This window comes from Podarcis gaigeae (genome assembly GCF_964106915.1).
Source record: "Podarcis gaigeae genome assembly, chromosome: 5".
NCBI classification, from domain to species: Eukaryota; Metazoa; Chordata; class Lepidosauria; order Squamata; family Lacertidae; genus Podarcis; species Podarcis gaigeae.
The window spans coordinates 28095797-28167885 of record NC_139681.1 but is presented as its reverse complement, the minus strand read 5'-3'; the positions used below and the strand labels follow the sequence as shown (position 1 = coordinate 28167885).

Sequence of the window (72089 nt, the reverse complement as noted above, 5' to 3'; positions counted from 1 at the left end):
AAAGATGAATGTATTGCCGAAAATGTTATTTTTGTTTCAGGCCCTACAGATCGTGGACAAGGTGGAATGTTTTGGAAAGTGGCAGAAGGATATTTCTAAGTTTGTTTGGCAGGGCAAAAAGCCCCGAATAAAGTTTAAAATATTAACTGATGCGAAAGAAAGAGGGGGATTTGCCCTGCCAGACTTGAGGCTATATTATGAATCTGCAGCCTTCTGCTGGTTGAAAGATTGGATTTTATTGGAGAACACTGATGTCCTGGATCTGGAAGGGTTTGACAATGCGTTTGGGTGGCATGCATATTTGTGGTATGACAAGGTCAAAGTGCACAAATTGTTTAAAAACCATATTGTCAGAAGAGCAATTTGGAGGGTCTGGATAAAATACAAAGACTTATTGGAGAGTAAAACTCCGAGGTGGCTCTCACCGGTGGAGGCCAAGGCACGTAAGAGACCCAACATGGAGGCCCACTGGCCTAAATATTGGGAAATAATTGAAAAAACTGGAGACAATTGGAGGTTGCTAAGTTTGGAGAAATTGAAAACTAAGGTACGAGATTGGTTGCACTATGCGCAAATTCAAGAGGTATTTAAAATAGATAAAAAAGTTGGATTCCAGGTGGAAAAATCGAAACTAGAGACTGAATTGTTAGAGCCAAAAAGTAAACTACTTTCGAGAATGTATAACTTGCTGCTTAAGTGGAATACACAAGATGAGACAGTCAAATCCGCTATGATAAAATGGGCTCAGGATGTGGGGCATAACATTATGTTTGCAGACTGGGAAAGGTTATGGAACACCGGTTTGAAATTCACGGCATGTACTGCCTTGAAGGAAAATATTATGAAAATGGTATACCGGTGGTACATGACCCCAGTCAAGTTAGCCAAGATATATCATCTGTCTGACAACAAATGTTGGAAATGTGGAGAGGCGGAAGGGACATTCTTTCATCTCTGGTGGACCTGCCCGAAAGTGAAGGCCTTCTGGGAAATGATCCATAATGAACTAAAAAAGGTATTGAGATTTACCTTACCTAAAAAACCAGAGGCCTTCCTTCTGGGCATGGTGGACCAGAGAGTGCTTAAGAAGGACAGAACCTTTTTTATGTATGCTACCACAGCAGCAAGGATCCTGATTGCAAAATACTGGAAGACACAAGATTTACCCACGCTGGAGGAATGGCAATCGCAGTTGATGGACTATATGGAACTGGCTGAAATGACTGGCAGAATCCGAGACGCGGGAGAAGAAACAACTGAGGAGGATTGGGAAAAGTTTAAGGACTATTTGAAAAAACACTATAAGTTGTATGAATGTTAAAAAAAAAAATGCACCTTTCAGGAAATTCTAGCTTCAGCAAATGTAAGTTATTGGAATGAAAATTAAGACACAAGAATTCAGAGGTAAAATAATGAAATAACTTTATTGTGTTTAATATAAAACATATAAGAATTGTGCGACAGTAAAATTGAAAATAGGGAACATGATAAAATGGAAGTTACAATAAGTTTTGAAATAAGTTAACAAATTGCTGATGCTTTATAAGACAGAGAACGCAGGGTTCGGAGGATGTGGGGAAGTCCTATAGGTTAGATGGAAAAAGAATATGGAAATTTGTTATTTATATCTCTCTTTCTTATAACCACTCTTTATTCTTTTTTCTGTATTTCTGTACTTTTAAAAAAAGCAATAAAAAAATGTTTAAAAAAAAAAACAATCTGCAACAATATTCTTCAACCTGGTGCCCTTCAAATGTTTTGGACTGCACCTTCCATCATCCCCAGACATGTTTGTTGGGGGTTATGGGAGTTGTAGTTAGTTGAAAACATCTGGAGATGCCAGTTTGAAGAAGGCTGGTTGGGCTCAAAACATGAAATCAGCATCCCTTGTAAAAACTGGGAACTGAGTGCCGGTGTGAGCGGGCGCACATGCACACACAATCTCATATATGAAGGTGCATGTGGTCGTGGAAGCCTTTTGTCGTTGTCCTTTCAGCTTGCTTGAAATAGTGCTCCGAACACTTTGAAGACAGAATAATAATCATTTGGAAAGTGGGTCATCTTCTCACTTCTCTCTCCTCTCAGGAAAAGCAGAATTCCTTCTCCTTCTCTTGCAGCAATTACTGCTGTGTGGCTGTAGAACTGCATTGCAGACAGAGCCACAGAAGCAATTCCTTCCCCAGCCGAGTGGTCGACGCAATGTCATCACAGTCTGAATCTCCCTCCAAGAAGCTACATGTGCCACACAATCCAAACATGCTGACACATGTTGAGAAGTAAGCCCTGCCATGCTTGGTGATGGCAACAGGGCAGTTGGGACTTCAGTTGGGACTTGCTCACAGATGTCAATGGAGGGCAAACAAGGCCCACCAACCTGTGTCTGCCCACCACAGTCCACCTGCTTGCTCTCTTACAACTAGTCCAGAAGGAGCCCTGGATGTCTGCTTCCTCCTCTTTAGCCTCAGGTGTGCCCTTCTAGAATGTAGCAGCGAGGAGAATAGAAGCAGTTGGCTCTGCCGCCACCTACTGTTGACCTCCCTGCCTTTCACGCTACTAGTCCAAATGGGCAACAACCACCACTGGTAAGTCAGTGTGCTTAGGATTTTATTTATTTGTATTTATTTATTACATCTATAGACCACCTTCATCTTCCAATGAACTTGAGGTGGTGTACTTATTTTTCCTCCACCCCATTTCACAACAACTCTGCAAAGTAGGTTAGGCTAACAGATGGTGACTTAGGTGTGCACAGGTGACGTTATCATGTACGTCTTTTTAGTTTATCTGGTGTACATATTTTCGCCTGCTTTATTTGTATTAATTTGCATTTTTTGTTATTGCAATTTATTTGTCATAAGCTGTGTGATAGTTTAAATTGAAAAGTGGGATGAAAATATGTTAATAAAATAAAACCATCTGTACAGACAAGGGGACAAGTTTGCTCTTCCACTCCAAAAAACAAAGTTGTTTGAGGATTGAAGACAGATTGATACCTGGAAAAATACTAAAACAGATTATAAAGGAATCAATCTGCAGTGATCAGTAAGAGGCCAACATGGATTTGCCAAGACTGATTAATGACTAATCTTGTTTCTTTTATTAAAAATTGTATTTATTTTTCAAGTACAAAAAAGAATAAAAAAAAAACCCTAATTCATTACCTAAAACATACATTTTAATATTCTGATATTTGCTTTACCAAGGGGAGTGGGTGGCACTGTGGTCTAAACCACCGAGCCTCTTGGGCTTGCCGATCGGAAGATTGGCTGTTCAAATCCATGTGACAGGGTTAGCTCCCTTGCTCTGTCCCAGCTTCTGCCAACCTAGCAGTTTAAAAGCACACTAGTGCAGGTAGATAAATAGGTACTGCTGCAGCGGGAAGACAAATGGCATTTCCATGCACTCTGGCACTCATCATGGTGTTCTGTTGTGCCAGAAGCGGTTTAGTCCTGCTGGCCACATGACCTGGAAAGCTTTCTGTGGACAAATGCTGGCTCCCTCGGCCTGAAAAGTGAGATGAGTGCATCACCCCATAGTCACCTTTGACTGGACTTAACTGTCCAGGGGTCCTTTACCTTTACCTATTTGTTTTACCATACCACCATATTTTCAAGTTTAAAATAAATAAAATGAAATTTAGCATTTGAATAACTTAAGTTGTCCACACATACACACACATGGTTATTGGCTTAGAGGATGGGGAGAATTCTATGGACATAATAGATCTTGATTTCAGGCGAAGCATTTGACAGTGTTCCCCATGATATTTGCGTTAGCAATCTGGTTAAATATGGGTAGGTAGTGTTGTTGGTCTGACGCAGTCAAAATAGCAATTAAAAAAATCAAAAATTGTCTAGTAGCACCTTATAGAGACCAACTAAGTTTGTTCTGGTATAAGCTTTCGTGTGCTGAAGTGTGTTGGTCTATAAGGTGCTACTGGACATTTTTTTATTTTTTTATTTTTGTTAAATATGGATCAGCTGAATTCATAATTTGTTGGGGAGACATACTTAAAGAGTGTTCTTCAATGTTTCCTCAACAAACTGGAGGGATGCTTTGAGTGAGGATGCTGAAAGGCTCTGTCCCAGGCCCAGTACATGCCAACCTTTTTATCAGTGACTTGTCAGATGAAGAGATGTAGGGAATCCTTGCCAAAATTGTGATGCGTCACTACATTGGAAGTGCCAGTAGAAGAAGCCAATGTAGTATAACCCGCCATTATGATCAAGGGGCCCGGCCTACACAGCAGAGCAGGCATGTTCCTGGATTGTACTGCTTCGGACTGCAGGATGGGAGAATGTTGCATGTATGATTTTTGAAACTGTAAATTTCTAGTGTGTCTTTTTCTTAATATACACAGACACTGTTCCCCCCCCCCAAAAAAAATGTCTAGGGGTACTCTCATTTTCCTACTCATATTGAAATACTGCCTCTCAATGAGGCCAAACTTAGATTCACAAAATGTTTAGGGGTATGCATCCCCCCCATGTCCCATCCCCCCAGAAAAAAGCACTGATATTCTTATTCTTATTCTTATTCTTACTCTTATTCCACCCTTCACTCCAAGGTCCCGGGGCAGGACACTCCAACAAAACTCAACACTACAATACAATATTAAAAAGTTACACCCCCCGCCCGAAAAAAGCACTGCGCACAGTAAAAGAGCAGTCATACATATGAAAAGTGACAGTCCACACATTTTCTTTCTCTGCTTGTTTTGACCTACATACCCATATTTCTCAATTGGCCCAGGGAAAAGTCTCAATTAAAAGCATCGCCATACAGTTCTATTCCTGAATCAGGCCTGATCCTGTACTTTGCTTGAAGGGATGGGGGCACCTGGAAACCATCTTTACGTCCCACTGAGCACCTTGCAGGAATATTGTGGTATGTGTGATAATAATAAAAAAACATGTCATGAAATCCTTCGGGTTGGAAACTCACACCCTATATAATCATCTTCAAAATTAAACTGCCTTTTCTCACCTCAGTCTCTTTTTCTAAAATCCTCAGCTTTCAATGCCTTGAGAAGGGGGGGGGGGAGAGAAGCTTTCAGAGAGGGAGAGAGAAAAGAGAGAAGTCTTTTCAAATTATTCATGACTTATATCTAGGCCATTCCATCTTTCAATTCAACTGGCAATGTTAAAAAAAGAGGGAGTTTGATCTTTGTTAAAACCGTTTGTCTGAGGATCTTGTAAACTTCTTTCCAGCGGAATGACTTCCTTACAAAACTTCAGCATTCAAACGGAAGAAAGGCCTTTGTGTGAATGAGATCTGTAACAATAGCAAGGGGTTAACAAATGAGCGGCAGGTTCTACAGAAAAATTTAAGAAATCATAATAGGGGCTCAATGGAACTTAGCCACGCTTAAACGACCAAATTGATTCAGTGATGCTTTGGAAAATGAGTCACAGGCAAAAGAACCCATATGGACAAAAAAGAAAATATTAATGTCCCCATGAGCCAATATATGAGTTAGAACAACATCAGTCCATTTATTTTGTTGGGCTTGAGAAGTGCTTTGCTTTATGTTGGGTTCCAGCCAGAAAGGACAATCCCATGGAAGACAGAGGCATTAAAATCCCAATTCATTCAAATGCAAGAAATTTAAGCCCATGATTAATGGCACAATCGTATATGGTTCTAGTCAAAAGTAAATCCCATTGTTCTCAATTACAGTCCAATAATAGCCTCATAAAAATTATTATCAAAGGTCAATCCCATTGTGTTCTATGGGGCTTACTCCCAGGAAACTGGATGTAGGATTGCAGCCTAAATTTCCAAGAGACTTAACCTTAGTTCCGTGGTAGCCATCTTTAAATATCTAAGAGAGGCTTGTCTGGCACCATCATTACATGTCTATAGGTGCTGGGCAAAAACATTCCTCTTAACCTAGGCCTTTGGCTGTTAAATAATCAGCTGGCGGGTGTTGGTGGGAGACCGTTATTATGATTATTTTATAATTATGCCTATTTTTATGCCTTTTATTATGTTCTTGTTATTGTGCTCCATAAAATGTGTCCTTAATGTTGTACACTGCCCTGCAATCTTTTGATAAAGGATGGTTAATAATAATAATAATAATAATAATAATAATAATAATAATAATAATAATTAAAAACAGGCTGTCACATAGAAGATGGAGAAAGCTTGTTTCTCTTGCTGTGGAGGCTAATGACTTGAAGTTACTAGAAGGAGATTCATTCAAACTAAACATCAGGAAGTACTTCCTGGTGGCAATAGCTGTTCAACAGTGGAACTGGCTCCCTCAGAAGGTGGTGGGCTCTCCTTCCCTTGGAGGATTTTGAGCAGAGATTGGACGGCCATCTCTCAGAGATGGGCTTAGTTGGGATTCCTGGGATTGAAGGAGGTGCATTCTGGTTCTGTTACGGCAGAATACCACAGCTAAACAACAGCAAGCACCCATCACCTATATGTACTTGTCAATACTAGGCCAAACCTTCAGTTGATTAATCTACCAACAAAATCGATTAAAGCCCTGAAGCCCTGTTATTACCACTTCTAATCGCATCTCTTTCCCTTGGAAGAAAATTTGCTCTGCTCTGTTGCAAGGAGGTGCTGCTCGTTGGCAGGTGGCAAAGGGCATACTTTTTCCAGTATGTTTACCGTTGGGGAGGAGAGGGGGAATATTAAGTTTAATTGATTAATCAAAAGAGACATTTTCTCATAGAAGAAAACCTCTTCAGACTTTATTAAAGGCACTGAATAAACCATGAGCAATCAACGCTCGGTATCTGAATGTCATCTTGTGCGCCCAGAAAGCAGGCATAATATTTTTTTCAAATAACACAAACATCTTGCTGCTCAAGTTATTAGAAGAAAGTGTGGGGTGTCGGTGTTATTTTGCACACCCGGGCATTGCAGGGATGCTTGGCGAGGGGAGGAGATGCAGGACAATACCCCAAGGTTTAGGCCCAGCTTTAGCTCTGTCCGGCGCTGTGGTCTAAACCACTGAGCCCCTTGGGCTTGCTGATCAGAAGGTCGGTGGTTCAAATCCCCGCGATGAGGTGAGCTCTCATTGCTCTGTCCCAGCTCCTGGCAACCTAGCAGTTCAAAAGCACACCAGTGCAAATAGATAAATAGAAAACACTGTGGCGGGAAGGTAAACGGTGTTTCCATGTGCTCTGGCTTCCATTGCACCAGAAGTGGTTTAGTCATGCTGGCCACATGACCCAGAAAACTGTCTGTGGACAAACACTGGCTCCCTCGGCCTGAAAGCAAGATGAGTGTTGCAACCCCAGTTGCCTTTGACTGGACTTAACTGTCCAGGGGTCCTTTACCTTTTTACCTTTTCTACTTCCATAATGCAGTGGGATGCAATTAGGACACAGGAAGCCTATTTCTAACGAGTCAGATATTGGTCCATCTAGTTCATCATTGCCTACACTGACTGGCAGCAGCAGCCTTCCAGGGTTTCAGGAAGGGCTGTTTCCCAGACCTACCTGGAGATGCCAGGGACTTAAATAAGGACATGGTGCATGCAATGCAGATGTCCCACTACTGAGATATGTCCTTCCTCAATTATGTCACAAAGTGCATCATACCCCAAAAATTGTCTTCTGTAGCACCTTATGCAGAGTATGTCAAGACATTTGACATGTTAAAAGTGGTGGAGATTGATTAAGAACACCCATGATACTCTGAGAAGTTTACTGAGTGAACAGATACATGTGTGCTCTTCTGGTGAATTCATGAGGTGGGGATGCTTTTGGGCATGTTTTAGCTAGAATGGAGGAACGAATGGCTGTAGAAGGCACTGACTGGCTAGTGCCTGTAACATTACCACCAACAGCACAGATTTGCAATTTTAAAACAGTTTGCAAATCCTGCTCCTTATTATGATGGAGCATAAATGTGAAGAAACATTGACCTAGTCCCAACATAATTCTTTTCTTCTGCCTGTTACTTGAGTCTCGAGGCTGTGTACAACCATTTAAAGATCACTTGTAGCTGATTGCCCAGGCAGTGTTAAAATAAGGTGAAATTAAATAACCCACTGAAATTAAATGCCAGCGAAAGGCCTGAAAACAGAAAGTCACTTTTAAGAGGCATCAGAACGGGGAGATGATTCCACAGCAAGGATCACATTGGAAGCTGCCATCTGGTGAATAGTCCACATGATGGTTGGGGTGGGGGAACTGGTGGCTTATATCCAACATTTCTTTTGCTGCTGTTTCACTAGGTATCTTTGATGGATTTTGGTATGGTTTCTATTGTAATGTGCTCTCCCCCCCAAAAAAATGCTTTACTTTTTGCTTTTAAATTTTTGCAAGTTGCTTAGGTAAAGGTAAAGGTACCCCTGCCAGTACGGGCCAGTCGTGTCCGGCTCTAGGGTTGTGCGCTCATCTCACTTAAGAGGCCGTGAGCCGGCGCCGTCTGAGGACACTTCCGGGTCACGTGGCCAGCGTGATGAAGCTGCTCTGGCGAGCCAGCACCAGCGCAGTACACGGAAACGCCGTTTACCTTCCTGCTATAAAGCGGTACCTATTTATCTACTTGCACTTAAGAGTGCTTTCAAACTGCTAGGTGGGCAGGAGCTGGGACCGAACGATGGGAGCTCACCCCGCCGCGGGGATTCGAACCGCCGACCATACAATCGGCAAGTCCTAGGCACTGAGGTTTTACCCACAGTGCCACCCGCGTCCCGCTCTTGCAAGTTACTTAGAGACTCCTAATGTGGCAAGCAACTAATAAGCTGAAAATAATCCTAATAATGCAGGTAGGGAAGTCAGGTTTCTTTAACAGATGAGAATCCCCTTATGACAGCGTTTACAATCTTTCGTCTACATTTGCTGTTGTATGACGTGATTCTAACACTACCCACAGAGCTAATTTCCAACACAAATGAATAGCTCTCTCCTACCAAAACCCTGGGCAGATTTGTTCCTGCTCTGCAATATGATTCCAAAGCAAAGGCCCGGGTTCCAAACTTGGTGCTGTATGTTTTAATCTGATCTGTCAAAACTACAGTGGTTACAAGGAGATATTGCAAACAATGCTGCTTGGTATTATATTAAGGAATGCTATGCATGGTATTTTGACTGTATTCCTTGAATTATAAAAATAAGCAGCCACTTCCTAGAAACAGGAATGTTTTGCAATGCAGAAACATAGTTTGTGGTAGACCTTCGTTTGCAAACATCTGCCAAATCCCTCCTCCCTCCCCCGACCCATTAGCAGAAATGCGTTTATTATGGCGAGGATTGGGGTGGGGGGGTCAATAAGGCTTGGGAAAAAATGGTTTGTATGATCCACACCATGCATTTGGCAAGGGGGAGAACTGAGAACATTTCGCTGGAACTCAATCAAGGGACAAAATCATTCCCTGTGAGTAGTCTTGATAATTCTTGAATATTATGCTCTGGGGAAGATTATGAATCTGAGCATGAGGCAGACTGGAACATTTGGAGTTGATATCTACCAGATAGTACAAAGGAGAGGATTAGAAGGCAGAATTCTCATGTTTGCATACATAGATCTTTTATGGCGAGTTGCACAATATAAAAGCCTTGCTCCACAGAGATTTCATTCCAATTTTGACGGTATTGATTTTACAGCCTCTCCCATCTCAAGGAGCTTTTCCAATGGCTATCAATCATGACTTCTAAATAGAATTACCACATATAAAGGGTGGCTTTCCCTTAAATACAACATGCTGGAGAGGCTATGCTTGCAAGTGCCCAGAGGCAACTTGTCGGCAGCTAGTAGTGGAAACGGCACGGTAGATTAGACGGCGCTTTGGTCTGATTCAGCAAAACAATCCTTATGTTCGGAGGGCAGCATTGTGGACCACAAAAGTGCTGTAAAATATCCAGATGAAAATTCAAGGTAGCTTAAATGCAGCAGACACGGCACCTCTTCAAGCTCACAACCGTCGTATTATCTTAACCTTGCTGCCTTTCTCACAAACAACGAAATAAGGTATTATAATAGTTTCATGTGGTACAGTGTTGGTGCATCAGAGTACAGATGGTGGAAATGACACATATTTGCTATCTGTGGTTTAATGTATGATTTCCAGCAATATTCTTTCCGCAACCCTATCCAACCCCCTAGAAATAATGGGACTCATTATTGATATCTGGTGAAAAGATGTTATTGGGACGGGGGTTGGGGGAGCATCACAAGTGTACACATTTCATACTGCTTTTAGCTCTCTGGAATGGGGAAAAATAATCTAGTGTTAATTCCCAGTCTTGAGCTGTCCTGTCCTGCCTTGGCATGCAAATTTTAACAAGAAGAGGGCACTATTGGGCAGACATGATGGAACACTGAAAGTTGCCAGCTGTTAAAAGACAAATTGGTTTCTGGGAAAACCAGCTGTGGCTCCTGCCTTCTCCCCCCCCCCCCAACTTAATCTAAACCCTCATTTAAAGCAAGTCTTTTGAGAAGCCCATTCACACATTATGGTGGGCAAATGTAGGCTTGCAACTCAAAATGCTCTTGATAGGGAACTGCAGTCAAACTTGGCTCTCTGATGAATGTACCATAATTTATTTATTTTTGTGAGGGTGGGATAGTTTACAAAAACTTACGTGCACACCAAAGAAACATCATGTGTGAATTGACCATGCGCAGGCAGCAATGTGCAGCAAACTATTAAAAAATATTCAAGTAACCTGAAAGCAGACTTTAGTGTCTGGGACATTCTTGGAAATCACTGAATTTTAAAGTTAAGTGAATGCAAACTTTGTCCTGCTTTTAACGTTTAAAAAAATGTATTAAAAATATATTAACAAAGAATCCGTGTACTAGTGAGAAGAAGGGGAAAATCAGGTTAGTTTGGTGTACAGACATATTTTTTTTATACGCTAAAGAGCAAGTGGTGTCTGATTCCCAATGTCACACAGGTTCTTTTATGCAGTAGAAAGAAGCTGCTTTGGCCGACTGATTGTAAATGTTGCTTGGATGTAAAAAATTGTTATACACTTATATCCCTTGGAGTCTGCAACATTGCGCATGCCAGAAAGGTCACAGAGAGCTCAAAGCAACTTTTGCTAATAAACTCACTGCATTCAGTTAATAAATGATCAAAATAAAAATTATCTAAACAAGTTGATGGAACTCAAATTGGGCAAAACTGGAACAATTAGTATAATTGGGCAAATATTACCTAGACAAAAGCTCAGGCCATTGAAATATCCATCAACTTTTGCTTTTCTTAGTTTCTCTGTTTTCTAGTTGTAAGTTCCGTTCTCCACATTAGCTGGTTACTTTCCCCCAAAATAATGAAAATTTGCTAATAATAATAATAATAGTCTTAGCCTATCAGAAGTGTGGGCAGGAGTTTTTAAGCTTGGTCAAGACAACTTCTCCAATTCTTGGTGTGGATGCAGAAAACATGATTAAATCTCACCAGATGAGTCAACTGAGCATGTTCATTCTTGGGATGGGAAACTCGAATGGGGCACAAGGAAGGTATTCAAGGAAGCATAATAAGGCAATGGAAATGGCAGGCTTCCTGCAGTCTCAGCCCCATCCATCTTCACACTGAACAGATTAAGGCTGCATGGGCTTGGGGTCAAACTAAAGGACCAAATCGAAACACTTGCAAACCATGAACTGGGAGACTATGGTTGCAAGCCTTAAAAAACAAAACAAACCTTGTTCCTTTTAAGAGTAGTATGGCCTTCAAGGGAACGACAGTGGCACAAGAAGTGTGGAATTTCTGTTAGCTGTATACAGGACAGTCTTTTGCATCATTAAGAAATACATATGGATTACGCATATTTGATATCCCCCTGCCCCATCAACCTGACATAGCAGGTTGGGGTAGGAACAACCTGATAAGTTAGGAAATTCAGAGAGTACAGTGGTACCCTGGTTGTTGAACGGCTCGGCTCCTAAATGCCGCGAAGCCGGGAGTGTGTGTTCTGGCTTGCGAACGTTTTTCAGAAGCCAAACGTCCGACATGGCTTTCGCAGCTTCTGATTGAGTCCAGGAAGCTTCTGCACCCAATCGGAAGCCGCACCTTGGTTTTCGAACAGTTTCGGGAGTCGAATGGACTCCCGGAATGGATTAAGTTTGAGAACCAATGGACCACTGTAGCTCTTAATAGTCTTGGATCATTTGGAAAAGTTAGTTCATATTGGCAGGTTTATCACAAGGTGACTGCACTGGGATTTGTGCTGGCTCCAGTTCTTCAAGCAGGGCAACCTCATTGATCTCCCCACCCTTACCCCAGCCTCCTTAACCTGGAAGAGGTAGGACATGCAGATGGGGAATTCTCTCATGTTGCCTCAGGCTTTCTTGGGTGCTCCATACAAAGTCCAAATGATGGCTCTTTCAGAGTGATGGTCCCTCACAAGCCTTGGGACCCTGGCGAATGCCTAATCTTACTTACCAATGAAGCTGCAACCCCAGGCGGTGACTGGCAAGTCTGAATGAGTCATTAGGCACCAACTACCCTTGACACAACTTTTCAAAAGTGTCTCATTTGTGGCAAGCCATTAAAAGAGCAGCCAAATGGAGTCTACCTACATATCAATGAACCAGAAGGTACCCTTCTCTTCAACGTTACATGTGTATTTATAATGCATTCTCATTTTCTTTCCAGCTGGTTTTTGTCCCTTGTTTCCATTTCCCATTAAGACCCTAATCAAGTCCCAAGTGTGCTTAATATAATCAACACAATTAAATTTTATTCACTTCAGTGGGCCTCTTATCAGACAGGACTTGGGGCTTCACTTAGCCATTTTTTAAGTGCACAGATGTCCAGCATATGTGTGAAGTCGAACAAATCAGCATCGTTGCACACTTATATAGCACTTTTTTCATCTTCAAAGTGTTTTATAGAGCTCCCAGGGCCTCCATAAAACCTGGGAGGTGGCAGGGGGTATCAGTTGATCTTCAGAGTACGCTAAAGTAAATCAAAGTCAGGCCTAGTCCATAAAAAGACAAACATGGGTTTTGCATTATGATCTCAAGCATAGTGCATAACGGTCTGAATAGCTGGTAATATTGATTTAGGAGAGTCTGGCAATAGAAATGCTAAGAAATATTAAGAAAAGGACCGAAAATTAAACTTGCCAACAACATAATACTATTATACAGATCTAGGCTATGGCTACATTTGCAATATTGCTTCATTGCCCTAACTGGCCTTGTTTGTACCTCCCAGACTAGTACAAACACTGGAACTTAACAATCCTTCAGATTTTTCTGAATTTTATGATAGGGTGCTTATCTCAAAAACAATACTAAAAAAACATATTTTATAAAAAAAAAGTTTAGAAATGCACCCAATGACATAATGTATGGCTTTAAATAACATGTTCTCAATCTTTTTAAAACAGATAAATGAGAAATGGGACAGAATGGATTTATGACTGGCTACATGCAAAACTTACAGGGGCCTAAAACAGACCGATCAATCCATCCCTAAGGGATGATGTAACTATTCTAGGTAAGAGGCTGCTTATTTATGATCCCCCGAAAGGTTACAATGTTTTTATGCCCTTGGATGTTCTGAATATCTTCCACCAACACACATATAGGGGAAAATTTCACAACCCTAATGACTCTCAGATTCAAACAAACAAACACAACCTTCAATAGAGGAAAATTAAAGTTTAATTTTATTTATCTTTTCATAGAACACTCAAATGATATAAAAATAGATGTGCTATGGTAAAGAACAGTGCCTTCTGGATGATGAAACAGCATCCCAATTATGCTGACTGTAGGTAATAGAAACAACATCACAGGGCTTGCTGTCCTGTGTTTTATATAGCAAGTGTAAGACACCACCATCCCTCTGCTTGCTCAGTTCTTTCAGGCCTTCTTCAGCTTGTCTATTCTTGCAGTATAGGCCTCTTGCTGCGTTTGTAGTCTTTCATTAATCTCAGTCTGTAAAGACAATTTTAAAGAAGAAGTAGATGTAACTGAGCTATCAGCTACTGCACATTGTCTTCATGGTTTCACTATAGCAAAGGCAGACATTATTCTTTGGACATCTTCCTGTTTTGCAGATGTTACGATGCCCCAGCCTGTACTTGCACAACAATACTTTATTTCATTACTGTGTGCATAGTTCAATGCACTATATATGCTTGTCATGAACAGGAAGTGACAACCATCTCTCAATCCACCCTACTAGTAACCTTGCCTTCTCAGATGAATTTTACCAATAAATCTAAATTGGTGAGAGGAGGTGGAATCCTCTGGCATTTGAGTTATTTTCCATTCTCCCCTCCCTTCACAGCAGATGTTTAATCTTTAGAGCAGATCTATTGCACTTAAGAGTGCATTACTGGAAATGTAATGAAGCAATGTGCACAACAAGAAGCCAGAACTACTTTACTAGATGTTGCTTGTCTCTCTCAACTAAAGCTTCATTGCAAATGAACATCATACAAACAAGCATCAGAATGCTTGGATTTCGTTGCAGTATACAGAACAATGTCACAAGGATGGCAACAAATATTCCTTGACAGTGATAGTATGTTTCCTGCAACTTTCATTTTGTTTTGTTTCTGCAGCTTTGTACAAATACTGGCTGAATGTATCCGTGGCCTTGGAATTTATGTAGCCTTTTAAATAGGTGGATGTGTCTATCTCTTTTGTAGGAAATGTATACTTTTGTGAATTCTGTAATTTCCTGTTTTTGTGGAGGGAAGATGGTTGACAAAAGCAGCCCCCAAGCGACAGAATACAACAGAAAAAGAACAGTTTTTTCTCTCTGCTACTTTAGACATAGTTTAAATGCATCTAAGAGTTAATACCAATTCTCTGCTGAATTCAAAATGATGTTGTTGAAGTCTTGGTGACCTGGAACGGAATTTAGCTCAAAAATCACTTTGTGAAAGAGAACTAGTAGGCAATGTTTTAAATATGGCACAGGCAGAAAGATTGTGGTCCATTTAGGCCAATTTCTGGTGGAATGCCTCATGTCTAATGGTTGCTGAGATTCTGACAAAAATGATGGATGAAAAAGGACCTTGTACTCACCCAGTTAAATACTTATCATGTCTCTGAACATGAGTGCATAAGAACAGAATAATTTAACACAGATTAGTTATGCCTCACTGTTAAGAGATCCTCAGGGTGCCCTTCTGATATTTACCGTATTTTTCGCCCCATAGGACACACCAAGTTTTTTTGGGGGGAAATAAAGGGAAAAAAAATTCCCCCCCCCAGGCGCTTGTGGGGCCGGCAGCGGGGAGAAGCGCTCTTCTCCCCGCCGCCCACCTGCAGACCAGGTCCGGGGACAGCGGGAAGACGTGCTGCGCCTCCCAGCTGTCCCCAGAGCTTGCAGGGCTGGCAGCGGGGAGAGGTGCTCTTCTCCCCGCCGCCCGCCTGCAGACCAGGTCCGGGGACAGCGGGAAGACGCGCTGCGCCTCCCCGCTGTCCCCGGAGCTTGCGGGGCTGGCGGCGGGGAGAAGCACGCGTCTCCCCGCCGTCAGCCTCCAAACCACATCGGGAGACAGCGGGATGGTGCCGTTCCGCCTCCCCGCTGTCCCCCGACCTTGTGGGGCTGGCGCTGCGGCGCTCCTGAAGCCTGGAGAGCGAGAGGGGTCGGTGCGCACCGACCCCTCTCGCTCTCCAGGCTTCAGCGAAAGCCTGCATTCGCCCCATAGGACGCTCACACATTTCCCCTTCATTTTTGGAGGGGAAAAAGTGCGCCCTATAGGGCGAAAAATATGGTAAGTTTGAAGCCCTATTGGTGGCCCCTAGGGATCCTAGTTAAAACCACACAGTATTTTCACAAGCCAAATTTGAAACAACTTGTTTCAGAGACAGTGTTAATAGCGAACCTCAACAAAAGATGTAAACTAGATTGTAAAATTGTTTTAATCGTTGGCTTTATGGACTGTGTAATGTTTGCACCCTGCTCTGGGTCCCTTTTTGGTGGCAGAAGTTGCATCTTAAATAAAATGAATACAGATTAGAATCATATCATGTTCCTCATACGTGGCCCAGATTAATAAAATCCTCCAGAATAAAAAAGGAAGGAAGGGAGTGGGGGAGTTAGACGGTGGAACATAAAGACAAAAGGGCACCTTGGATTCGCCCCTAAGAAGACATCCAAAATCCCTGAGGCTTGATGAATATCCTCCTCGATTTTGACAGGAGGGTTATCTGTTCAATCAGACAAAGACCCACTACAATGAAATGGTTCATGGCTATAGACAACAATACAGATGGATTTCCAGAGATTCACTTTTATAGCGATCACAGGATGAACTTCTCCTTTTCCTTATCATATGTGGGGATGCTGAGCAAGACAGCAGCTCCAGAAACAGGGCAGAAAGCAAATGGCTCACACAGGATAAAGAGAGCAGGGAGAAGGGGAGATGAGAAAAGAGCTATACCTGGGCCATAGAAACAGAGTGTCGTACACTTAACATTTTTAAAATACTGCAATCCTATGCATGGCTAAGCCCCACTGTGTTCAATGCTACCACTCCCCAGGAAGTGCAAACAGGATAGCAGCTTAATTACTCTAAGTCTAAAACTGGTTCCAAAAAGATATGAAGCCTCGTAAGAAACAAGGTGGGGGGGGATAGGGGCAAGGAGAGCGAGAGAGAGAGACAGTCCTTGTATTAATAATAATAATAATAAATTTTATTTATATCCCGCCCTCCCCAGCCGAAGCCAGGCTCAGGGCGGCTAACAACAATAACAGTACAAAAGTACAGCACAAACAACACTCTAAAATCATTCATTATAAAATTGATTCAAATCAAGCCACTGGCAACCATTGTGCCAGAGCTCCACGAAGATTGCCGAGGGAGGGAGTCAGGCTGTGCCCTGGCCAAAGGCCTGGTGGAACAGCTCTGTCTTGCAGGCCCTGCGGAAAGATATCAAGTCCCGCAGGGCCCTAGTCTCTAGTGACAGAGCGTTCCACCAGATCGGAGCCACAGCCGAAAAAGCCCTGGCTCTAGTTGAGGGCAGCCTAACTTCTCTGTGGCCTGGGACCTTCAAGATGTTTTTATTTGAAGACCGTAAGTTTCTCTGTGGGGCATACCAGGAGAGGCGGTCCCGTAGGTACGAGGGTCCTAGGCCGTATAGGGCTTTAAAGGTTAAAACCAGCACCTTAAACCTGATCCTGTACTCCACCGGGAGCCAGTGCAGCTGGTATAGTACTGGGTGAATGTGATCTCGCAGTGAAGACCCCATAAGGAGTCTTGCCGCGGCATTCTGCACCCGCTGGAGTTTCTGGGTCAGTCTCAAGGGCAGCCCCACGTAGAGCGAGTTACAATAATCCAGTCTGGAGGTGACCGTCGCATGGATCACAGTGGCTAGGTCAGGGCGAGAGAGGTAAGGAGCCAACTGCTTAGCTTGGCGGAGATGAAAAAATGCTGCCTTTGTTATAGCTGCAATCTGCGCCTCCATGGAAAGGGAGGTGTCGAAGATTACACCCAAACTCTTAACGGATGGGATTAAACCACAAGATATTCAAGTAATGGCAGGCACTAGATATTGCCGACATGCAAATGCAAATAAAAATACCTACATTGCTTTATTTTAAATGTAACTTTTGGGGGGCTGTCTGACTTTTCACAATAGTGCCGGGGGTAGAAGATGGGGAGGAAGGGAGAAAGAAGAGGCCCATCCTAAAGACAGGCATGTGTTTATAGTGATTTTATTAAGTATCCCTGATTTGCATTAGAGGGAACTGTTGGTTGCAAATCCACCGAAGAGAACTGTGATTCTTCTATACAATTATTGAAAAAGAGGACAAACGTGTGAGGTTAGCTTGACTATCCTTCAACTGCTTCCTAATGCTACATGAGAAGGCAAGAATACAAATGTCTTTAAATGACACAGTATACTTACAAACCAAGGAAGTCATATGATGGTTATTCCTGAAGCTGAATATGCAGACTCTCACAGAATGGTACTTTCTAACCTAGACCTAAACACCTTACAATGTATCATGTTGGATGCTGCCTGCTAGCTATGGAGGGCACTTTTCCATATATAGGCTTTTCTGCTTTTCCTGCCCAGCTAGGACAAAAAAATAGCAGTGGGTGAGCTGTTGTGTACTTTGTAGGCCACAACACATGGCTGGTGCGGTTTGTTAAAGCTTTGTAGGTCCTACTCTGCACAGTCCTGATTTGCCTTGTTCTTCTGTCCTTGCATCTGCCAAACAATAAACTAACGACTGAAACAAACCACAAACCAACCTTTAGTCCTGTTTATTTTCTATATTGGAAAATTGTATGCTGCTGCATGAAACACACTTTTCACCCTATGCATTATTATCTAGCATTCCACTCCAGCCCTTTCTTCTGGAATTGCTATTCTTTGTTCACTTACTTTTTGTAGAGAATCCAGGGGACACCACTGCCAAATCCTCGCTGTTATGTATTGTCCTCCGGCATATTTTATGATTTGTAACTTTTGAAAACGTTTTTAGCAATAAAATGCAACTGCAGCACCAGCCTGCCCACTGGGGACAGACAAAGCACTATTCCAGCTTTCCTGAGTTCCTGTGCCTTTAATTAAAGGTTTCAAGTTTGTAGGACCTGCCTGTTGTGTCACTTCCTGTTGATCGCAGCTAGGGATTAGTGATTAACAGGCTCTTAATGGCCCTGGGAAATGCCTGTCTTTAATTGCTCCATTTTCAGTTTCTGTTTCCATGCAGAGTATTATCTGAAGGCTTTAATTACTGAGTTTCTCATGTTAATTTTTTCTTTTCATGTTTAATAGTGAAATGGCATTATTATTTTTCCAAAAAATGCAGGTCAACAAGTCACTAAAACTCTGCCTATGGCATGAACAGGAACCGATATTGGAGCAATTAAGAGACTAATCCCCAGAAGCCATCAGCACGAAACAATGAAAAGGCCAAATCCTGCAGACAGAAACTTTTAACTAATATTAGAAAGTGCCTCTGATGAATGTGGCTAACTTGTGGGTAAGCGTTATACAAGGATCATAATATAGGACCTCTATTTTAATTCTGCTTCCAGCTAATTACAGAAAAGAAATGTCCCAGCAATCCAAAAGGGCTTGAGTGCAGAAGCAATTCCAAATAATTTAGGCATTACTTGGATTACAGAACTAGTATAATTCTAAGGCCAATGGGCAGGGACTAAATAATATGAACAAAAAATGCTTTGGTTTTGGAATGGACTTCCAGAACGGATTAAGTTTGATAACCAAGGTACCACTGGATTGTACTTGATGCATATAGAAATGTGCATTGATGCATTGAGCTGTGTGCAGGATCCTGCATCAATGCACATTTCTATATGCATCATGCATACAGAATAAAAGCAACAAAGAATCTTGTGGCACCCTGAAGACTAACACATTTATTATGGCGTCAGGTTTTCACAAACCAATGGACTGTAGTCCACAAAATTCTTTGCAGTAAGAAACTTTTTAAGTCACAAGATCCTTTGTTGTGTTTTGCTGCAACAGAGTGCCATCGCCACCCCTCCGGAAATACCTGAATACCGCTGAGCATTTCACCGGTGATCTGGCCCAGTACCATCTGAACATCCTCGATGGTGTAACCTGTCAAAGGATCCACAATGGTTTCGGCTTCAGCCTCCTCTTCCAGAGGAACGCCTCCCTCCATTTCCTAACAGGGTGGAAGGAAATCTTAGATGAAAGGTGTTCGTTTCGAAACCATATGCAAAAGCGGCATTGCTGTACAGTATTGGCGTAAAAGAGGTAACTTGGGAGGTTGTTTTGGCCTAGCCAGTGGACGGAAGGCTGTCACATTACTTAAGAAACTGAGCAGAAGAGCAGAGCCTCAAAGCTAGCAAGTGCCTTGCTACCAGCTGGTATAGTAGATGCAGAGGTCACCAGCTATTTGGGGCCCATGGGCTTCTACAAACCAGAGAAATTGTGATGAGCACCATCACACACCACCTTTTCTATTATCTACCAGGTTGTTGTTTTTTAGTGTGCAGTTGGACACAAAATGTGCAGCTGATAATCTTAGCCATGTCCTTGTAAACTGGTGACCCTGCAAAGCATTTGATCTCATCCTGCAAAATCATGGCGCACACAAACTCAACGAAAAAAAGTGCCCAACATTTCATCAATGAAAACAGATTTATTTGCAGTACTGCTTTCTTAGAGGAGTGCCACAAACACAACCCAAAAGCAGAATACTACTTCCAAGTCTGATTTCAGCTGGGGGGAGGACTCTGTGGGTGCTGGGTTTCCATGGGAACCACACTGGGGACCTCTGTAACAGAGGAAACAAATTCTCATCTTAAAGTGGGTGTAATTATAAACTGCATTTAATTATGCCTGCTTCTGCAGAGGAAGTAAAATATATGCAATACACCAGCTCCTCTTGAATTTTTTGGATAGCTCAGTTGATTAGAACATGGTGCTGGTAACACCAAGATTGCAGGTTTGACAGTTGCATATTCCTGCATTACAGGAAGTTGGGACTAAATGATCCTCAAGGTCTTTCCAGTTCTATAATTCTATGCTTCTGTGTTAGAAGACCAGCAAAATTTCTATGGCGGCAGTTCCCAAACTCCTCACCCTGATGGATAATTAAGGAGCATATCATTTCCTTGACCAAGATAGTTTTAATAGGAAAATTCTCCTTTACCTTAGTTGCATCCTCTTCACCTGGGATCTGTGCTATAAATTTAGAATATATATCGTTCGCCAAACCTTCTTCCAAAGGAGCAGGGAAAGGGCTATCGGCGGGCTTGACCAGTTCTACAACATTCTGTTTGGAAAACAAAACGAAAAAGCTTAAACAACAAAGATGTATTTAATGCTCATAATACGCTGGTGGGTTTTTCAACACACTTTAGGCTGTTAACCAAAAACACTTTTTGTTACTCTCCCAAGTACTCTGAACTGGACAGTTTCCTGCTATCCTTTCCGGATCTGTATTTAATTTCTAGTCGTATGTTTTTTCCAGGGGTCCTCCTTAAAGCTGAAAAAGCATTCATCTGTCAGCAGATGCTGAATTCTGTTCAATTACTTAGCATGGAATATTACACCATTAGAAGGACCTGTGATTATGGATATCACTACCGTTTAATATATATACATTATAGAAAAGGACTGCCCTTATCGGGGCATAGTTTTATTAGTTTATAAAAGAGTGGTTTTCAATTCCTGGTCTGCAGAAGGATGCTAGAGCCCAAACTGCTGGCGTGCAGTACATAAACCAACACAACTTTTTTGCTACTACTGTGCTGCTCTTGTAGCACAAGATAGTTGCCCTTTTATTGCCAGGCCAGTGATTTGTGGCCGACAATCTTTTCCTGTACACGGAAGGAAGATTAAAAAAAATAAAACAAAGGAAAAAAGAAAACCTGAAAGATTCTCTCCTGTAAAGCAAAGAGAAGCTGACTGATAAGGGCAAAAAAAAAGAGCCTTTCCAATCACTTGCTGCTGGGCTGGAAAAAGCTGGCTAGACAAGGGTCCCCAATGTGGTGCTTTGGGGGCCTCAGGCTCCTAGCCCCCCAATTCTTTTTTACATTAGGGGGCTTGAGACTGTTGGATGGGTAGGATTGCATTTTTGGTGTGTTTGTGCAACTGGCCTACTTTATTTTCTTACGTTTTGTTTGGGGAGTTTGTGCAGTGTTTTGCCTGCTGTTTGCAGGGAGGGGGTTCTGAGCACTCCCAATTTTTCTTTTGCAAAATGGGCATTTCGTGGTGCCCATGGCAGTTTCTTAAGTTTTCAGATCTGCTCCTAGGATCAAAAGGGTTGGGACTCCCAGGCTATATTACTGAATGCCTTTACGATGCACTACAAATGCATTACTGGCCATTCAGAATTTCAAAATTATTCAAGCCTTAGCCATTAAGATGTTTGCATGTATACACATGTCTTTACAGTGACCTGTATACCTATAGTGGCTCTCCCTGCATTTTCTCTGCTGCTGTCGCCCTTTCAAATAGCCAATTATACTGACATTATCCCAGAACTAGCTGCTTTTGTGAGTCACAATAGCCCTAACATTTAGACAATAGCTTTTTTTAAAAAATGCAACTGCAAATAGAGAATTAAAATGAAGTATTTTCTTTAGTAACAGAGGTTTTTGAGCTGAACTATGCTTTGAAGCCAGAATGTAGTGATCTAAAAAGCGTTATTTGGCTCAGTCCTTCCCAAATTTTGCATTCTTAACAAGTCCAGGGGAAAATCAGAATGAATAAATTGTGAAGAGAGCCCAGAGCCAAATGTATTTAAATGAATCCTTCTGATGCAATACTTTCCTTTAAAAAAATACAATTAAGCCTTTGTGTTTCTTTTAAACAAAACCTCATGTATATGATTACCAATGATTATGCAGTAAAATCTATTTAAAAATAGAGGAGACAAGGTCAGCACTATAATCCTCTTTTTAAAGTTGCAATTTTTCCAAGGAAAATTTTTACAGCTTTCTTAAGAATGTAGAATAAAGGTGTTTTGCTTCTACAGGCTTCAAGGGAATTAGGTCCACAAATGAATTTAAATTTTAAAAAACCGGATTGTTATTTTTTCTAAGTTACAAAACATTTACATTTTCTTAGAATGTTTTTCACTTCCCTATGCAATGTGTCATCTTTGAATTACAAAAAAAGTTTAAAAAGAATAAAGTAGTGATTATGCAAACCTATGTCTTGTAACGATTTGGCATTCTACAAAGTCAGATCCTCAGCAGTTTGGCTGCAGCGATGCAAAAGGATTTTGAACCAGGACTCTATAAGGCACTCTGGCTAGGTACATATTAATGGCTTGAAACATGGTGAGGTAGCCCCTGCATCCCAAGACACTATTTTATATTGCTATATGGACCAGAGAGGGGGCAGGGATGTCTTCACCCGATGCCCCAAACATGATTTGTTTCCCACACTGAACTTCACTACAACTGTTAACTGCGCATGCGCACTGGCTGCCTGAAATGTGCACACCTCTGCTGAATTGAGGCTTCTGTTTTCTAATTGGATGGAAGCTGGTTTGAAGGAAAGTCCATCACACAAGAGTGTTTCTCATCATCACCATCTCAATTTATTACCCACCTGTTATACCTTGAGGTAGGCTATGAAAACCGCATGAAGAATGCTGTGTGGGCAACCCAACTTTTCTAGAAGTGCCCTCCCTCGTCATGTACCGTATTTTTCGCTCTATAAAGATGCACTTTTCCCATCCTAAAAAGTAAGGGGAAATGTGTGCGCGCCTTATGGAGCAAATGTAGGCGGGAGGCTCTGCTCAGCGTTCCCTTTAAAGAGCCGTGTGGAGCTGCTCTTCTCCCTGCTTGGGGAAAAGCCCCCAAGAGCCGCACACACACACTCTGTGCGCTCTTTAAATGGAGCGCGGCTCTTGGGGGAGCCTTAGCAGTGCGCAGCCTCTTCCGGGCAGGGGACGAAGGCTCCCCTTGCCAGAGAGAGGCTGCACGCGGCTATCCCATAAGCCAGGACAGCCAGCGGGATCGCTGCGCTGTGATCCCACTAGCTGTCCTGGCTTCTGGGATTCAAAATTTTGTTTTTCTTGTTTTCCTCTTCCAAAAACTAGGGGCATCTTATGGTCTTATAGGTGTGTTTTATGGTGCGTCTTATAGAGCGAAAATACGGTACCTGTCAACCCACCCCTGAAATCTGGGAAAACGTCTGAAGAACCTTTCAAAGCAGAACAGCAGTTGAGTTGATGCCGAGAACCCTGGCGTGTGCCTAAAGTGGGTTCTTTAGCGTGCAGCCTTGCAGTCTAAAACTTAGCCTCCAAATATGCTTTCAATTTTCATGGGGGGGGGGATAGGAAGTGGTACAACAGATCCACTTCCCACCATGTGTTTGCCATATGCTGTTTGTGGTTGATGTCCAGCAGTTTTGCTTTTTTTTTTTACACAAAAGTGTGCAAACGGCAACATTAAAACGGCATAAATAATAACAAATATTCTGGAGAACGAATGGAAAGAGGTTGCTAAGAAGGCCTAAGGAATGAGTTGCGCAGATGTGGTAGTTATTACAAAATTAACATTGTGCAATCAACCAGTATAAAATTCCACGTCCCCCCAGATGCTATGCTACTTAAGTTCTCTTAAAATGAAAATTATTGCACTGTTTATCTATACATAAGGCTACAGTTACTGAAGTATAAATGGAGAGCTGATTGGTGGAAAAACATTTAATATCATACAAATGACTCCATAGCATCAGCCACGGCACAGAATGCCTGCTCATGTAATATTACAGAGAAGAAAGTCAGCTATTTATTTGTGACAGTTAATTCCAACCGCAGGAGACTCCAGCAGCATTTTTCTTTGCAGAAGAAGGAAAAGCTACCTATTCTACTTGAGCAATAACTGGAAATGAGGAGCGAGAGCAAGGGCAGAATGTTTTACTAATATGCCTCCAGAAAATTAGAATCTATCATCTAATACTGCTTAATTTTTCATTAAAAAGAGTGGATATTTGCAGCACAAGCTCCCTTCATCCCTCTCCCCTCAACCCCCCCCCCACCCATGTTTACATCCATATTGTGAACACGTTATTAATCAAATGTTCAAACAGCAGGGATGACATTAGAACCGTAGTGATAAAATCTAGCCATACCTCTCCCAATATTTAAACACATTTTAGGAGTTATATCCTTGTCTTAGAGTTTGGGCCAAACCGGAATCACACTGAATTTCTATTCCTCCTCTCTTTTTTTGCTTGCCATGTCCGCAAAATTCTCTACCACGTATGGGACACAAACATACCATAGGCATATCCAAACATGTCTCATTTCTCAGAACACAGACACAGGCAAGCTTGTAAACTGAATCACTTAGCTAAGTTAAGGAAGCCTAAAGCTCACTCAATACTCTCATCTTTAGCTGTGCATTTCAGGTTTGGGGAATAAAAAGAGCACACATTAGATGTGCCTGTGCTTGTTTAACTGAAGAGTAAAGTGCTATGACTAATAGGTTACAAAGGAGTTGTTTGTGTAATATTAAAATCTGCTCTTGTTCTGTAGACAGAAAGCATGTTATTCCCTGAATTGAACTGTATCTTAGATTCATGTCCAAATTTTGCCTCCTATCGATTGACTCCAGATGGTACTCCTTGGCTGAGATCCAAATAATTGCATAACTTGAGCCTTCCAAACACATCGCCATCATGTTTTGAAGCTGCTTTCAAAACAGTGAAAGCTGGAAACTTGTTAAAAGGGAAAATGAGATCTCCAGGACTTAGGTGATAGCTTGTGAGGCCACAAAAAAATATGACTGAGCCATGTTTTGTATTGATTAAAAAAACATTTTTATAGGGCCTTTCAAAGCAAAAGCAGTACAAAAATACTTTTAATAAGGCAGTTTGCAAGTAAAAGCCACAAAACAATAAAAACATCAAACACTTAATTAAAAGAACAGGACAAAATCTTCTTATTTCAATATTAAAAAAATATCAGCCAAAGTTAAAACTACAGTTAATAAAATGTAGATCGGCAGCATTATTCAATTAAAATAGAATAAAGTATCCAGGTCTTTAGGGTCCATTTAAAAACAGAGAATGAGGCATTTCTCCTGTGAAAAGGTCGGGACCAAACTATCCAAAATGTATAAAATGAGATCTAACACACAAGGTCTAAACAGGCAGAAGGGACACTGCTTCACATGTGGTGGGGTTGCTTGGGAACCTGATGGACACATCTGGAAGACACCATCCCCTTCATCCAGCTGTGGGGCCTATGGGACATCTGTTATTCCTCCTGGGATGGTGTTTTATATACAGTGTACCCTGGCTTTCCCTGGCCTTCTAATAAATATGAAAATATCTGCATAAAACTACTCTACAAGTATGAAGCATATATTGGACAGCAAAACATTTTAATGGCAGAATTATACTGACAATCTAGGAAGCTGTGCATTGCTTTAGTAGCAACTTGGCCTCAAGGACATGAGATTCATCTGAAACGCAGTAATCTATACTAATGAATATCAACATGGAATTTTAAAGTGATGTTTAGCAGCAGCACAATGCTTTATGGTTTCAGCTCCTCTACATTTAATCCACAAATTGCTGACAGAAAATACATATTTCCCCTTAGATTCAAGCTATTAAACAGTTTTGAAACACTCTCCCGCAGGTCAACATAGATAATTTTCTTGTTACACCAATGAATGCTGCTGATTTGTCTACTTAGTCAACCAGTCAGAGTACTATTGGCAGAAAACAACCAATTCCCATCTACATATTGACACCTCAGTTTTTAAAAAATGCATGTCGCAACATAAAATAAGGTCCAGATAACTGAGATGCGTCAGTTACCAGTTCTCTCCTGACTTATCAAATTTCACAACCCCTATCCCATGTAGATCAACACCATGGCTGCCTTATGCTAGTGTTTTTCATCTCACTTTTCCCTGAAGAATATTCTACCTTCTAGGGCCTCCCAATCCAGCATCAGCCATATGCTCTACAGGTGAGCATGCAGGGATCTCTGCAAGAGGCATACGTGCTAATCTCAGCACTGGCAGCTGATGTGGAATAAAGCAAAATCTCTGACCAGGCACATGTAGCCATAAAAAGATGGAGGCCACAAGTATTTTTTCCTTTTTTAAAAACACAATAAAAAAGGTAAAGGGACCCCTGACCATTAGGTCCAGTGGCCGACTCTGGGGTTGTGGCGCTCATCTCGCTTTACTGGCTGAGGGAGCCGGCGTACAGCTTTCGGGTCATGTGGCCAGCATGACTAAGCGTGGTAAGTAAACACAGAGAAGCGAGTACTTCATTAGAGTGCCCAATGACTGGCTGTCAAGTATAACAAAGCACTCCCCAAGGAGCAGAAAACAGACTGGACCCCTATCCAGATAAACCAGCCCCCTCCACAATACTAGATGGGATGTTGGTAGGAAGGGGACAGACTGACAAGTTGTAGATTTTTGTTGAGGGAGAACAGAACGGCAAACCAACTTTCTGAAAATAGGGCCACCTGCCCCTTCCCAGGGAACTCTGGGAATTGTAGCTCTGTGATGAGAATAAGGATCTCCTAAAAACTCTTGGCACCTATAACCAAGGATATTTTGCAAGGGGGTGGGCAGGGAGCTATGGCTGTTTAATTGGTATCATACTGCTTTAAATGTACAGCGCCAAGGTAGCCTAAATGACTAACAGTGTGAAAAAATATTTAGTGTTGCCCTACAATACTCTATAAAACCCATCTTTCTCCATCACCCCGTGTTTCAAAAGTCATTTCCAGTTACCTCATCTCTCTTTGTGGAAGAGCTGTCACAGAGTGAATGCATCAGAGACAAAATACTGCACAACAGCTAACAGTGTGGAGGCCATTGAAGAATGTGTATCAAAGTTCTTTTGAGTCCTTGCAGGCATATACTAAGGCTGCCAAAACCCAACTCATTTCCAGCTTATGTATGTACCACTTTTTTTTTTTAGTTCAAAGTAACTGGCATTTAAAAATAAACTCGTCTTAATCCAGAAACAGCAGGACACAAAGTTGTTCAAAGATACAAAAACCGTACTAGTTTCTTTTATAAATACTATGCATTTAGTTAAATGTGTGGGTTGTAAGGAGACGTAAAGGCAGTAATGTTGTGTCCTCTGCCATTAGATACAATATACAAAGAGCTTAAGTCTTTTCCACAAAGCATGGAACTTTCTGTTAAAATAACCATTTATTCTTTGGACTGCAAATTCAATTACTGATTTTATTGGAATCATATTCCGCTGCGGAAACAAGCACACAGAGAAGCAAGCGGAAACTCAAGCCGTTTTTAAAAACATTCCCAAACAGGCACGATTGTGTGAACAAATTGGTTGTGATTATTCCTTGCCTGTGAAAAGCAATGTGTTCCAACCTATTTCCATATTTTTAATTAACACCTACTTAAAAATAAACTCGTACCATAGCTCACTTTAATCATAAAATGGAGGAAACACTAAATTCACTTTATCAGAAAATTGACTAGAGATTGTTTGAGCGACTGTTAGTTTTCATGCCTGCATCATTAGAATTAGGTTATTAGCATGCACTTTCCCTGCTCTGGAATGTTGAAAGTGAAACAGCACCCTTCTAAATGGTCTAAATCCCCACACCTTGTGCCTCAAGCTGTGGAGAAGCCAAGTCAATGGCTTGAGCAGGACAGGGATTATTTGCCCTAATATCCCCCATCCCATGTGACCTCCTTCCTGCCACTGCATTCCAACGCCTTCTCCTCATTTAAACGAACACTCAGGTAGAGGTGCTCCAGAAGTATCCACACAGCATCCACTGCAGCCCGCACACTCATGGTTCTATCTGGGATATGGCCATAGCTCAGAGGTACGACATGCTCTCTGCAGGTCCCAGGTTCTACAGTGGCATCTACAGTGATTAGGTGAGGGGGAAAGCTTTAAGGAAGCTTCTTATCACATGAATCAGTGTTCTTCAACTCTGGGCCCCAAGTGTCTGCTGGAATCCCTGATCAATGGCTAAACAAATCTGCCTGGGAATGTTGCCAGGAGTCCAACAACATCTGGGGAGCCAAGGTTGAAGAACGTTATTCCAAACTTAGGAGAACATAAGTTGTATGTAGTTGCTCTTTCTTTCCTCTTCAACAACATTGTTGTGAGCTAGGTGGGTCTTTTTTAAAAAGCCATGTTCCAAATTTATACTTATTTTTGGTCCCCAGGGTTGCACAACTAAAGTACATCAACAATGTGTGATGGAGGTTTAGAATATCTATACAGTGGTACCTCGGGTTACATACGCTTCAGGTTACAGACTCTGCTAACCCAGAAATATTACCTCAGGTTAAGAACTTTGCTTCAGGATGAGAACAGAAATAGTGCTCCGGTGGCACGGTAGCAGCAGGAGGCCCCATTAGCTAAAGTGGTGCTTCAGGTTAAGAACAGTTTCAGGTTAAGAACGGACCTCCGGAACGAATTAAGTACATAACCAGAGGTATCACTGTATTCATTTCAGGACTGTTGAGGCACTGGGTTGCTCCTTCCTTGCCCAAATTGGTGGTTAACAATTCAAACTACAGTGGTACCTCGGGTTACATACGCTTCAGGTTACAGACTCCGCTAACGCAGAAATAGTGCTTCAGGTTAAGAACTTTGCTTCAGGATGAGAACAGAAATCGTGTTCCAGTGGCGCGGCAGCAACAGGAGGCCCCATTAGCTAAAGTGGTGCTTCAGGTTAAGAACAGTTTCAGGTTAAGTACGGACCTCCGGAACGTATTAAGTACTTAACCTGAGGTACCATTGTATAGCAAAACTATACAGCCCTGTGCCAGGTTCAATTCTCCCCTCCTGCAATGTATAATGATACTTGGACATAGGTAGCAAGTTTTTCATGTTTCTTACAAACAGGCAATTCCTCTCTGGGACACCTGTAATTGTTACATGCCTTTTAACAGCAGCTTAGAATCTACTTTGATGATGTAGCCCATGCAAGGAAAAAAAGAAAAGAAAATATGAAAGTTAACCAAGGTCCTCCTCTCTTTCGACTGATTTCTCACTGTAGCTTTTAGGACTGAACAAGCTGCCCATGATTGATATGTTTATTCCGGCTGTGTCTCTTATCCCCTTTATATATAACATGGGATTTTGCTCATTAGTCACTTGAAGGAAAATACAGAGGACAAGCTGTTGACTGATACGACGCTTGCTCTAGTTTTTCAAAAAACATAATCATAGGATCATAAGGCTGACAGGGCTCTGAACATCTCTGTGGTCCAATGAATTAAGATAATGAAATAAATGGGACTTACTTCTGAATAAACATGGCTAGGCCTAGGCTGAAAAACTGTACATTTTCTGTGGTGTGGTTTAAAGGTCAAGGGAACCCCCACTACCAAAGAATAAAAATCAATACAGTAAAGGTAAATTAAATATACTCTTAAGCTGTGCATTCAGGCAGGATTCTCCATTTATTCACCCATATTTTAGAAGATTTTAATGTGCCTCAAACCAAGAGCAGGAATAGCCAAGGGACACAACATTGGAAGATAGAAGCTACATACACACCGTCCATTTAAAGCACATTACTTCCACTAAATAATCCTGCGAACTGTAATCTGTTAAGGGTGTTGGGAACTGTAGGGAAAACTACAGTTCCCAAGATTCTTGGTCAGAAGTTATGTGCAATCCTGTTCATTACAGCAGGTAAGGGAAAGGCAGGCAGGAGAAACCACAATGGCCTCAACCCCGATTCATCAATGAATGTGAAAGCACTGGGGGAATCTGGCAACCATAAACTCCAGGGTAAAATTACTGCAATACGGCATAAATTCACATTGCATTGTTATACCAATTATGCGTTACTTGTGTTTGTAAAAACACAGTAAGGGAAATATAAGCTCATCTGGGGCCGGGTGGGGGTTCTTTCTAAAAACCAGCCAGCTCGCTAACAAAATGTTTGAAAGCCTTAGTGCCGTATCACAGTTGAAGATCTAAAATGAATCACTTTTCTCAAGGAACTAGTGGCCTCCAGTGTAACACATGAATCAAACCAGCTGTGTGTTCTATTATAAACAATTTTAGATCAAACAAGACCAACATGTGAGTTGGATGAAATTCAGTTAAATGGGTGCTAAACAAGGCAGGACAACAGAAAACGTATCAAACTAACTCCCCAGACCAGGCAAGCCATAGAAGCTGCAAAACTGGGAAAATGGGAACTGTGATATATTCAGAAGCCAGAAGTGTTGTTTTTATTAGGCCTTAGACAGCATCGGAAAGTGTTATTTCCAAGCGTTGTTGGGCTTGAAATAGTTTCTACTGTGACTTGCTCTGAAAACTGCCAGCAAATCATGTTATTAAATCAGGGTGTTTAAAATGTGTTTAACTAAGAGTGGGAAGAAACAATAACCATCTTCAACCAAATAGTTTCCCCCTGAAGTGAATTGTTACATAACACAGCCATTTTACTCCTTATCCCTCGCCATCTGTAATTTAATTTCCATTTCTTAAAAGCGTGAGAGATGACATTTGTTTAAACAAGATCCCCATAATCATGAAGGGTTTAACCTCAAGCTGAGATTCATGAGAAAAGGTTCTGTGCTGCAGAAAAACAGTATGAAGCTTCAGATGCAATTGGGAATGGGCGAGGAAACAGAGCGTTTGGATGCTTGTGTTCAACCTTCTCTGCTTTGTGACTCTTTTTCCATTCTTCTGGAGGGAACATCAGCTGAAAGATTTTTGTGTTTGACATTCTGTTTGGAGCCAAATGTTCCACATAATTCGGACTAATCTCTGCAGGCCTGTTATGAGTCTCAATGTTTCAAGTTTCACCTCCATAGCAAATAGGATAAGGATTTAAGATTTATGTTGACCAACACCATGGATGACATTAAGGCAGGAGTTGTGATTTTAATTTTTTAAAAGAGATTTTACATTCATATGGATGTCTGAATGAAAGAGGTTATTCTTCTAGTGCTTGCTGATTCTTATGTAGCCAAAATGGTACAATCCAGGCTGAAGAGGGAGGCTTGACAGCACCCTACGTTTTTCAGAAAGACCAGAAAAAAAGACAGCTCTGGGGGGAAATCCTAAGGAAGAAAAAGCTTCAAACATAATCCAGTGAGGACTAAGCATGCTCAGTAGCCAAATCTGACCAGGAGGGCAGGGAGACAGAAAAGCAGGTGAATGGGATGGGAATGGGATATCCAAGGAAAAGGGAATGGCTGGTTGGTTAGAGTCCTAAACAGGGATGTTCCACACATTTAACATTTTGTTGCAGGTCTCACTTGTCCTTCAAAAAAATATGTAATTCAGGAAACCAGTCCTACTATTGAGGACTACATGAACAGAGTGCTGTGTGCTAGCCCAACAAAAATAGTTACTGTGTTCTCTTGGTGAAACAACAGGAAGTTGCATGAGGCTAGTTACAGCTACAGCTAGACTGCTCAGGTATGCCAACCCATCAAGGCCACAAGTGTGAAGATAAAGAGACATGGTGAGATGAAGAAGTAGTTAGCACAGGGTCTGACCCTAATCATTTTTACACTGAAATAACCCAACATTTCAATGGGACTTGTATCTAAGGGATTGTGCATTTAAAAATTATGAGACAGGCAAAAGAAATTAAAGTGGTTTGGGTGTCAAACACAGATCTGAAATTGCACTGAAATGGATCTGGGCAAGCATCGCTCTCCAAGGACATCTGGAACTGCCCAACCATCAATCAGCAATTGTGAACCTGTAAGCAGGGGCAACACTGAATATGGAAGAAAGAGCCAGCAAGGAAGGAACAGCAAAGAAGGTACAAGAACCGAGCAGGAGAACATGCAAAAACACCAGCTTGGCAAGTGCTCTGCTATGCAATTTCCACTTTACATTGGCCTGATTTATTGGATGCAACCCCAATACATGCCACATCATCACCATACAAACAATAAAACGGGAGCTTCGCTCTGTGTCTCCCTAACAGGAGCAAAATTTATGGGTCCCACTCTTATACATGGTTCATACAGAACTAAATGAGCAACAAAAATGCTTCAACTGACAGAAAGCTTTCTTTAAAGAAAAAAACCTTGCCCATCTGATTGTGCAAATATTATCTTCTGTGTTATTTACACCTATAGGTATACTCTGCCAATAAATTACCGTACTTTTCCGTGTATTAGACAAGGGTTTTTTACTCCAAAATAAAGTAAAAAACGGGGGTCATTTTATACCTGGATAGTGCAGTGTGGGCATGAGTGATTGGTTGCATCCACAAGCAGGATCTAGCAACTGGGTGGGTGAATGGTGTCTGCTGCAAGGGCTGCTTTGTCAAATGGGTGGGTTATTAGAGGATGCATCAGGGGCTGCTTTGGATTGGCTGCTGCTTCGGCAATTTGGCTTGCATTGCTTGCGATTGTTAGCGTTTGCCAGTTGGGTGAGTGGTATTTGGTTTGGCATTCCACCCCCAATTGCTCATTTTCTTAAATTTGAGCCCCCCAAAATAGGGGGGCATCTTATACATGGGGGCGTCTTATAGACGGAAAAGTATGGTATCTTGTAAACGAAACCGGATGCAGAGCTCCCTATACCTGAGATCATGTCCAGTGGAACCCCTGCTCTGCTTTGTATTTAAAGATGATAAATGAGTTCTTTCCTCATGGAAATGAGTTATAGACACCAAAGTAACGCCTTATCCTATCCCTTAACTCCTGGAACATCACATCACTTGAATGCATGTATGTTTAAAATGAACAGCCACTCAGCCACCAATATTCTAATTTACTCAGAGCTGCTGATTTTAAGAATCTTTTTCCATTGACTCTCCCAACCCTTCTTCTCCCGCTGATTTTTTCCTCAATATTGCAGCTTGATAAGAACAGGACAGGTCAGAGCAGACTCCAACAATTGCTGATGACATTCCATGTATAATCTGGTATCTTAAAATTAGACATTTCCTACAGGAAAGCAGCAGCCCCCTTTGATCATTATACGTATAATGGATCTACTTTATGATTTTTTAAAAACCAAAAAAACACCCACCCAACCCAGTAACATTACAACCAAAATTTATAATAAAAATCATCACATAAGATCTCAATCAAACTGAGTCACACTATCAGCTTCCAAGTCAACATGCTGCCAGTAAAGCTGGCAAACTGCCCAGAAAAAAAGTGGGCAGCAGCTGGTGGATTTGATTACCATCTGTAAATCTTCTAATGTGTAAAGGTAAATTGTTTTGTCTCCATCTAGTGATCAATCGCATTTAGGAGAAAAGCTGAGTGGAATTTTAAAATACTAATAATTGGGGAATATCTATTGGGGAATAACTCAAGCATCTTGACTGAAATATGTGTTCTAGGAAAACAACAACTTTACGTATGACACGGACTTTAAAAGGATGGCTTTAAGCAAGTGTGAGCCAAGTCTTCAATATAAAGGGTATTAACCAGATTTCATAAGCTTGCATTTATTTCAATTTCAGCACATTAGAACACAATGCACAGCAAACCGTGAATGGGGAACACTTTGTCCCCAAGTTATTGGAGACCAGGGTGCATCCCTATGGTCACTGGGAATGTTCCCTGAGTTGAAACACAGGCATTTTAACCTTAAATTTCATGAAAAAAGTGTAACGCTTTTTCCTTCCACCAAGGCCCTGTCAGGTTTCACTCAGACGTATCAAATAGAGGACCAAATAACCCGAGCAACTATAAGAGTGACATGCTAGATTGTCCTTATTTTCTTCTCGTCACAATAAGTTTTCCTTATAGACCTCCTACTCTACTTTCAAGAAGGTTGTGTGCAAACTTGGATGTAGGTATTCTTGCGAGTAAGAATGGGCCTGCCTAGGAATCTTGATGTTTGGAGTAGTCAGGGAACAGCATACATGCCTCAGAGCTCAAATCTGACCCACAAGGCCCTAGGTGCTGAGTCCCAGAAGTCAGATACTGATGAGCTCATCACCCAAGAGTGTTTCCTCCATAACAGCTATGGACTGACAGCCCACAGGAATGGAGTTACTTCACTTCAGCTGATAAAGTAGGACGGGTCTCTCAGTAAATGTGCCTTTTAATCATCAGGCATGAGGAGTTTCTGTTGGGTTGGGGTCTCTATCTCCACTGCTTTAATCCTGGGTTGGGTGTTCCTGGCTCCAGTGTTGACACTTCAACACATCTTGAAGCATAATTTGCTTACAGTTGATGATGAAGGAACTGGAACATCTCTGATTATATTTTCACAGGGCACTCAGCAGTAGTCATTCTTAGCTAGCCAAAAATATGTCAGTGAAGGACCAGGAAGATGCATGAACTGAACTTTAGCACCCCTTTCCTCTACACAGCTGTCTAGGAGAAGTGTTTTACACAAGAAAATGGACAAAGGTTGCAAGACGTATTTTATTTTTATTAAATAATTAATAAAACTTAATTTTAAAATATTTTATAACCACCAAAAACACCCCTTATTTTTAAAACACAACCAGTTCATGGTTAGCCCATTCTACAAAAAAAAGTATGATACATGTGTTAGCTGGGGTTTGCGCGCTATGGCTTATCGAACCTACCAAGGTAGAAAATGACTAAAATTCACTTTGAATGGTCGGCGACCCTTTTCTGTGACACTATATGCCATTTTTATACCTTATTTTGAAAGAGACCAAAACTAGCTTTATTTTGAGACCCAAATAAGCCCAATTGGTTGAAAAATATGTGGAAAAGTAGGTTTTTTTCTAAACTGATGCAGAAATTGCATTAGCCTAAATCGCACAAAATTTGGAATTTAAAAAAAAATTCTCCTGAGCCCAATTTTGGACCCCAAAAAACTTAAAAAATTAATTTGATGTTATCTCGCAGGTATGTACAAACACAAAAATTCTGAACAAAATCTGAGACGTGAGAGCACAGTCGAGTATTAAAATTAGGTGATTTGGCTGGAATGACCCAGATACAATGTCTGAAGAAGAATCTAGACCAGGGTTTCCCAAACTTAGGTCTCCAGCTGTTTTCGGACTATAACTCCCATTCTTCCTAGCTTGCAGGACCAGTGGTCAGCATGAAGGGAATTGTAGTCCAAAACCAGTTGGAGACCCAAGTCTGGGAAACCCTGATCTAGACCATGTTGCAAGTTATCTCTGCAATCTGTGTTAAGCTTTTAATTGAAGTTTTCCCTGTCCATCTTCAAAGTAAATTGTAGACATATCATTTAAAAGAAATGTTGTGGCTGCTGAAAAAATTGAACATAATGAATGTTTTCTTATGAATGTCTATGAGAACTCTATGATTCACGCATGCAGTAAGCCCCACCAATCCGATATCTTTTAAATAAGACATTTATTTTGATTTACTACAAAAAAAATGAATCACTGTAACTGATTTTTTTTTAGTATGAGAGTGGGTTTCCATATCCAATTCTTTGTTGTACTTGGAACAAGACATTTACTACTTTGTAAGAAGTTCAGCTAAAGGGACTCTGGTGTAATTGCAATTGTTATACATGCAGTATGACCTCAACTAGTGCACCAACAAAATGTCAGATTTAATCAGAAGCAGATCTACTGCATAAAGGCTGCTTTTATGGAAAATGTGACAGCCCAGTGAGATGCTCAGCTGTGAGAACAGGGAAAAAATAAGAGTTGATGTGTACCAACAGCAATTGTGCTAATTTATTATAAATTATGAATCCTTTTTTGTGGAAGAAGTAATAATGGATAAGTGTAGCTCTGGGCTAATTTTAATTCTCTCTAAATAAGGATAAGTGATGTTGAAATAACTTAGAAGAAGTAAGAGTGCAGAATGCTCCAAAGAGACTTGCTGTGATTTTGCCTTTGTTCATAGTGTTTCAGTGCTAGCTACATCATCTTATCCCGCTTCCACGAAAGGGTGCTAGTGATGGAAAGCAAACCTTGCTGTATGAAGAATAGTTTTACTCTCTTTTTGCTACTTAAACAAACATAGGAGAAAACCAAGAACTATGCCATCTTAAGATCTATCAAATGCTATGTGATAAGAGGCAAAATAGACAAGCTGAAGATGTTTGTGAATGGGAAGAAATGTTGGGGGTAGAGGGGAAAGCTGCCACAAGAAGTTTGGAATTGTATCTGGGCAAATCTGAACAATTATGCAGTTTGTTCTGTATCATTGTGAGAATTCTGCAAAATCATGGATGCGATTAAGATTTGATTGATGATAAGAGGATGGAATTGGGGAATGTGGAAGGCAAACTTCATTCACTGTTGGTGGATGTGCCCAGAAGCAAAGAAGTATTGGCAAAGTATTGTATATAATATTTCGAAATGTTCCCTTTCCTTACAACCTAAAGTTTTACTGCCAACTTATTTGAAATATATCGTACCAAAGCGGAGAGAACTATTGTGCCATATGGTTGCTAGTTTTCATTCCACGGTTAATAATTTTATTTCATGAGTTTGTATACCACAGTCATCTCGAAGTGGTGTACAGAAGACCCAAAACAATAAGGCTAAAACGAGTTAAAACTCAAAATCAGAAATCAATTAAAAATTGCCTACTGGAATAAAAACAAGTCTTCAGTAAGTGCCAGACATTCTACAGGGAGGGGGCCTGCCTGACCTCAACTTGAAGGAAGTTACACAAAACTGGGCCCATATTATTGAGGCTCATGTTACTTTTTGAACTGTAAAAACTACAGGATCAAGCACACATCCTTCATACAGTCTTAAAACCAAAGTGAAAATAAACTGGAACTTTGTGAAAAAGTTAACTGTAGTTACAGTAATAAGCACAACTACTGTTTCTTGTCTCTATTTTGCTCACCAAGGACTGCAGTACAGACTGAGACTTGCCCCTTTACAGATACAGTGGTACCTCGGGTTAAGTACTTAATTCGTTCCGGAGGTCCGTACTTAACCTGAAACTGTTCTTAACCTGAAGCACCACTTTAGCTAATGGGGCCTCCTGCTGCTGCCACACCGCCGGAGCACGATTTCTGTTCTCATCCTGAAGCAAAGTTCTTAACCTGAAGCATTTCTGGTATTTCTGGGTTAGCGGAGTCTGTAACCTGAAGTGTATGTAACCTGAGGTACCACTGTATACCACTATAGCTACACTGTGTGTGTGTGTGTGTGTGAGGGATACTGAGTCTCACACAATGCGGTTCCTTAGCAAAAATTATGAGACACGGGAAACTGCTTTGATCCATTTGGACTGTTGGAAAGTGGGGGAACATCTGCTCTGCATACAGAAGGTTCAGTTGCCCACAGGTCCAGGTAGGTAGGCTGGGAATGTCCCCTAACTGAAACTGTGGGGAAGCAGCTACAAGTCAGTGCAGATAATATTGAGTTAGATGGACCAATGGTCTAGCTCCATAATGCAGCTACCTAGGTTCCTCTTTGGAAAAATCCAAAAGCGACTGTAGGATAACACCGTTAGTAGGACAAACAAAAATGTCACAAAATAGTGAGCAAATTTCCATGTTCCCCAGAACAATTCTTCAGGACGGATGCTGAGCAAAACAGAGCAGCGGAGTGGGGGAGAAAAAACTGGCAATGTTGGAATCCGCCCAGCGTGAACTTAACCTTTTTTAGCTTCTTTTCCACATCTTCCCCTGTACAAGACATCCAAACTGTAAAAGGGGCTTTGGAAACACTCAAAACGAAAATTTCCAGGACAGATCCCTTACCAGGAAGTTATTTAAAACTCACCAATTCTATTGTTTCCTATTTTTGCAGACAGCTCACAGATTAGTGCTTATGGGAGTAAAACTGTTCCCAAAATGACCCTGCTTGGCATCTGTAGTCATTTAGCATAGCTAGCAAGCTGTCTTCTGTCTGCCACCCCCACCCCCTTGAAATCAACCGAAATAGGAGAAATTCAAAACGAGGTCCTAACAGTGAAATGAGATCATCCATAAAACGTTATCACACACTGAAGCTCTTTTAAACAGCACCTCCAACCCCTTGTCATCTTATGCTTAGTTTTAGGTGGAGCAATGGCCCTTTCCCCATCCTGTGGAGCCCATGGGAAACTCAACAAACCTGCTATACCTGGAAACGAGAGCGGAGACTGCAGCTGAATGGGACATAGCTGTGGGAAGTATGAGGAAGTACCTTCCACCTTGGGCCTACGCATAAAAAACAAATCTAGATTGAGAGATAGAGTGATGTCCGCTGTTTCCAGGAACTCTTCTCGTTGCGAGACTTTTGTGGGTGAGCTGAGAGTTTGGACCCAGAGGACAAGAGGGAGGGTGTGTCAGAAGGCAAATGGATTGATATTGATTTATATATATTAGTAACTTTGTATTGATGCAACGTTTTTATATGTAACTGCGCATTTTTGTAATACTGTAAGTTGTCTATTGTTGCTTCAGTACACTGCTTAGAGATATTTTTAGTATATTAAGCAAGGGGGAAATAATCAATCAATCAATCAATCAATCAATGCATAATATAATTTTATGGATGACCCCAAATCCTGTGCCCGTGTACCAATTCCCCAAACAACATAATTCCCCAAAGCAACATAATTCTACCACTCGTTTTGTTGAATCAGTCATTTTTGGAAATAGTTGCAAGTCAGTGACAATACTGGCTGCAATCCTATACCCACTGACCTGGGAGTAAGTCCTGTTGAACTCGAAGAGTCTTATTTCAGACATGTATAATTGTACTGTTAACGGAGAAACCCACCTGCCATCCCAATATTACATCTTATCAAGTTAATTTTGTTTCTAAAGATCAGAAGCCCTTTCCTCTAAATGAAATCCCTTTATTGAAGAATCCGAAATACTCACACGTACGCTTCATGAATATTCACAGGGAAAACATAAAAGCATACCCTCTGAACGGAATTTTCATACTGAATCCAAAATGTAGCAAATGAATATAGCCTAACAAAGCGTTGTTTTTTTTTGCGAGAGATTAAACTTCTTGTTAAACTTGAACAACTGAAATTGCTGATGCCCCATCCTCTTTTCTGTGAAAAGGAGCCGATATGCAGAGCAGGCATTAACAGGCTACTAAATAACTTTTATCCCTACATTTCGCCTTTAGAAATGTTTTTCAAGGCATCACTCTTGTCTTTATCAGACAGAAGCTAGCAACCAAAACAATTCAGCTCCATCTTCTGTTCTTGACCTCGTGAGGGACTCTACCCTGTGAAACAATGTAAATGCTTAAGACTGAAACATTCTACTCTCTTCTCAAATTTAATCACCGATTACTTCCTCCCTTTTATCCAGCTTTTGCAAAGGAGCAGATTTTCTAGACGGAATTTGCATTCTCCATGAATCATGCCTCTTGGCGTACTGACATACAACCCAATGAAAAAAGGTAACATTGCATCTGGGGTAAAGAAAGGTAAGAGGTAAAGGACCCCTGGACAGTTAAGTTCAGTCAAAGGCGACTATGGGGTTGCAGCACTCATCTCGCTTTTCAGGCCGAGGGAGCCGGTGTTTGTCCACAGACAGCTTTCCGGGTCATGTGGCCAGCATGACTATGCCGCTTCTGGCGCAACGGAACACCTTGATGGAAGCCAGAGCGCATGGAAATGCCATTTACTTTCCCGCAAAACTGGTATATACCAAGTCAGACACATTGGCCCATCTAGCTCAGTATTGCCAACACTGACTGGAAAACTATCCAGGGTTTCAGGCAGAAATCTCTCCCGGCACCTATTTATCTACTTGCACTCGTATGCTTTCAAACTGCTAGGTTAGCAGAAGCTGGGACAGAGCTCAGAAAACGGGAACCATTGTTAAGCTACAGCAAGGCCAAGAAACACAATGCACTAGGAAGGATGGTTAGTATACAAAAACCACAGCATAAAAAAGGGCAGGTTGTTCTTTGGCCAAGTGTGGTCCAGAGGTTTGGCGCAGCCAGCCTTTTATAGGCCAGGGACGGACTGGAATGAAGCCTGATCCACTTCAGTCCTCTCCCAAGCACAGCCCACTCCGACTGTCCAGACTGTCCAGTTTCAAATGCCTGCATTGCAGGTTGTTGGACCAGATGACCCTGAGGGTCCCTTCTAACTCTACGATTCTATTGAATGCCCTTGACATTTATTGCCTTCATTGTATTTTGCTTTGTATCCTGCAAGTTGGGCCGAGGGGGGGGGGGCGGGGGAGAGAGACACGGCAACATAAATCACTCCAGGCAATGATACTATTTTCCATTGTACTGCACTTCAGATTTAAAATATTCAAAAAAAAAAAATGCATTCAAGTTGCATTTGTCAAACATGATTATTCCCTTAGTGCTTATAAGTTTGCTTAATATAAACTGCCTGAAGCTGAAATTAATAAAATTTACCAATGGCTTATTATTATTAGTCAGTGAAGCTTGTGGACCATAACTAACTGGAATCCTATTCTTTTCAGTGTCACAAGCAACTTTAGTTGGCTTTTCCCTCACAATCTCTACGACCACAGCATTAACCCATTTTCAACCACCTCTAAAACATCAACATTTCAGTATTTCTAGATTCATAGCAACAGGACTTTATGCCCAGCTTTGGTAGTGAGATAACCTGCGTCAGGGATAACATGTGTCCCTGTTTGTATTAATTGACAACATTCTGGTTTTTGATACTGTTGATTGTGGTATCCTTCTGGGGCGGGTTTATTTACATTGTTGCTACAGTTCCTCAATCTGGGTTTTAGTGTGTGTTTTAAAACAGTTACTGTACAGATACTATACACTGTATAATATGTTTTTATCATAGTATACATATATAGGCTGTAAATGTCTTTGAGACTATATTAAAGTGATTTGCAAGTCTAATAAATGAAATCAAAACAATCCCAAGCCCATTTTATTATTGAAAAATTATTTTTATTCATGCAATCTTTACTCCCTTTATTAGTTACCTGTCCCACTGAGGATTATTCCCAAACAACAGAAATTCTTCGTTTGGAATGCCAAGTCAAATTTAACCTGTCCTTTTTGCCACTTTAGTGCCATGAGTTGTATTAAATAGTAGCTAGGAAAAGCAGATATAAGACTGAAGCATGCCTTTGATTGTTTCCCCTGTGCAATTAATTCATCCTGAGCATCTCTGAAAGGAGGATGATTTTCTGATTCAGAAGGAATTATAATACCCAGATAGAAGAGTTTTAAGAAACAGAATTATAAGCAAAGTAAGATTCCTGACCCATTGCTCTGGAATGAACACTTTGTCTTTTTCCAAAGAGTAAATTTCTAAACAAATACAATATCCTCAAGGCACGTATCTGACAGGCATTTTGACGGAAAAGCATTTCCAGAGAGAGCAATGGGAAAGATGTTTCTGAAACTCCCACATGAGGGCACTCTAGTGCCCTCTGGTAAGAAATTTCTGAAGAGCAACTTAATCTTTATGCAATATCACTGTTTAAACCAATTTCGACTGTACTCAAAATTTAAATGAGCACGTACACACACCTACAGATCTCCAATAACAGAGGCAGGTGAAAGAATAATTCCATTAAATATTCTCTTTGAAGAACAATCATTATGGGTTAATTTAGTCTTTCCTCTATGTAAACGCTTGAAATAGGAATCCAAAATCCTGTAGAGATTCAAAAGCTAACAAGTGGTTTCTATTAGAACAAATGAAGGACCATTAAGGGAACTGCATGAATAACATTGAAGAATTACAATGATAAATGGACACCATGAATAATGCAGTGAGGAAAACTGTGTGAAAATGTTAAACAGGAATTTGAAGAACTTTGGACAAGTGACCTCTTCACCTGCATTTCCCCCGTTTGTATAAAGAAGGAGACCTGAAGAATATGTACAAGTGCAAAAGCAATACTTGCACCATCGAATTCATTATTTTAAATTAAAAATGCACAGCAGCAGCATTCTACCTACCTTAGGTTTCCTTTCTACTCAGAGTTCACCTGAGAGCTGTCAATTACAGAAGCCCACCAGTCACAAAATGGTGGTGCCTGTCACAAAATGGCAGCAGATGGAGGCATAATCAGCTGGCAATTACATATATCACCTTTCTACCAATTTATCCACCTTTCAAAATTGCTAAATTGTTTGCTACAGAGTTCTCCATATTGTAAGGAGTTCCGTAGCTCAGCTTTCCTCGAACATGGTCCACTGTACCAAATGTGCTAAGAAAGCCAAGGGACTCAATACAGAAGAATTTCACCTGTCAACTGCCCAATTACTTATGCAAGATGGCTTTCGGTTGACAAACCCAGCTGATCAATACGGGCCTGCGTATTGGCCAAATTTTGGTAGTGCAGGCCAAGTCTGTGTGCTTCATCAGAATCAAGTCATGGAAGAAAGCAGTCTTTCTTTTTTGGTCAACCTCTTGTTCACCAGCAGCAAGGCCAAGACAGAGGAGCTGACAGATGTGGACGCCACATCATTCAAGTCGGGAAAGAAATCGGGAGCAAGGAGAGCTCTAGGTGGTCTTCCCAACCCATTTGATTGCATGTCTCCCCACTGCCATACATCTAGTGCCCCAAAACTATTTGAATTAACTACAACACGCTCCATTCTCCTTGACAGACACATCTCTCAATAACAACTTATTATTATTATTTATTCAATTTCTACACAACCCTTCAACAAACAAAAACAATACCTCTCAATTTAAAAGATCATAGATTGTTTAATTAGCTGAAGTCCTGGGAGAAGAGGAATGTTTTTGCCTGGCACCTAAAGATATGCAACAAAGGAACCAGGTGAGCCTCCCTGGGGAGAGCATTCCACAAATGGGGAGCCACCACAGAAAAGGACCGTTCTCACATTGCCAGCTTCCAGCCAGACCTCTCATGGAGGAAGTACATGAAGAAGGGCCTCAGATGTCTATCACAGGGTCTGAGTCAGTTCATATGGGAAGACGCAGTCCTTGAGGTGTTACAGACCTGAGCCATTTAAGGCTTAATAGGTCAAAGCCAGCACTCTGAACTGGGCCCAGAAACCGCCAGTGCAGTCGGGCTAGGATTGGCATTATATGCTCAAACCATCTTGCCCTTGGTGAGCAGAGGTGGAGACAAAATAGCACAGTGTTATTAGCATACTTTCCTCTTCAGGACGGGCAGTTCAAAACTAGGACACTGGCAATATCATGGTCTCTTGTTTCTCTCCCAGACTGTGTCAACTACAAACACAGGAGAAGTCAGCTCAAATTCTGAACTCACTGACCTTTCTATAAAATTCATTTCTTTAATTAGAAGGAAGACAAACACGGAGGAGAGTTTCTGCTCTGAGATTTAAGAACATGCTCAAAGCGGGTTTGAAAATCATAGGTTTCTACATGCCACTCCTTCTCTTAGCATTGCTAAATGTTTCCATTGTCTTATGTTTTGATTATGCAGTCAGTCCAAACCCTATGCCAAATGTACCCGGATTAACAAACCACAAATATTTAACTCTGAATATTTCTTTCGTTTCAAAGAGCGAGCTCATATTAATAGTCTGTGTTCTCATTGTATATATCTTATCTTTTTTATTGAAATATAAATAATTCCTTAGGTAGAGTTTCATAAATATACAGATGTATATTACAGGGCTAGCCATATGGTAGCAATTTAAATAGTAACACACACTCATTTCCCAGCTGTAGTTATTCAGTGGGTATGACCTCTATTTTCACATTAAATATAACTCATTGCTGGTACAATAATTTTCAGCTAATATGGGAAAATGCCCATTGACTTGCATGTAATTGGATAGCACAATACCAGCTAGCTTACTCTGGAATCACCCATAGCTGTAGGTAAATATAGCTTAGAAGTGAGACTTTGTTATGAGAACAATGCAGAGATTTCTAATATATAAAGTTAAAAAATGTATTTTCTAGTTTGCAAAGATAATGTATATGCTGAAGTGAATATTTCATAAATGTTGGGAATATTAATACAGAACAATGTGTGTATATCAGAAGTTTTTTTGGGAGGAGGGTGAAATTAGGGCGATCCCAAGATGTCACTTTATTGTAGAATTAGCATAGCTCATGTACACAAGCTTTTTTTGTACCCTGCAGATAATCTTATCATCAAAATGTATTTGTTTTTACATTAAATCACATATAATCATTTAAAAACGAACCATTATATTTCCATAGTCTATGATGGTGTGGAAACCAGTTAGAATATTTTGGGGAGAGATAGCTTATTACGTGGGTGTTCCCTGGGAGGTGTTTATCATCACACTCCAACTTTCATTTACTTCCCAACTAAACACAACCTAGCCATATTGTTTCTGCTCGTCCGAACAATGTTAAGTATGCATATTTCCAGCTGCATGCTAGGCACATCAGTCAACAACCCAGTTCAGAAGATCTCAGTTCATACATTGGGATTAAAAAAAATTAATGAAGAGTTCTTGCACAAGAAAAAAGTACCAGATGAAGACTTGTTGAAAGAAACACACTGATAATACCCACAACAACCCAGCTTCAGCTTCTAATTTTTCAAACTACCTCCTTTTAAGTAAGGCTTTCTAATCAGCCAATTTGGGGGACGGGGGGAACAACTTTTCCTGTAACAAATTCACATGAACAAGTGATATATTCCAAATGAAATAAAATCACGGTTGGAGAGAGTCCAAGTATGGTTATACTCAAGACAGAAATAAGTTAATGTAAATAGTTACTATTTTGCGAAGGTAACTCCAGCGTATGATATCGGGTGACTATAAATTTAATGACAGAGCACATGTAATATTATATATAAAAAATTACACACACCCCTTGCAATCTGACTCTATGACATCTCTAAGCCCTGGGCAGAATGCTCTGGAAACTTTTTCTGCTCTTGAGAGTTTGAAAATAAACTCATATCATTGGAACTTGTGCACAGAGGTTTCTGTGGACTGTGTCCAAGGTATGAAATTCCTTCAGAAATCCAGTCAGCTGGGCCGTAAAAGGTTGATTATTCCATCACACTGATTGAAGCAAGAAGGGATAAAACTACATTTACCAACCACATTATTTTTTATTAGGAAATGTTTCAAAGGAAACACCATTCCAATTTTTTTAAGGCTTGTTCCATTCAAGAACAGCATGAACATGTAACCATCAAGGCTGCATTTGTAAATGTTCCCAAAACTCCCCCCGCCCCAGGCACGCAGTAATACATCACCCTAAGTAAAATAAATTAGCTGAGCCCCCCCCAACAGAAAATAATAAAAGCTTCTATGCAATTAATGTCTTAGCAATGTAAACATTTGTTATGAGATCTGACATATGTTAATGGAAATTGCTTTGCTGAATTTCTGCATTCAGCATTCCTCCATTTGTGCTCTGTGAATAAGTAGGCTAAGCCAATGTTATATTAAATAAGCAAATTCTGTACCTGAGACAGAAATGAATGCCAAGGCTCGAAGCAACCATTTCCTGGGCTAGAGGCGGAACAGTTATTCTCAGTGTGCAGCGCACTCCTATGCATGTTTACTCAGAAGTAAGTCCCACTGTGTGATTAGGACTACGGCCTACATTTACAATCCATGGGCTCTTTGGATCCCCAGAGGTCTTCTGTATTTACATGCTTAAAATGTCCCAGAAAATATGAAGATGAACCATTTTGTTCCTGCAGTCAACCTGCCCCAACAATTTTTATGAGATTGTCAAATGTCAGTCCCCCCCTCCAAGAACTAGAATTTGGCTCAAAGACAAAAAATATCTGTAGGGATGTTAAATTACACCTGCTTAAAAGATTGTAAGGCACTGGGAGACAGGGCTGTCAGAGAATTCCAGTGAAAATGGAAAAGGAAGTGGAAACTGCTGCAGTTGGCGGGTTTGTCTGTGGTCCAGAATGGAAATCAGTCAAATCACTATGACTGGTGTTCATTCACATTGCTGTTGTTGTTTTAAGTCCGTAAATTAAATGTCATTAATGACTTTCTTGACATTGTTTAGAAGTTTCATTTGAATGGAAATGAATGTCAGTTACATGTGTCACATAATTACAGTGGTACCTCGGGTTTACATACGCTTCAGGTTACATACGCTTCAGGTTACAGACTCCACTAACCCAGTAATAGTACCTCGGGTTAAGAACTTTCCTTCAGAATGAGAACAGAAATCATGCTCTGGTGGCCCGGCAGCAGCGGGAGGCCCCATAGGCTAAAGTGGTGCTTCAGGTTAAGAACAGTTTCAGGTTAAGAACAGACCTCCAGAACAAATTAAGTACTTAACCCGAGGTACCACTTTACTTAAGTTATGTAACGTTCGACTTCCGAGGTACAACTGTGCTAATCCAGAGTGTTTGTGCCTTGTGTTGAGCACTTGGGACAGAAACTGGGAATTCTGCCACCCCACTGTCCTGACTGATCTAATGAAGGTCACCTTGGATTTGATGCTGTAGACTCCCAGAATGCTGGTTCTGGGGACTACAAAATTCATGCTTAGGCCACCTTGTTTATGGGGTGGAGTGAGAGCTCATGACTTCACTACTACCATAACATGCCATAAGCTGAGTACATGTACCAGACCACATTCTTGAATGTGCTTTTCTCAACTGTACAGGATGTTGACAATTTGAAGTGGGGGCTATATTCCCTTGTACAGCTCAGATAATTTCTAGCTGAGGATCAGTATTTTAGTGACTTTATCCATAGGTGTTGAAGCTACTGAAATGGTTTGCCATAGAGGTTAATGGAATCTGATGGATTCCTGAGGATTCTGGAGGATATTCTGCCTGATATGGCAGGTGTTCCCCTCAAAGCCCTAGCTGCTCTTTAGTAAAATTAGCCAAATAAGAGACACCGTCCAGATTGGATTTCAGGTCCCTGCCTGCAAAAAAAACCCCACTGGATTTATTTCAATGGCAAATTATTTCTATAAAGCATTCCCTGCTAAACCATTAAAGAAACTTGACTGTTACTGGACAAATGCTACCTGTTGCTAGCTAAATGCCAAGTTATACTTTCTCGCAAGAGTTTGACATTCATAGTCTGACAGTTTTCTTTTGCAATGGCTTTTTTTTCTTGTTAGACAAACTGAATTATGATGGTTAGCACTCAGCAGGGCAGTACTGACATTTATTATTTGCTCGCTCCCTTTAAAGCTGCCTTCTCATTGGCTAAAAAATAGTTCGAGCCATATTTTTTAGGAAGAGATCATTTTAAAAGTCTCTGTGGGGGAGGGGGAATCATGTGTTTCACATATTTAAAGTATATGCAGCTTTATCATTTAAAAATAGAAGTGTGGACCAAAGGTGTGGTATGTGAACAGGACAGATCCATGTCTGCAGTTGGATCTCTTTGCAATTTCTGCCATATCAGTTCCCACTGCCAAATATATTAGCTGCTCTTAAGAAATAGATTGCCTCCTCTGGTTTTTTACGTTGTATAATTTAGGGAAGAGAACACTGTTGTATTTTTTGTTGTTGTATTTGTTTATTTTTACTTGTCTTTATATAACTTGAATAAAAATGTATTTTTATTTTTTTAAAAAAAGAAATGGATTGCCTCCTCAGCAGTGGGAGCACCTGTGGCAGAAAAGGCAAGCTGTGCAAGTTCTACTCTCCTATTTGGATTGTGGTCAGTCTCGTGACTAACCACACTAAGGCAGTGATCAAACTGCTGAAGTGAACAGACAAAAGATGTGGGTAACTGAAAGGGATATGGACAGACAAGAGTGGAAGAGTGGCACATCAGGAATAGTGAGAAATTAGAAATTAACCACTTTTATTATTGAACCTCTTCCACATGCTGATTTATCAATGAAAAGAGTCACATATACATTAACTTTAAACCTCTACAGACCAGCCCTCAGCCATAAAGCTGTACCTAAAATTCCATACATCTCCCTTATAAATGATGTCAAAGAAGATATTATTGACAAGACAGCAAGAAGTCTAGCCAACAATGGCGTATTTAGTCTTCTAAATTTCAAATTTCTGAGGAGACAGGCATTACTGCATTTCTCTTTTATTCTTTCATCTGCAATTCTATGCTGTTAACACTTGAGCTATTGTGACACAAAGTTGCTTTGAGCTATAGAAAACAGATGCCAGCGAACATGCATTAAAACATTCCACTTAATCAGTTCCAGTCATACAAATTACTTACCTCATCTCCCAACACAATTTCTTCCCTGGGAGTGTAGAAAAGAAATTCATATAGTGTATAATGCTGGAATATGCTGGAAGACAAGAACATTGACACTTCATTATGCAAGGGGTAGGGAATCCATTTAGAAAAAATATTTTGGGAGGAAACTAGGGCCATTTTGATTCACAAGGAAAACATTGCCATAACAAGACTGTACTCTTCTACCTAGATTTTTGGGAAGTATATCTGGGGTTTTTTTTTTTTACTTTTCCATTGCACCATATTCCTGATTTACAAAAATTTTGTGGGGCAGGTTCTGTCTTTGATTTGTATAGATGTGTGTGGGTTTTTTAAAAAATAGATTTCTTATGGTTTTTGTAATTGGCTTTAGTGTATATGCTGTGTTGTACGTTGCTCTGGGTTACTTCTGTAAGTAAAACAACTAAAACAACGACAACAATGAATATCAGAACCCAAGATAGGACACATTTCCAACTTCATTTAGATAGATTCTTCTATACAAACCTAACAAGGAAATTTGGAATGTTAGCACAAGTGTTATTTTAAATTAATTCTGATGCTGAGAGACATACCTCACTTTCAAACATTAAAATTTTTTTAGTCCTTGCTGTTTTTCTCGGTGATCAAGTGGTACAAATTGTCTTTTTCTATTATAGCCCATCTGTTTGTGGGTAGGGGACTTATTCTGGTGAGATCACAATGCTAAGAAAAGGTGACTCACGGCCATAGCAACATGAAAACATTATGACATCAGAAAGTGTGAAAATAGTTGCAGCAGATGCATGGCCAGAAGACTCACTTGGACGTACTTATGGAAGCCATGCAGTCAGCAGCAGTCACAGTGCGTTTCTGCAATCCTTATCACTGCTCTCTCTGGATGATATAACACAACACCACCTGTGAATGTTTTCCCTCAATGATGGACAAACTTTTCAACAGTGTGCATCAATAGCGGGCATCAGGGACACTGCAGTGTAATTGGAAATAGCTCGTACCTCTAAGTCAGAGAATGGAACGTACAGCAGAATTCTGAAGAAACAGAAGCCCTTTGTGAACATCACAGAGCCAGGGGGATGCAGTGGATAGACTAGGACTGGGGAGACTCCAGTTCAAATTCCCACCCAGCCATGAAAGTTCATTGGGTGTCATTGAACCAATCACCATCTATGAGCACTAATCTATCTCATAGGAATGTTGTGATTTTATATATATACACACATACATATGGTTCAGCCATGTACACAACCTTGATCTCCTTGGAGTAAAGGTAGGATAGAACTGCTTTATTTTTTATTAAGTTTTATTTATTATTATAACAAGAACTTCCATGTATATATATTAAAACCCCTCACGAACTCCTGGTCCTAGTTTTTTGCTTTTTGAAAATTACCACTACAGAAATACTTTATACCTTGGCCATGTCTCTCAGACCAAAGACATGCTCATTTGTGTAACCAAATACACCCTTTTGGATTCAGGGAGGCGAGGGGAATGCGTATGCATAGGCCAAATTATTACTGTCCTGGTTCTCAAGGAGCTTCATTGAGCCACATTTCTATCAAATTATGTAGCTTGGACAACATACATATTTCTCCTCCAAAACAGTACAAAATTTCCTTTCCTTTCTTTTTTTAAGGGACACAATGGAATACACTTGGCATTCCTTTCTGCCGTTACTGATGGTTAGACTTTTGGCATGACAAGACAAATGATTACACATGTGAATGAAGTTACAGGGTAGGGCTTTTTATGACACCTTGCAAGGATCTGAAAGTGATTAATGCCAACATATTTCCCCAGCTTAACTGTTTCCTGAAAGAAAATGTCAAGAGATATGTTGATGCTTGCTTGCCTGCCTCCGGAGACAAGATGAAAAAAGGGGGGAAAAGAAAAACACTGTCATCTTTTAGCAGACGTGAAGACATCATCAGAGCTTCTGTGTGGATTGTGCCTCTATATTCAGGCATTTCTCCTTGTTTTTATTACAGTTCTCAGATGTTTATAACAAAGCTTCCTCCAGGGGAAAAAAAGGTTTTAAGAACTGAAGCACCAAATACTCATTTTGAGGAAGGAAAAATACCTTTGCTCCATCACTGAAAATATATACAGAAGTACAGCCTTTGCATCCAGCATCCCTGGCAGCTGTTGATGACTTAAGTGTCCTGGCAAAACCCAATGTTGACCTTAAACTTATTTCTGACATTCTGTTCAGCATTAGGGACTCCATTATAACAGCACATTATTGTGATTCGAGGACCCGATCCCCGCTTGGGGAATAAAGACACGTGGATACAGTATGTAAGGTTAATGGGTAAGGAAAAGGCCACAACTTTATGGATTACAGCATGTGAGAAGGTACTGGCTTAGGCACTGGACCACGGAACATTAGACTCCACCCACTCGGAGAGGGGTGAGCCCAAAGGGGGTTTATTCACCAGAAGGTGGAGCCTGTTGATGCTAATACAACCATAGGCTCTCTCCTGATGTCACCGAGGGTCATGCCATGGCCCCCCGCCACATGGGCATCGGACAGGATCCACAACCACCGGATTCCTTTAGCGGAATACGCAAAATTGTTGGGGAAGGTGATGGCCACACCTTGCCCCCCGAAACACCAACAACACATTCCAATGCCTAACGACCAAATACCACGAAAGTTGTGACGGTTGCTACGAGGTAGGCGAAAAAAACCAAGAGGCCGGGCCAATTTAGCCAATTGGAAAAAACTCCTAGCAGGCCCTCTGGTTAAACAGGGTGACCAACCAGAGGTCCATAGCAAAGTCTCAGGAAAAGCTAATCTAAAGGGAGTGGAGGGTGGGTGACTCGAAGAAAATGTGTGTGCAATGGCGGGGATGGCTGGCGCGGCCGCATTTGAACGGCAAGCCACACCCCCGCTGAGCTTCCCTATTGGGTGCCCAACCGGAGAGGGGCGTGGCGCGCCAGCCCTGGAGTTGAAGCAGGGGGCGGAGCGCCCCCTGCATGGCGCGGGAATCGTCTTCCGCTCACAACCCCTCCTCTCCGGAAGGGGTAGAGGCTTTACCCCAATGCAGAAGCAGGCCAGGCCACTGTAGGAAATTAAAATGATGGACCCCAGACTAGGAATTCTGTGATTCTATGCCACCTCTGCAGCTCTAACGGTAAGGTGGCTATGACCTGTTTTAACCTTCCTGAGCACAAATGCAATGAGAAGGAACAGGAATGTTAAAACAGGCCATAGACACCTTACTGTTAGAGCTGCAGAGGTGGAATAGAATCACAGAGTTGTAGAATTCGAAGGGGGCAGAGGGTCATCTAGTCCAACCCCCTGCAGTACAGGAATCTCCACTAAAGCATCCATGTCAGGCCCAGAACAGGTGCTACTCCACTGCCCTGGTGATCCAGATGCAACTTCTAGTGAAGGAAGGCATGCTGTCTTTCAAGAGACATCCAATCCCAAGCCAGTTCAGGGACTGGCCTGGGATAATTTTCCTGCAGTTTTTTGTTGTTGTTAAATTTTTTATTGATTTTACATTTTCAAAACAAATTTCCAATATCAATACTAAACATTCATTTTTCAATTCCCCCCTCCCTGTTGACTTCCCTCAGTTTCCATTTCTAGTTTATTACATCAAATGATACATTCTGCTGTTTGTATATGGGATAATTTTCCTGCAGTTTGACCAGCAAGCAAGCAGCAAGCAAGCAACAAATGGAAGGATGCAAAGTGAGAGAGCTGGTGGGAGTGGTCCACCCCTTTTCTCCCTCAGGAATTTGCTCTTGACCAGTTTTCCTGACTGGAAAAATGCGTCTATCAAGTCTGCTGTTGTATGCAGTTCCCCGTTTCATTGTTCTTTTACAACTCCAAACAGCTTTCACCCTGATATTTATGTTAGGCATTTATGTTCTGTTGGTTTGTTTTTCAAATTGCTAGTTTCGATGTCCGTTTACATCAAACACATTTATTTTGCCAGTATTGTTGTGGCAATGTGTGATTATGTTTCATGTTATGTTTCCATTTTTTATGGCTTGTAATATGTCATAAATTGTGCTTTAACAGGTTGTGAGCCACTTTGTGTGAAGGAAACTGCGAAAGGTGGCCTATATATAAATAAAAAGTGGCAGCTGATTGGGAGCTTCATGCTCAAAAGCAGCATACCTCCAAATACCTGGGAGAGGTTGTTGCCTTTGCATGTGATGTTCCTGGGAGCATTTGTCTTTCAGAGAATGACAGAACTGTTGAGTTGGAAGGGACCCAGGGGATCATCTAGTCCACGGGTGTCAAACACAAGGCCCGCGAGACCTCGTCATGTGGCCCGTGTAGCCGCCGCTGGCCACCAGCCTTCACCTTTTATTCTCGCTTTTTTTTTGACACAAGAAAGCCACCTCTTTAGCGCATGCACGGCAGCCTACAAGCCAGAGAACGTCTGCCCTCTAGTGGCGCCGGCCATTCTGCACAGGAAACCTCCACTTTACATGCATTCAGGAAACCTCCACTTGTTTTTATATTGAGCGCATGCCATCCTGTGATGTGACAGATCCAACGACTGCTTGAACCCTTCTCTCCTGTACTGTAAGTCCTACAGATACAACCGGCCCTTTGAGGGTGACCAAACTGCTGATGCGGCCCCCGATGAATTTGAGTTAGACACCCCTGATCTAGTCCAACCCCCCCTGCAATGCAGGAATCTTAACATGACAGATGGCCACCCAACCTCTGCTTAAAAACCTCCAAAGAAGGAGAGTTCACCACCTCTTATGGGAGTCTGTTCCACTGTTGAACAACTCTTACTATCAAAAAGTTCATCCTGATATTTAGCCAGAATCTGCTTTCTTGTATCTTGAAGTCATTGGTTTGGGTCCTAGCAGGAGAAAACAAGGTTGCTCCATCCTGCATGTGACAGCCCTTTAGAGATTTGAAGATGGCTATTGTATTTTCTCTCAGTCTCCTCTTTACCAGGCTAAACATAATTTCATCAACCATTCCTCATAAAATTTGCTTTCCAGATCCTGTATCATCTTGGTTGCCCTCCTCTGCACACATTCCAGCTTGTCGATATCCTTTTTAGTGGTGCCCAGAACCAGACACAATACTCTAGTTGCAGTTTGACCAAGGCGGAATAGAGCGGGACTATTACAGTTGTGATCGAGCCAGACATTTATTTTTGTATTTGCATTAGTTGCCCTTCACCAATGCTAATATACCTCTGAATAGATGCTTCTTGGGAGAAACTGAACACTTTGTTAATTGCAACTGCTAATGACATTTGATTTCACAAAAGAGGACTGCAACCCCAAGTGGGCAGTTAAGTAAAAAATAAAAAGGGACACCCCCCCCACACCTGAAAATATTAATTTAAGACACATGCAAATATAATTAAAAAGCCAATCAATTAAAAAAGCAACCTGATGATTAACATGTTTTTTTTAACAAAAAGTGCAAATGTAACAATAAAAGAAAACAAAGAATCAAAAATGTAATAATCTGAACAAAATGTAACAACAAAAATGTAAAAAACTGATTAAGATTACACCACTCTCCCACCTAGAAATAAACTTTGCCCCTTCTGTGCCCTTCCAAAGGGGAAAAAAATCTGATGCTGCCACTGCTTGTACTATAAGAATTAATGCCTGAGTTCCCAATCTTTACTCTTTAGTTGTGAACCTCCCAGAAGCTCAGAGCTGATTCAGGGAGGTTTACTACTACAAAGGTTGGGTATCTCCATCTAATCCAATGCACAAAGTAAGTAAAACTGTATACACTCTTGTCTCCTTGTCCCTGTCTCCTTGTCCCTGTCTCCTCCTTAAACATAGACTGACTTTAAAATGTGTAAAGTCCCCCCATGTTTTATTGGCCAGAAACTGTGGCAAGAATCTGCATAAGAGGTATTAACTAGATGGCGATCCCAGAAGTCTCTTAATATATTTCATTTAGTTTAAGATGAACTTTACAAATAGCTTGCTTATTGACTTTAGCCTTCTGGTGAGATTGCTGTCTATTATCTCACAAAAATATTGGGGGGAGGGAGTGTTATATTCACTGTAATATTAACCTTGATAGAGCTAACTTGTAGTTTTTTACTTTCTCCACTCTGCCCTCTTCAGGTAGTTACTGTATTTCCTCTTAGCTCAGTATTTTCTAACCAGTATCTGCCAGTGTGGTTAGATATTTGTTCACCAACTTTATTCCTATCTCTGGAAGAGCAAAGAAAGACTTTGAAGGAACCTGGGTCAAACTAATATTGTTAATACTGCTTACTAGCGTGGCAAGATGAACATACAGTGGAGATATTTTTGAAGCTTCAAACATTTTTATTGGGGTTCACAGGCAGGGAACTCATGCCTGACCTGAAATCAAGCATTTTGTTTTGAACTGTGGTGGGAACTCATCATCTGAGAAATGCTGAAATGTAGACGCCAAAACTGAGCTTCAGACAGCTCACCATGATCCAAGACATTTTAAAAAATTGGACATTGCTACTGATCAATGTGAGTAAAGATATAAATATCAGAGAAAAATTGTATGTGAAGTTCTTCCCATCAAGACCTCCTTGACTTTGTGCTTTTTTGTCACTGTTATATTCACCCATATCATATTTTGTTATCCTGTGAATTTGATATTTTGAAGTAAATTAGTTTTTATTTTTAAAAGGACCTCTTTTTCCCATTTAATTTGGTTTTATATTTTAATGGCTGTATGATACTGTAATGGTTGTGAGGGGTTACTTGTGCATAACCTTACTTCAGTTCAGTTAGTTTGCTTGCCCCAACCATGCCTAGGGTCGGAGCTCGCCCTCCGTGACCTGTTAGTCACTTGCAGAATCCGAGAGTGGGCGTCTCTTGAACCTCTTCCAGCATAAAAGCTGTTTGACCCCGAGTCTCCTCCTATGTTCTCTGCGCGGAACGCGTCTGCGCAAGTAAGAGGAAGGCAGGGGCGTCCCAGCGCTCTCTCCACTCGTGTCGGGGGAAGGGTCTTGGAGCCCTGTCACCAATTCCTCCATCTCCCTCTCTTCTCTATGGGTGTTACGCTGAAATCCTTCCCCCCTGCTCGTCCCCTCTCCGGCATCGCTGGGTAGCCCTGCCTCCGTTTCTCGCTCTGATGGCAGTTCCCTGACAGATACCTATCAGGACCCCCAGAAAATACATATGTATGTCACACAAGTAACCCAAAACATGGTTTATTAGCTGCTGTGGTGTAAGGGCTTATTATTACAGATTACTATTATTACTACTAGATTTCTTTTATATCCCACCTTTCCTCTAAGGCACTGAAGGTGGCATGGATGGCTCTCCCCATTTTATCAACACAACAATCCTCTGGTGTAGGTTAAGCTGCGACAACCTTGTGAGGTAGGTTGTGCTGCAAGACTAACTGGCCCAAGGTTGCTCACTGACCTACATGGTTGAGCAGCTATTTGAACCCTGGTCTCCCAAGTCCTAATCCAAAACCACTCTGCTTCTCTTATCTACAAGAAGCTATACTTATTCATAAGAGGCATCTATGACATCCGAACACTGTGTGCATTTGGTACGGCAAATCACAGAGTGCTTCTTAACAATGAACATGTAAGATAAATACCTGATCTTCAAATAATTGATTATGGCTTTGGCTTGGTCTACTGTGAAGAACTCAAAGCCACCACTTTTCTCCGAGTTACGTCGCCCAATTCCAGCCATTGCATTTCTGAGTTCTTGGATGTTATCTTCCGGTGTCATATGCTGAGCTGCAATGCATACCAGAAAAAACCACACAACCCACTCTCATTTTTAACACTTTGAAGGTTTTAAATCAAGTGTGGAAAATAAGATCTGACAACTAGTTATTAGCTGGAAAGGCATTATGTCGCAAATCTTTTACGTACAAACAACTAGATAATTCAGCTAGATTTCACCCGGATCTCATGGCTTTCAAAGCTCAATGTATTTGCCACATTAAGAAATAAATTGCACAAGCAATTCTCCAGGCATAATCACTCCTAAATTCACTTGATTGGTGTTCAAGAGATGAATCAGATACTGAACTAAGAGAAGGCAAAAAAATAACCAAGGCAAAATCAGATAATGGCCATTTTCTTCAGGATATTAAAGTGGGGATGAGTGAATTGCCCTGTAAGAATGCACTCTAGTTCAGACTACCAAAGACAGTGAACAATACGGCTATCCCAGAGCATAGTCTTTGATGGAGGTCATATACATCTAAAAATAAATAAATAACTATGCCAGCCCCAAATAGCATGGAATTCCTTGTTAATGTAAACAAGGTGGTTGATTCAGAAAAGCAATTATGAGGCAGCCACCTCTGTAAGAACATCAGGAAGAACCAACTGGGAAAATATTCCGACAAAAGAGCAGACTGTACCTTTGGACTGAGTCTACTGAAAAGAATGTCAAGCTCTTTTTCAGAGAACTGCTTCATATTGCAAACAGACCTGAAAAGCTTTGGCTTTCAAATACTCCCATGTCAAGGTTAGTCTTTATGCACAAAGGTGGCTATCGAAAAGGAGAAAGGAGGAAGCAAAGAAATGTGGGGTGGGGGTGTTTCTGTGTGCAAGGGGGTTGAAAAAAATGAAGGAGGTGGCAGGGAAAAGGGGGAAAAGGTAATCATGGTATGTGCAAGAGGGGTTCAGAATGAAAGGAGAAGGTATGGAAATGGGGGATAATCTGTGTGCAAATGAGAGTTGAGAAAAATATGAAGAGTGGTGGAGGAAAAAAGGGAGTAAATGTGAAAATAAGGGTGCAAAGGAGGTTCCAAAAAAAAAAAAGTAGGGAGTAGGTGGCATGGAAATAGGGTTCAGCTTGAAACCTGGGACATGAAAGGTTCTGAAGAATAGGAAAGGATGGTGGCTTCATAACTGGGCAGAACGTGGAAAGGATGCTTGGTAGTTGCACTGTGTGGCAGGAGGAAGATGCAGAAGGTCATCATGGAAATGGTTTGTGCTCAAGGTGGATTACGCAAAAGCAGGAGCACATGGTCACGGGTGAAAGCGAAAACGTGTGCAAAGCAGTGACTTCAGAAATTGAGTTGGGAGGGTGAAAAGTGAATGTAATAGTTGCATGAGGTGGGAAGGGGAAGCTCCAGGGGTTAATGTGAACAGAATGACAGGGGAGTTGGTGATTGGAGCAAGTAGGGGTGCAGTCACACACACACACACACACACACACACACACGTCTAAAAGTGCAGCAAGTTTACAATATGATGATCATGGTCGTTATCTGGTTTACATATAAATTAATTCTATTTTCAGATCCTTTCAAATAAATTAATTACAAAATATATCAACTGTATTTGATTAGTGAGAAGGTGTGCAGAAGGCTTCAAACAACATGAAACCATGGTCAGGCCTACACAGTATGTCACTGCCTTTAACTCTGCAATTTCTGGCTTCCATGCATCTTTTCAATTTACTAAGCAAAATAACAATGGCTAGTGAGTTGTATCAAAAATAAACTTACTACCTGCTGAAACTTGGGATGCCCAAAAATCATGCTTTTGCAACTCATTCTTGCTCGAAAACAAAACAGGCTTGAGAAAACAACTACTTCTAACAAAAAGTAAATTAATTTATTAAAGTGCTCAAATGGAAAACCCAAAATGCAAAATACAACAAAACTTACTCTCAATGTTATTCATCAGCATATTTAACAGCGTCAGGAGTCCTCCAAGTTGCACAGGTGTGAAGTCTAATGCTTTAGCCCACCAAAATCCAGAGACATAATAATCCAGTAATGCAGCTTGTTTCAAAGATGTCAAAGGTTCTTTCAGATTTAGGAACGTTTCCATATAACTGCAATTAAAAATTGTGGTTATCCAAAACTGGAGCATTAAGACCAAGCTAGGACATGTAGCTACAACAATCTTGCTTCCCATACCCTCCTTTTAAAAGAGCAGTTTAACCAGACTTTAGTAATCTGCGTAAATCCTGTTGACCTGATAGAAAACCATTATCATGTGATTCCTCACTGTAAGCACTGTACCATGAGCTCAGGCCTAATTTAGTGCAAATAAGCGTTAATTAATTACGATAACATTTTCATGTTGTCAGCTATCCAGAGCTTTGGAAAGACAGGGCATAAATTAATAAATTTAATAACTCACTTTGATTATGTAGTCACTTTAAATAAACCCACAAGTGGAGTAACACAAGATAAATTCCCTTACAATGGCAAACACAAGAAAGCATGAGTGTGTGGATAACTACAAGTCAAAAGATCCTAAATCAGTATAGGATTCCATTGCTCTGTCCTTTGGAAAGAATCTGGCAAAAACTTTTATAAGCTGTTCAACCCATTAACTCAACAGAGAATAAAAATAAGAACAATATCAATCTATACTTATGGGTAAGTTCAACAGTCTTACCTTTGAACTCCTGCTATATCTTGTTCCAACAAAATATTAATCTGCGTAAGGGAAAGCAATTTCCAAGCCATTGCCTCTTCTTCTTTAACAGCATCCTCATCCTGTAGAAAGCAAATTACATTACATTACAATAGCAGCCACACACACAACTTATTTATCTCAAGGATCTCTCTTCATCAATGCATAAAAAGAAACAATGGCAGCTGCCAGTGCTAACTTAGCTGATTTGGGAATAGACAGATAAGTGGAAATTAATTTGTCTTACATTTGTAAATGAAATACTTCTCAGAGAACGCAACATTGCAAAGCAGAAATTCAAGTTCATACTAGTTAACAAGCTAAATTTGAATGAAACTCCTATCCCAGAGGTTATTAAACTATGGTCCAAGGACCACAAGAGGTTCAACACAGACCACCCTTTCAGGAACTACACCAAGACGGTAATGAAAATAGACAATAAATGCTGAACGTCCCTGAGGCTTCTTTCACATACTGAAATAATAACCTGTCCCAGGCATCCCCAACCTTCGGCCCTCCAGATGTTTTGGATTACAATTACCATCATCCCTGACCACTGGTCCTGTTAGCATAGGGTTGTAGGCCAAAACATCTGGAGGGCCACAGGTTGGGGATGCCTGACCTATCCAATTCCTATAAGGTGTCTCCTCTTATCTTTCCCCCTCCAACTTCTTCTTTTTCCTTCTTGAAAAAAACCACTGAAATATTTTGCCTAGTTTCAAAATGCATCACCCAAATTTGATTATATAGATATTGATTAAGCAAAGGCGGAGGAACCCTTTTCAGCCCTAGGCCAGCATTTTCCTGTGGGAAACCTGCAGAGGAGCACATTAGGGTTGACAGATCAGGAGACCCTGTGATATCAGGGCCCTAACCCAAGACCTAGGGGTCGGCCCCTGATGATGTCATGGGGGCAGGTCCTGAAGATGGAGCTTAACTGAGAAAGGGGAGGGGGGAAGCCCCTCCCCACCCCGACTGTCTATGCTATAATTTGCAGTGAACTCCTGCCAGGCTGAAGCTTGAAATCTTTATTTATTAAAGACACTCTTGCCCACTTGGAGATGCAGGTCTCCACCTGGCCCCTGTAGGGGGCCGAGCAAACCTGGAGACTTCAGGCCAGACCTGGAGTTTTGGCAACCCTAGATCAGGTGCCTGCGGTAGGTAGGGTCAGAGAGAAGTAGGTGTGGCCAGAAATAAAAAGTTGGTTAGGCCAGGGTAAGAGTGGTAGAGCAACATAATGCAATTCCAACATCCCAGCATGCAAACATTTCTGCACCCAAACACATTTCTACAACCTCCATGAAGGCAGGCAAGAAAGACTATCACAGTTCAACAGCACATCCCTGACACATAAAAGCACTCAAGGAGGGTATGGAGCATGGCCAATGATCTTTTGATGAAGGGCGGTATAAAAATTTAATAAATGAATAAAAATAAGGGGGAGTGGCTGGGAATTGGTTTGGGCAAAGTCCCGAGGAGTGGATAGAGTGGCCTGGATGACCACATTTGGCCCCCAGGCCAGAGCTATAAAGGAAAACAGGCATCAATGATCAAGATAATTGGTTGTATCCAATGGAATCACCCCGTTAGTGCAAAGACATCCGCTTCCATGGTGGAACTTCCATTCTCTGCGCCCCTCCCAAATCGGCTCAAGGAGGGGGAACCCCCAGAACAGATGCAGGGTATGAGGAGGAGAGGAAGTTCCACTGCACAAGCAAATGTCTTCCCAAGGAGGAAGCAGACTGCCTTTCAAAAGAAAGCAATGGCTGGGGATGAGTAAGTACTTCTGTAGCTGGACAATCTTTATGTACCAGATACCACATCAGGCTTGGGGGGGGGGGGAGGGTTTGCATAACATTCACTGGCAGAGAAGCTAGCCAGTGTCTTAGACCCCAAACTCGTCCTGCACATAACTGACATAGTCTAACAGCACACAGACTCACTGTTTCTAAATATACATTAATTTCTGAAAGTCTCAAATTATCCATGCTATCACCAGGCAGGTAAAGTGCAATAGCATCTATTTTTGAGCTGTTCTATTTCTTAAGCAAGGAAGCACACCAAAAATAGCCATGTTGATTTACAATCCCACTCAAAATAGAAGCAAGCCAAGTCCTAGAAGACAAAGTCAATGCAAGGAGGGAGCCCCCTCCCCGACCCCACCAGTGCTTAATAGTTAAAAGCAATTTAAAAAAAAAGGAAAGGGAAAATAAACCATGGCTTGTAAATCACACTGTAGAACTATAGGAATTATTAGCAATTTATGAAATGTGCACCTGTTTACTTGTACCGAACACCAAATACCACTATTTACCAATTCATATCTTATTACCAACAAGAAGTGAAAAGCCCCACCGCCCCCTTGCTTCGGCTGTACATGTATAAGAACATAATGGCCTGTTGGATCATCGTTGCTTTCTGTGGCAGAGGGTTCCATAGTTTTACTGCTGGTTTATCAACTGCAGTGGTTTGCCCGCAACACTGAAATGTGTGAACTGGCATCTTCCTTACCTAGAGATTCCCAATTGTCTCATTGGAGATATGTTCATAAGCAATCGCTGTATTGGGAGAAATTGCTGTCGTATTTTGGACTTCTGAGGTTTTAGTATCATCTGGCAGCAACTTCTGAAGCAGCAACTACAGTTAACCTAATATCCCTCAGCAAATTGGTAGAAAGCAATGTGAGGTTCTGTTGGGGAAGACTTAGTTCCTATAAAAGCCAGCATTTTATATCCAATAGCAACAAACTTCACTTCTTACTGCTCTTCATTGTGAGAAATGTCTGCATACTCCTAATCTCTGCTTCCTGTTCTTTAGCCAGTTACCAATCCATGGCAGCTAAGTTTACCCAAGAGCCTTTGATGAGGACCTTTGCCAAAAGCTTTGTGGAAACTCAAACATATGCCTACACCCATATTTTTGTGTTTGTTGACACTTCTAAAGAACTCCTAGGGGTTGGTAAGACAGAATGTCTTTTTTCAGAAGCCACACTGGAGTCCTCCTCAGCAGAGCTTGTTATTTCATATGTTTAATTCTGCTTCCCATCAATATGCCTGGAACAGACAGTAGGATATAAGACCTCTTCTTAAAAACTGGTATAAGATTAGCAGCATTCAAATCCTCCAACATGAAGGCCAATTTCAGTGCAAAGATCAATCAAGGTCTGAGTAAAATAGAACCACTCATCCACATTGCCTTGCCTCAGAACACACAGTGGGAGCTGCTGCGTGACTACTCACAAAGACTTAGCTCTACTGTGAGATGAGCGAGACCCAGCTGCTTAGACCCACTCCCTTGCCTACTGTAAGCTGTTGCCTGCCAACTGTTATCAAGGGAACACTTGCCTCCATCATGCCTGCCTCCATCATCACCTAGACAAGACCCAGCTCCTCAGTCTTATTCCTTTGTCTCAAAGATCTCAATAGGAACTGTTGCTTGGCAACTGCCAACAGGCAACAAAGGAAGATTCTCTCCATCATGGTCTGAGTGAGATCCAGCGAGGACATCAGTGGGTTCTGCTGCCCAGTGGGCAGCAGATGGAAGTGCAACACCACAAACAACTAGGGATGAAGGTAGGGAATACCTCCTGAATAATCCTGGTGCCATAGGGCTAATAATAATAATAATAATAATAATAATAATAATAATAATAATAATAATAAATAATAATATTTATTTATATCCTGCCCTCCCCAGTCATAACAGGGCTCAGGGTGGCTAACATCAAAATATAAATACATTAAAACATAAGATTCAGCAATTGACTGAAATACAGCTTAAAATCGGATTAACCATGTGCTCTCTTGTCCTAGTAACAGGCTTGAATCTTTCGTAGGTCACTTTGATTGCCTTTTGAGACTATAAAGCAGGATATAAGTATTAATAAAATACATATTTTTAAATAAAGTATCAGAAATTTCACTTTTAAGAACTCTTATTCCTAACCCATGTGGACCCAGCCATGCATTATTTTTTTATTTGTTGATTACCTCAGATAATTAAACTTGTCACCTTTATTTGACTGTTTTCAAAGTAGTATCCTCAGCAGGGCTCCATGAATATCTACCAATCCTTTTTCATTCATCCTTTTGTACGTAGGTCATTTAACAATTCAAGTGCCTCCAGGGCTGGTTTCTGGATTCTGATATATTTAGACTATTTAATTTTGTCTTAATGTTTTCAGCAACAAACTCCCCAAGTTCTTTTTTCCTTGCCTTATTGCCAAAGTATGCACTCCTTTTTATTTCCCCCATTTCAACAAAACTCCCACTTTTTAAATGAAAACTTCTTGCCTTTTATAGCTTCCTTGACTCTGCTCATTAAGCAGACTATTGGTGCTTAACATCAAAAAGGCCGCAGAGCAGCTTTTAAACCTATTTCTGGGGGAAAGCTGACAGGAGCTGTGGAACATTGGGTTCAGGACAATTCATCCTTTAGGGATGATGGTGTAAATATTTCTAGTCATCAAAGTGGCAATAGGGTAAAACTTGACAATGAGCATACAAGGAAGGGGGAGAAATGACAGCTGTTTGAAGAGGCCAAAGAGAACTTTGCATACAAAGAGACAATTTTGAGAGGGGCACAGAGTAAAGGTACTTACAGGCTAGTACAAGAACAATTCAAGATAGAGACATGGGATTGCACACTGTTAAGAGAGAACATAGGTATAATGGGCATATCACAAATCTTGTGGAAGAGAAAGAAAATCCGGGAAAAATAGACATGTCATTTAGATACAGTCACAATACTGCTTTCCTACTTTGAGGTGATTTTCTGAAGCCATCTTTTGAAAAATACTGTGTTTCATAAAAAAAAAGCAGCAAATCCATCTCAGAAGGAAAGAAAATATGGTAAAGATTTTGCCCCCGTTTTTAAGTGTCTATAGACAGCCAGTCTTAGTATTATGGGTGAGATCCAATGTTGCACCAGCAGACACAGTGATCCTTTTCCTCCGGCCCCTTGCAGCCCACCCATGGCCCCAACCTGTTTCCAAGGGATCCCCAAACCCCCTACAGCTGATTTTGGGGGTAAACAGGAGGGAGCTGCAGAGAGAGGAGAAAGGGGAAGGCCTGCAAGAGGAAGTCTGCTGCGCAAGTGGGATGCCACATCTGGATATTGACCTGTAAATGCAACTGACCCTTTTCTACAACACTGTTCCCAAAATGATGGAAACCCAGGTAATGATAAATCTTTCCCATCTTTGACAAAAGAGAGCATTTGAATGCAAGGAAATGCAAGCCCAATCTTTACCTGACCATACTCCAATGAATTACAATTTTAATTCTTACAGAATCTGAATTAATGCACTTCACCATCTCACAACCATTGGTCTGTTCAAACTATAGTTAAAAACAAACTATGGTTTAATGTGAATGGGCAGCATGCTGGTGCCTTACTACTTCTCTGCTTCTGCCACACTGCCAGAAAACAAGTCAGAGTTTGTTTTGTTTTAATGTTCAAATCCTAGCTTGTGATTCATTTCTCTCCCGATAAACCGTACGTAGTAACAAAGGTTTGTTCTTGGCTTACTTTTCTTGAGGGGTAACAAATCAGAAGCCACGGTTCGGATATCACGAAAAATCAGATTCTGAACTCTTTCCCATATGTACTTATCCATTTATTTATAAAATAATTTCTATACCACACTTTAGTCCTCATTAAAGTGCCAATTTAAAAAGTTATAAAACCAGAGAGCATTAAAACAAATCAACAAATTCATGCCACAGGCAGCTATGAATTAAAATTAACTGAAAGCCTGGCAGAATAAAAATGCCATACCTGTACTACTAGATGCAATATTTTTCCATTGTATTTTTATGCTGTAAGCCTCCCCAAGATCTACAAATAATGGGTGGTATACAAATTTAATTATTATTATTTTTAAAAAAATCATTAGTGAGAGGTGTAGTTGAACTTCTAGATAAAACACAGACTATTAAAATCTATCTCACACACATACATCTTTCTGGTTTAATCCCAGCTACCAGCAGCAATAGAAAAGTGATTTCCTTTACATCTCATGCCAGTCTACTTTCTGAATTAAAGCTCTTCCTTCATACATTTGATTCACACAGGCTTCTCCTGACTGACCTTCCTTCCCTTTTTTGTTTTCTCCCCAATGTGCTCTGTCTAACTTCAGATTGTAAGTCTTTGGGCACTGCCTGTTTTCTTCTTGATTTTTGTACACTGCCAAATAAATTATATTAAAAAGCAAGCCAGCTTTACTCAGTCTTCAGTCCTACACATGCTTACTTAAGAGTAAAACCCTACTGAACTGTCTGACACCAAAATTAACATGCATAGGATCAGGCTGTCAGATTTCCAAGTCATGGCCCAAACTTTGCTTCAAAACACTTGACATCAAGGGTTTTGGGTTGTTTTTTTAAAAAAGTTTGTGTCTTTTATTTATTTATTTATTTATTTATTTATAAAAGTATTTATATACCACCCTCTCATAAAATACCAGGGTGGTGTACTTTATGTATACTATAAAATATAAACACTATTAAAAACAGAACAGAGTGATCGTTAAAGTGACTGGCTGCTCAAAAGGTTTTAAAAAGCAGCACAAGTCTCTTGACATTTATACCATTAAAACATGTCAATTACCAATCTACAGGACCATAGGAAGTTGCCTTATACCTAGTTAGATCACCTGTCCGTTTAGGTTGCTATTGTCTCTAAGCTGACTGGAAGAACTTCTCCATGTTTTCAGGCAGTTAACCCAAGGTATGAGTCTGGGAACTTCTGCATTTGACACGTGTTTAGCTAAAGTTCTTTGGCATTGCCTGTACACTATTTTTAGCAACTAGCTTGGCACTCCACAACTTCTGTTCTTCTCCTTCTCCTTCACAATTAAAGCTTACTTCCAACACTTCCACCATGCTAACTCTGCCCTTTTCACTCATTTCACATGATCCCCTTGAAGCACTTTCGAGTTTCTTTCCCATTCTTGGTATGGACGCATAAAACATAAAGATGCAATACTAAATGTGCTAGCATCAGTTTTTATGGTCACCTAGCAATACGTATTTATTTATTCATTCAATCTTTCTGCATTTTTGCATCACCTGTATACAAATGCTTTCTATCTGGAGGGAATGTTTAATTCTCAACACACCATCTCCCCCCACAAAATCATTCCAATTAGGGAGTGACTTTGTCACATTTTCACGGTCTTTGTCTATGTCAATCTCTTTGATCACAACTAACTAGTATAGGATAGACCCCAGATTCCTCCTCTTTTACTATAGCAGAAGACATCTGCCACACAGCCATTTTCTTTACTGTTCCCATCCCCTGGCCTCTCATAAAATTAATAAGAGATAGGGAAATCATTAGCAATTTTGTAGATGCGAATTTCCTTTTCCTTATTCCATTGCCTCTTAAGGGAAATTAACAAGGTGGGAGAAAAGCATGGCAATTTGTTTTAATCTAAAAACCACTATGTACACCAGTGCTAATGCAAGCATGTATATACTGACAAAACTTATGGTTTCCCTACCGGAATCCAGAGAGGCGCATCTTGGTGAAAATGAAAATGTTTTCTCATGTTTGTGTAGAGTGGAGAGGTAGTACAGTGAAAGAAATAACAGTGTGGAAGGCTGAAAGAGAGCTATGTCGTCAGTTATGTCATAATGGAGCTACATCCCCTTATGACATAGCTGATGCCACTGTCATCAGCTATGTCACAATGTGAATCACACCTGAATCTTGGTAGCCATTCTTTTGCTAGCAGGGCTCCTTTAGCAGCAGAAGGACAAGCCACAACTCTGAAGGGCCATAGAATGCTAACCGTTATCATTCCTCACCAACCTGCCCATGTACTCAGGTCATCTTCGGGGTACCTCTGCCATCTCAGGTAAAGCAGGTGGGAAATAACATCTATTTACTTCAAGATATTTTTCAGTGACAGGCAAAGGCCTTTCTTATTCTTGTAGTTTTTTGCCATCTGAGGGATGTAGTTGTAGTTTTTTGCCATCTGAGGGAGTTTCAAATCATGTCCTTTTTACCCTGCTGTTCTAGAGATTTTGCTGAAATTTTTGTATTTTCATTCTGGTTTTTTAAAATTCCTTTTATGCTTTAAGAAATATTTGTTTATATAACGAAGAACACAGAACATAGCATTCCATAATGAATAAAAGGCTCATTTACATGTTATATGTACCTAAGACTGCAGTGCTATGCAGGGAGTAAGCCCCAATGAACTTAGTGGGACTTACTTCTGAGTAGACATGCATAGGACTGCACTGTAAGCAAAACAGAAGAAAGCGGGCTGGATGCTGAAGAGACAGACAGAGACATGACACAGGTGCAAGGATTTTTACACATGCGCTGGATGGAAGCCCCACTGAGCTCTGCAGGACTTACTTCCAGGTAAGTGTGCATGACTGTTGGCTTTGCCCCATGGTTGGAGGTGGCAATGCTTTTGAAGACCAATTGCTGGAAGCCACAGGAGGGGATAGCAGTCTTGTGCTTGGATTCTGCTCCCACGGACACCTGTGTGACAACTGTGAGAACAAGATGGTGGACTAGGTGGGTCGCTGGCCTGATCCTGCAGGCTCTTCTTTTATTTTTAATGTGCCCTGATAGGCGCAATTTTAAGGGTGATAATGATAACAGTTATGATGTATGTATAGGATATATTTTCTCCTGCTCTGGAGGGTGGGACTCAAACCAATGACCTCAAGTTACAAGAAGGAAGTTTCTGACTAAACATTTGGGAAAAAACTTTCCGACTGCAAGAGCTGTTCAACAGTGGAATGGTCTCCCTTGGGAGCTTGTGGACTCTCCTTCCTCAGAGGTTTTTAGCAGAGGTTGGATGGCCATCAGTGCTTTAGCTGAGTTTCCTGAGTTGCAGGGGGTTGGCCTAGATGACCCTCGGGACCCCTTCAAACAGTTCTACAATATATTTCTACAAAACAATTTTGTAGTCATTGGGTTGTTGTTAGCATTTTGAATACACACACACACACACACACACACACACACACACAGAGTGGTTTTATATTTTGATTTTGCTCTGTGTTAACCGCCCCGAGACCTCTGGGTATAGAGCAGCAGGTATATAAATTCAATAAATAAAAACAATAATTTGAAATGTTATTATTATTATTATTTCAAAAGGCAAATGTAACATATGACCACCCTTCGGAACAACACTAATAAAATTATTATTAATTAGAGCCATATGTGTTGGAAGCCGTCCAGAGTGGGGGGGGGGTATAAATAATAAAAATAAAATAACTACTACTACTACTACAGACCATTAGAATAAATATAAGGATTTGAGCCTTCCCACAGCCCCTCAATACACTGGAAGGGTAGAGAATATTTTAGGGAATGGGGAGAACAGAGCACTTCGCCCTTAGGTGGGAAAAGGGGGAAAAAGCCAGACTGGGGAGGAGGAATGAACCAAGGAGGGGGGCTGAGCGAAGGCTGGCGAGGCCTCAGGGCGGCGGCGGGGCTCGCGTAGGGGGCCACGCCGGGGCCCTGGGGCGGAGAGGCAGGCTTTTTATTTGCTGGCTCGCCTCTTCCTACCTGCCGGCTGGCTCCCTTCTCTTTCTCCTTCGCCTTGTTTTTCTTGGCTGCCATAACGACTGCCCTGAGCATGTCGGCGCTGCCCGTGGAAATCTTGCGGGCGGGGACATGGTGAGACCTAGGCGACGAGCCGGGATGCCCCTTGGGGTGCGAGGGGCGGGCCGAGCCCGACATGTCTCCGTCCCGCCCTCCTCCTCCTCCTCCTCCAGGCCGGCCGCGTTCCAAGCGGAGCGCGCCGGGTTCCGAGGGCGACGGAGCCCCTTCCGCCCGGAGGCGGCGGCGGCCCTTGATCCGCTTCTCCTTCCTCCTTCTCCAACGTGGTCTTTTCCCTTTACCTCTTGGGGCTACGCCTCCGCTTCGCGAAGGGGAAAGCGAACTCACTTCGACCCGGGGAAGAATCAGATCCGAAGTTGGAGTGCAGCCCCTTGGTGGTGGGTTTAGACGTGGGCTGCTTCAACCTGCCTTTCCCCAACGTGGCGCACTCCGGATGTTTTTGCGCTCTCGTTCACAGGTGACAACAGCAGCGCCCATCCTATAGCCGGCCTCCCTTGTCATAAAGGGGGGGGGCACGTTTCTAGGTGGGGCAGTGCCGGATTTACGTATAAGCTAACCAAGCTATAGCTTAGGGCCCCACTCTCTTGGGGGCCCCCAAAAAAATTAAAGGAAAAAAACCACTGGATGTACATTTCCAAAATATAAGATAAAAAACAAAATACAACCTACATACAGCAACAGTGTTTTGTGTTCTCTAGGCTCCTGTGATGTAAGTAATGTGCCCCACTTGCTAGCCTGCTCCCTAAAAAATCCCATATAAAGGGCCCCATTACCTTCAATAGCTTAGCCTCATCAAACCTAAATCCAGCCCTGGGAGTGGGGATGCGAGGGCCAGGCATTAGGAGCCAACTCCTAATGGGTCAGGTCCCTTCGCCGCCTGCTTTCCCCCAATAAAATATTTGCGGGGGGCTGCCTCCTATAGTTGAGGGGAATTCCCATTCAGATGGTGTCTGTGGGCCACGTCATGCGATCAATTATGTGGGGGTGGGGCTTACCTGCCCCCCAATATTTTATTCAAGTTGGCAGTCCTGGGTACTGTCATTCAACTGATGCACATGTGCCGTGTTTTGTGATCGATTATGCAGAGTGTGCATATTGAAAAGGCCAGACAAAGAATAAGAAAAGACCCCCACGGTGGTTAAGGTGTAAATAATTTTATGCAGCAGTTGTGATTTCTGTTTTAGTTTGGATGGCAAGGCTGTGTTTTGAAACAGCTGTACTTCTGGCAGGCACTTCCTAGCCAGGCTCTTCCACCTTATTCAAAAGTAAATCCAAATTAGACAATATTGTGAAGAGTAGAGCCTTCTTCCTGTGATAATCATGTTGCTCCAGTGGTGCAACATAAAACTAGTCTGCTGCTGATCAGAATAACTATCACTTCTTGGTTCCATATACACAGTCAAGGGTAAAATGGGAGCGAAAGATAAAGGAAAAGGAGCTACTCACTAAACATCCTCTCTGTGACTATGAGGGCGGCTCAAGAAGGGAAAGCTATGTTATCTATGTCATGTGTGTTAAATGTGTCCCCCAGGTGTCGTTTACCAACCCCCCTCCCATTGCTCTATCATGTAATATCAATCTTTTGTACATGATCACACACTTTTAACTAATATTTCTTTGTGTTATAAATTACCTTTAACTATCTTGGTTGTATGAACGGGTGGTGAGAAAATTCTTCAAGGACAATTTAAATTTACTAGTAATCACACAGTTTATGCCCACAGGGCTGTTTAATAATCAGCTCGACCATATGCTCTCAAGTTCACACAATGCACGTCAAGAATATTTTGCTGAAATCTAGAAACATCCACAGATATACTCAACTATATTCATACATAGTTAGAAGCAGAAGGAGACAGAGAATGTTGGGAGATCCTCCAACAGTTACATCTAATTCCTCACATGCTTCTTCCGTCTTACAGCTAGCTGCGTCTGCAGCTCAAAATAGTAACTTTAATTGACAATAATATATGTGTATTTAGTAGAAGAGGAAATAACTGCAGCTTTGCCAGCATCAGCTGTAAAAGCATTGCAGGGAATTTATATAAAAATTCACAGGGGTTTCATCTGCACCGTCTAAACAGTTCTCGAAAATGCTATAACTAATTCTACAAAACACCGCAGGATCTGGTACCCTGTGTCCTGTTCTAATGGACAAACTTAGTTTGGGGAAAATCTGATTGGTGGTTAGGGATGCAGAGAGGTCAAAGAAGCTCTGGAGCAGCGGAAGAAGAGATGATACAACGCACACAGTGATTCTCAAACCTTAAATCACAGCCTTTGCTAGTAAGGAAATGGGGTTTTGCTCATTTGTTGTGACAAGGATTTGAGGGGATGGAGGGCTCTGCGTACAGTTCTTGCATTTTGCACAGGATGGAGCCTCTGATGACAACCTTCAGAAAGTGGCCCACTGTTCAGAAACAATGGCAGCTATTGAAGGAGTTGCAGAGATCCTGAGAAGTCTATCCAGTGTGGCTGCGGGATATATTTTTTGTTAGACAAAATTGCAGACGATGACTATCACCTTTGAGAAGAAAAAAAGGTAGTCTTTCTTAGTTAAAAATTGCATGGCTGAGGGCTGAATTGTTCCAGAAGTATGTGGCATTCATTTATTGACTCTGTTCAACACTCCTGGCCTGATGCTGCCTTCTTCTGCTACTCCCCATTTGCTTATTGATCCTCTGTCTGGCTTCTTTAATTCCCATACACAATCCCAAATGCCTGTCATGTGGAAAAACTCAGCCTCTGGGGGCCAAATCCAGGCCTACCTATCCAGCCCTTGGGCCCCTACCTAACCCACATTTTTCATTGACCCTGCTCTGCACCCTCCCCTGGTGGGTCTACCTGCTTTAGAGTAGGGATGACTCACCGTTTTCTCGGCTAAGGGCTTTGTTTGCCCTTAGCCAACTCTCTATGGAATCTTATACCAGTGGTGGGTATGACCAAAACTGGATATGGCTACCTCATACTGCATGTATACACAGAAAACAAACACACAGGTCCATACTGATCAGTTGAAGAGAGTGGATTTTTGTTCTGTTTCCACTCAAATGATTGACCTGATGACCGGGGAAAAGCCAATTTGCCTCCCCATCAGGGTGCTGGGCTCCACCAATCTGAACATTGTTTCTACTTTGATTTCTTCCCTTCCCCTTTTTGTTGCTTGCGCCAAAATCTGTGTGGTGAGGGTAGAAAGATTCTTTGGTGCTGGTGGGAATATCAGGCCCCCAAACTGGGGGTTATCCACTCCTGCTTTAGAGGCTCCCCATGGCCTCTTCAACGGTCACCCATGAGCTGTCTGCCATTGAGAATTTCCCACAATTCCCCAGAGTGATGCTACACCAGGGCATTGTGGGAAATTTCAAATGATGCTCACTAATAGGTAAAAACTGAACTGGAAGAGTAGGTGACAAGTTAAACCCAATCTGGAGCAGACATGAGCCCTTAGTAGTTGACTGAGGTTCCTGGGGCTGTTCTACCAACATATTCTGCATCCCATCTCATGACTCTGGAAGAGCAGAAGGCTTCCCAGTGACACATGGTACTCCCAAGGTAAAAGGTGTGTGATTCTGTGTTAAGCAGCTATGTGATGCTAACAGAATGGAAAATATTTAACAATATTACGTTATGCTGACAATATTTGGCTGCTTTGCAACACAGATTAGCTCCTCATGATGCATAGTCATCAGTTTCAAAGAAGAAGAAGAAGAAGAAGAAGAAGAAGAAGAGGAGGAGTTTGGATTTGATATCCCGCCTTTCACTCCCTTTAAGGAGTCTCAAAGCGGCTAACATTCTCCTTTCCCTTCCTCCCCCACAACAAACACTCTGTGAGGTGAGTG

At 41.4% G+C, this 72089-nt stretch overlaps 1 protein-coding gene and 1 long non-coding RNA gene across 5 annotated transcripts; one reads left to right on the top strand and one right to left on the bottom strand.

Moving 5' to 3' along the window:
* Nucleotides 1-13575: 13575 nt before the first annotated feature.
* On the bottom strand, nucleotides 13576-68486 carry CABCOCO1 (ciliary associated calcium binding coiled-coil 1). Of its 4 annotated transcripts, none has more exons than XM_083740504.1 (8): nucleotides 68197-68486; nucleotides 58639-58739; nucleotides 57897-58066; nucleotides 55860-56004; nucleotides 48302-48374; nucleotides 20552-20674; nucleotides 19424-19558; nucleotides 13576-13869 (listed from the first exon to the last, which is right to left on the bottom strand). In XM_083740504.1, the coding sequence occupies exons 1-8, from the start codon at nucleotides 68368-68370 to the stop codon at nucleotides 13795-13797; spliced, it is 996 nt and encodes a 331-aa protein (XP_083596630.1). In that variant the 5' UTR covers nucleotides 68371-68486; the 3' UTR covers nucleotides 13576-13794. The 4 variants fall into 4 exon arrangements, with proteins under 4 accessions (XP_083596630.1, XP_083596631.1, XP_083596633.1 ...); XM_083740505.1 differs by lacking the exon at nucleotides 68197-68486 and adding an exon at nucleotides 66161-66223; XM_083740507.1 differs by lacking the exon at nucleotides 68197-68486 and adding an exon at nucleotides 62016-62152.
* LOC310845441 lies at nucleotides 48823-55853 on the top strand. Its single transcript, XR_014564733.1, has 4 exons — nucleotides 48823-50548; nucleotides 51336-52550; nucleotides 52944-54991; nucleotides 55409-55853. It is a non-coding gene; the product is annotated as an uncharacterized lncRNA (long non-coding RNA).
* Nucleotides 68487-72089: the final 3603 nt, after the last annotated feature.

Bases quoted from the DNA above. Each gene is read 5' to 3' on its own strand.
- CABCOCO1 (XM_083740504.1), bottom strand. From the start codon at position 68,370: ATGTCGGGCTCGGCCCGCCCCTCGCACCCCAAGGGGCATCCCGGCTCG. The intron at 58,740-68,196 runs GTAGGAAGAGGC...TGCTTTCTACAG, and splicing joins AGAAGGGAGCCAGCCGGCAG to GATGAGGATGCTGTTAAAGA. The intron at 48,375-55,859 runs GTATTTATCTTA...CTTGTCTTCCAG, and splicing joins ATCAATTATTTGAAGATCAG to CATATTCCAGCATTATACAC.